Raw genomic sequence first — 72,089 nt, forward strand, 5'->3', positions numbered from 1 at the left:
AAGATGCTTAGTTTACCTGTGTAAAGAAACACACTTTTTAAAAAGACGCCTGTTTGCATTGAATAATCACTGGTCTAAGAAAAGAGTTGCTCTGATTGTAATCTGTTATGTTTTGATGTGATAATTAATGGACCATTTGATAATTATTAAATAATTTTAATATTAATCAATTCACATTTAATAGCAATAATTATCAAGATTTTCCCATAATCTTGACTCATCCTCTGTAAGTTCAAGTTCAAGTTCAAGTTTATTTAGAGCCCAATATCACTGTTTACAGTCTCAAGGGGCTTTACAGGCCACAACAGTCAAATCAAAATATGACGGCACCCCCTGACTTAAGTCTGTAAGTCTGCGCTGATCATTTACACTGTACTGGGCTGCGGGTGGTGATCTGTCACACGTTTGGGGGGTGTAGTTTGATACAACACTAACACCACAGTCATGAAGTCAAACATGCAATCTCATCAACAATGTACATTTCAGTTTGCAAACAATCCTTCATTTCACATTATATATCACATCACATGCCAGTTTGCTCTGTTTGAAGTCCAAAAAAGTTTGGCTCATCCACTGGCCAAATAAAGACACTGTCGATGAACCTGGTTGCGGCCAGAAATTTAGAGGGTTAATTGCTACTTAATTAATACTTTGTTGCTATTGTAAGCTGGCATCATAAACATTTCAGATGCTCTGAATCAGATACCTGGTAATCACCAAAATGGAAGGGTGTTAAAGAGGATGGTCAACAACAAATACGTTCAAAAATGCAAAGATGTCTGCAAAAGTGATAATAACTTGATCTACAGTTTTTCCACTGGTGGAAGAACAGATAGACCTGTCAGAGGTGTATAGATGGAAGAGGTGGGGAACATGTAATCTGAGGAGGCAGTTAAACTGACTGATAAATCTCGTCTGCCCTCTAGTGGCTTACACGCCAACAGAACACACAGGTGCTACAAATCGTCGTGGGAATATATTTCTTATGAAATCATGTCAGTACAAACATATCTGTAGATGAGAGTTGATTAAAAATCCTCTTTATAAGACAGCAAGCAGTAACAAGATGAGCTATAAGTGTTGCCTTATGCCAAACAAGTTTAGGGCTTTAAGACACAAGTAGGTACAATAATATCTGGATTATAAATTTTAGTCAGTTAGTTTGGAAATATACATAAAAAGTCTGAACTTGAATTTACAGTTTTCACATTAAAGCAATATACTGCACTATTCTGATTTCACATTCAAGCAATATACTGCACTATTCTGACGGCAGAGCCATTTGACTGGTTTTCATTGGTTTGCAATCTCAGTGATCAGTGTATTAGGTAAACCACTCTACTGATACACTTCATGTACTGTTCCAGCAGGTGGATCATGTGACCATGGCTTGACACAGAAAGCACACAGATATAGAGGAGATAAAACATTCTTATGCCAATTCATTATTTTTATTTATATACTTGTATTCCTTACAGAAATCCAGAGTAGTGCTCTAACCTGTCATGTATGAGGGAGAGACAAGATGGTACTCTCCGGGACACACTGTGTGGTAGCACTGGCCTAAGTATGTGAAAATATTTCAGTGGATGAAGACAACAGGGAGTTGACTAAATTTCCATCACTTTCAAGACTAAGAAAAAAATTAAAAGCAGATCTTACTGGTCATTGTAACAAACTGTTGTCTGAGACCAGTAGAACACATCCACTTTATCAAAATGCCTACATTGAAACTACACTCACTGGACACTAAGAGGTATACCTTCCTTAAAGGTACACTGTACAGGTGAACAGGTACAGACAGTAAACCGTCAGTTATCAGTTTGTCACTCTACTCTACTCGCCACTCTACTCTGCTTATCAGTGGCCAGTTTCCTGCCCCAGGACTGCTGTTGATGGTACACTATTTGGGTGGCAAACCATTTCCAACGTTCTAAAAGTGATGACCTCAGTTTTTCAAAATTGTGTCTGTGTGGAATCTCAGAGTATAACAGAGCATTGTGTAGTGTTAAAATCCCTTTCAGTGTGGTTGCCACAAACCACTTGAGAAATTCTACATTAGTTCCAAAAAATGTGTGTTACTGACTTTCTTGGGGAGATTATCTGCCCTTAGTAAACCATAAAGAGTTACACTATGCATATATGTAAAATATCTTGTTTAGGAGCTGTGAAATATCTAATACTGTAATAATGTGCTTTTTCTGGCAGGTGTCAGGACATTTAAAGGATTATAAAATACCTAACAATGTTTATTATGTGATGCGTGGAGGCAGTGGGGGTTTGAACTTGGTGTAGGAGACTTGTCAGAAGAAACCTGAGGTATGTAAATACAAAACCATTACCTAAAGGGTTCAATGTGGTCACATGACTTAAAATAGCAGAGAACCACACCTGTGTCAGCATGAGCACGTCTTTTTTATAATCACACACACACACACACACACACACGAAATAAAGCAATTCCTGTCGACAGCTTTTATCACAAAACAGGTTTAATTTAATCTCTCTTTTATTTCTTAAAATAATTAAACATTTGTATTTGTCCAACCCTTTTGTTTTTTAAGTAATCATTTCACAGGTGGGCCATTCTAAAGCGCGTTAATTCTGTAAGGGGTTTGCTGCAGCAGAGTTCTTTGCCGTCTCATCATCCTCGCTCTTCATCTCTCTGTCCTCAGCCCCACCACTGGCCCTACTCCCCACACCCCGGAACTCTCCGGAACAACAACGACAAAAAAACCCACTCTGATCAGAACAATTTGATTACGAAAAAAAAGTGAAAATTGAAAAAACAAAAACAAATACAAACAAACAAAAGGACTGGTGAAAAAGAAAAACGCTGTAGTAAAAACCAGGAGTTTGTGTTCCTTAATACCACTTCATTGACCGGGACTAGCCAACCGTTCCTACGAAAATAGACACTACGGCTTTTGATAGAGACAAGATATTGATGTACTGCATTCAGTTACAATACACAGGTATGTAAAAATGACAGGAGCTTGTGTCACACAGAATGTCTGGGAAAGTCCCCTGAACTGTCCTGTTTGTTTGTTTGTTTCTGAGTGGCTGGACCAGGACTCTGGTGCTGTTCTGATGGGTTTTTGAGTGTTTGGGAGGGTCTCCTGTTTGTGCCAGGGTCAGACTGGTACCTCTTGGTGTTGTATAAAGATATGCAAAAATCCAAACCAAGACTGAACCAAATCTAATGAGCCACTGAACACAGAAACCACCAAATACAAGAACTGAAGCTTACACTTATGTCCATCAGTGTGGTGCGTGTGTTTTTTTTTTTTGGAAGTGGAGCTAATGAGACTTGCTGTATGCGTGTGTACCAACACTTTCCATTTCCTTTCCCTCTGCTACTTAGACTTCCTTGCTTCTTCAGGTTTTATTAGCATTGTACCACAATGAGAATTTAAATGGGAGACATTCACAGTGAGGGATGAGTCTTGCTCTCCTCATGCTAGGGGTCCAGAACAGACCCTCCATTTTTGGGCACCAGAGGAACCAGCGAGGGGACAAAAGCACCCACAGTTCAATCATTCCACTCATAGGATGAAAACACCACACCAGAGAGTGAAGGAGAAAGAACAAAAGACAGGAGAGAGCAGGCAACTGAGGACAGTCTTGGGTGGACTTGGGACGAAGGGCCTTCTCCTACAGGAGGAGGTATGGAGGGGAGAGGAGAGGGGAAAATAGTCTATTTTTTTTGTTTGTTTGTTTGTTGTTTCTCCATAGTAGTAGTTCATTTCAAGTCCACTCAATGTCCAGACAAAGTTCTCTTTTTGTCATTTTTTTCGTCCTTTTTTTTGATATTTTCTTTGCAGCGTAATATTTTTAAGGGAAAAAAAAGAGAAATAAAAGTTATTTACAGTGCTGTTGAAATAATGAAACAGACGTGAATCTACTTTTAAAGTAAGTCGCACAATACAGAAAGGAGGAAAAAAAACAACAAAAAACGAAGGGAGGCTCGGCGACGTTCCGGAAACATTCCGAAGCGGGAGAGCAGGGTATGGCGCATTGTTAAGTAGGAATAATCCCATCACTCCGAAGGCCCCTCTTCAGTTCCAGGTCCTCAAGCTTTTTCCAAAGCTCTTCTCTCTCTTTCTCCTTCTTTTTCTCCCTGGCAGAAATGAGAGGAAATACTAAATGATAAGAGAGATATTGGATGTGTCTTTTTGTGCCGGAGTGTGACAAAGCAGCTTGTCTATGTGTAAGCAGGTAGGGGTGTGTGTGTGTGTTTAAGCATGTGAATCCATTCTCACCTCTGGCGATCTGACTTATAAGTGGCTGTGAGTTCGTCAAACAAAGTGCTATTCATTTCCATGAAGGCTTTGAGAACGTTGTACACTAAAGCTACTATCGCCCTGGGGAGGAAAACAGGACAGTATTCAGGAGGAGTTCTGACTGTGAATGAAAGCAAACACAGAGGTGACGGTTGTGGAGAGTGGAGGAGTCCCTGGAGCAGTGACTTACGGGTTCCAGTGCTCTTTGGAGATGCGGTACAGACTGGCAAACATAATGGGCAGGATGACACTGGAGTTCTCCTCTATTAGACTCATAATGTACTCATTATTCCAGTAATACAGAGCTCTCTCTGCAACCTGCAAAACACCCCCCCACACACAACTTCAGCTTAACACCATCACTTACACAACATAGCCTGTGCAAACAATTCCCTACAAAACAAAAACACTATTTGATAAAACTGCTCAAAGTACAGAGACTGCAGCTCCTCTCTAAATTTCAGTGCCAGTGACACATCAGCTCCACATAGACAGAGCAGATGTCTTATTCCATGCTTTACGTGTATTCAAAGATTTATTTCATATTGCTTTCCTACTTAACTACATTAAATTCCCAAATTAAAAAAAACTTTCAATACACTGTTATCCGGCTAACTCAGGTGAACTTGTATATGTGACTTTGAGAAGAAACGACACGTTGAGAAGAAATAATGGGTTGAGAAGAAATGGCTGTGATAGGATGACCAGTCCTGGTTCTGACCTGGAAGTGCGGGCTGGACACACATCGGGAGATCTGTTTGAAAAGAGGCTCCTGGATCTTCACAAACTGCGTGGGCTCGATCACGTCCAGGATCTCCTCCAGCTCGCCAAGGAACATCACCTAGGCAACCACACCGAAACATAGGTCACTAAAACATTGTATTAAAACGAACTCATCTGCCAAACAGAAACAGAGCATTCTGTTAGGTCAGGCCATTGCACACGACAGTGAGTTCTCATCTCAGTTTACTCCTTACTAAAACTACTTAAATGTGTTTCTACAAAGGTCAAGGTTAAAGAGGTTAAACAGCTCAAGCAAAAGCATTGTCGAACACTCTGAACCTGGGCTGCATGTCTGGCCAGTGTACTGAGACAGCGTTAGTGAAAGCGGAGAAGAATCCGACCCTAATGAGTACGGTGTTTTGGCTCTTACATTGCAAGAGTTAACTGCTGTATTCAACTACCTGGACCTGTCTCCTAGTGCTTTCAGTACTCAGCTGGCACGCTATATTCTGTTAATCTTGGTAACAATATTAAAAAAAAAATCTCCGCAGTGTCCCACAAGGTTCTATTCTTGGTCCTTTTACTATCTTTTTAAACATTTCCACTTGTTTAGATGATCAGCACACATGGAGCCAAGCTGCACAATTCAACTTAAAACCTGTGCACATCTGCAATGTCATGTGACCACAACACAAATCCAATGATAAACTGGCCTTTCATGTCAAGTAGGCAAAGGGTAATTTCTTTAGAATTAAATGAAGGTAGCTCAGAAACCTCCCCTCCTGTTAGCGTATAATGGAACATACTTGTCTGGCGCTTCTGCTACACAGCCTTTGTAACGAGGTTTAAATAGCAGCTCAGTGCATCACGTATTCAGTACAAAGGACTGAGAAAAAATGTTTTGCAGAAAATTGGCATGACAGATGTACAATGTGCACGATTCCACACCTTAAAATTGCCAAATTAACTCGCACAGAGATGTTTTTTTTTTATTTTCATTTGAAGTAAAAGGTCAATCACCTCTTTTTGACTGCAGGTTTTTGGCCAGAATTTCAGCAAGCCCCTAATGACCTGGAGAAACAGAGGACAGAGAGAGAGAAGAATTCAGTGGTCAGACATTACTACAGTCAGGGTGTGATTCTGCGTGTGTGATAAAGGAGGACAGAAAAGGGTTAAAAGGAAAGAGCAATAAAGGTAATGAAGGAAGCTTACTGAGTCAGAGAGAAAGAAACTGTGAATGCCAGTAAATTCATTAATTTTAAGTATCCAAATTACTCACTGGTTCTGTTAATGTTGGATCTTTCTCTAGGAACTGTACAATACAATAGGCCAACTGTAAAACAAAAACATACACAAGCAGTGTTCAAATGCAGTTTCATTACACGCACGCACACATGCACACACAGAAATGTACTCATTTCATGCGCGCGCGCACACACACACACACACAAATATCTTCTTGTGAAAACACAATATCCTAAAATAATTCCCTCGTGTGTGCGTGTAAAAAGCTTTGTGAGAAACGGAATTGAATACTGGGGGTGAAGTAAACAAGTCATCTTCTCTTCCTTTCCCACAGTTAAAGACAAGTACCTGAGATTCTTACACACACGCACACAGAGAGAGAGAGAAAGAGAAAGAGAGAAGTTACCTGTGCATGGAAGAGAGACAGACTTCTCACTGTGTGGAGGGGGATCAACACTTTAACCAAGAACTGTTTATGCTCTGCTTTCAACGGAAGAGCAAAGCCATTGATAATGCTGAGGGAGAGAGAAGAAAGGTAGAAAGGGAAAGTTTAGTTAGGGTGGTCTCTGTGAAAACAGAGGATCAAAGAGCCAGACAGGACCAGTAAAATGCTAAAATGGACAATATGAGTCAGACAGTGAAGAATTGAAGTGTGTGTGAACTGAGTCACTGTGCATTACAGAGTGTACCCAGTGTGAGACATTCATTTTAAAAAGCTGCCGCGGCACAGCGCGTGGGAAATGCTGGGTGATATCTATATTGCAAACCAGCAGGATTTAACTGGGGAAACTTCACCAACTGAACACTTACCTGCCCAAAATCTCCAACAACTCGGCTACTCCATTGAAGTGCTCGGTTTCATAAACAAAACTAAAGGAGGAACGAATGAAACAGAGAGAGGGAGACAGGCAGAGGGAGAGAGGAGAGAGATGGAAATACAGGAGATGGGGTGAGAGAGAGAGACACAGGAGAAGTGAGAGACAGACAATTTACAATTTAGTTATTGTGACAGGGTGAGAGAGAGAAGGTTAGCTGACTGTGGACATTTGTTTGAAACATTACATAATGAAGCACAGAGTAATCTTTTCTCACCGTAGAAAAATATTATTTATCTGTTTTCGTATAAAAGCCCTCAGCCCTAGGAATTTTCCGTAGATTCTGTGTAAGACTGTCTTCAGGTAGTCTCTCTCACGAGGATCCTCACTGTCAAAGAGCTCCAAGAGCTACAGGGAGAGGAGACAGAAACAGAGAGAGACAGTAGCAGAGAGAGCACACAGCTGTAAACACTGGCAGTCTTGAAAAGTCAACCAAACGTTACATTGTGTTTAGAGAGCTCTTAGAATAGCATTCAAGAAATGTAGGGAACTTCAAATAGAACTAACCTGTAAAACAAATTTCTGGTCTATGTACTTTTTGGCAATGCTGGGCTGGAATTCCTGACTCTCCAAGAACCGGATGAAGAATTCATACACAAGCTGAGAGAGAAAGACAAAATTAGACAGGTCAGTAGGACAAAGGGCTCAAAGGGCGTGAGAGGTCAAAGGTCACCTACAGCAACAAAACACAGTACAAAAACCACTATGATGTAGGGTTGTTACTACAGTAATGGAGGTAAAAAGGGTTCGGGAGCAAGCATGTGTGCGCGTGTGACTCTGTGTGTGTGTGTGTGTGTGTGTCAGTCTACGTGTGTGCGCGTCTGCGTGTGTGCATGCGTGTAAGAGTTTGTATGTGTGTGTGTTTGTCTGTGTGCGTGTGTCTGAGTGTGTGTGTACCTGTAAGTGGGGCCAAGAGGCCTCCAGAGTGGGCTCATCCTCCTCAGGATCAAACTCGTTACTCTCACTGGGTGGAAGGGTTCTGAATATGTTATACGACACCTGAAAAACACCAACCAATCATATTCGGCCCATCCCAGCACAGATTCAGTACATATGTGCCTGTGTGTGTGTGTTTAAATGGAGAGTTTGGTTGTGGAGAGAGGTAAAGGCCGGGGTATTTCTGACCATGACAGCGTCTGTTTGTGTTTGAATGGTACAGCCTTGACCAGACTAGACCTGCCGTGTTGCTTGTATAAACAAGTTATTTCTGACGCAGACAAAATCCATCCACGCTCCTCTCTAAATGCACATCGTAATGTTGTGAATGGAAATACAAGTAAAACGTGTGTGTGTGTGTGTATACTCACCATTTTGACAACCTCTGGGTAGGCCTGTTCCGTCAGGTAACCGCGGCTTACGGTGACGTAGTCCACCAGTTCATTGAGGGTGGAGCGTTTGTACTCCTTCATTTTGAGGTCAGACAGTGTGTCCATGAAGTCAAAGACTGTACAGCACTGCTGCAGCTTCTGCAAGAACAACTCCGGCTGCTCCGGGGTAGGAACGTCTGCACACACGCACACACACACACACACACACACACACACATGATCAAATAATATGAATAATTAGGCGATTAGGATAATAGGATAATTAAGCGAGCTCAGGAGAAAAGGATAGAAAAGTCTAATTCAACTCTGAAATAGTTCAGTTCACTCAGGAGAGACCTGTTTTGGGATGCAGAGCCCTATGTACACTGAAAAATCTTATTACAAGTCACATTACACATGTATACTGACAGAAATAAGTGCCATTCTCTAACCAAACCTCACCTCAGCCAAACCTCAACACACTGCTTTTCACATGTTTATCTCCATATCCATCTAACTCTGCCCTGGTTTAAAGTCAGAAACCACTATCCCTCACATGACTAAGGCCACACGCCTGCAGAGAAAACACAGGGCACAGAGTCAAATGGCTCAGCACAGTGTCATACAGCCCTGACCACGATGCATGATCCCTTAGACCACCTGGGCTGGAGTGGTCTGCTTCCCAACCTTGGCACAGTGACCGGCTGGGATCCATACCCATCGTTCTGAAGGCTTAAGCCATTCTGGCCCATCTTATATGGCCTAGTTCTGTTTTTCCTACATGCTGTCCTGGTTTTGTGTTCTCTCTCTCTCTCTCTCTCTCTCTCATATGTCTCTCCCTCTCTGTCCTGAGCGCCTATGCAAGACACCTGCTGCCGACCTTCACTGAGCCATGTGGTCACAGTCAAGAGGAGAGGAGAGGAGAGCTGCTCTCCTGGACTGTGATGAATTAGTCTGTGAATGTGCTGTGTTCTGTCTGTCACTGAATTACTCCTTCCTTAGCTTCCCCTGTGACGCACTTGAAGCTTTAGTTTAATAGCAGGTTTGGATTTGTTTTATGGCTGGTTTGGATTTGTGGAGTGTTTCAGGACACTCTTGGTCACAAACCAAGTCTTTGTTGCTCTTCACTCAGGACAGATTCTATGGGTAGAGTTCAGAACAGTTCTCTTGGGGTTGCTGTTTCTGACAGTGAAAAGAATTAATTTATCCTTTACCAGTGGCAGGTTTTATTATGCTTTTTTTTTTTTAAATGTTCTGCCCGTCGCCTGGCCCAACCCAACATGTAAAAATCAATGGCTGATGTGTTTTGGTTGGTAATAATCAAATGCTTCCATAAGGCTGATAGAGAATGTGATGGACCCAGCTGACGGAGATTTCCATCTGCATGTACTGACATTTTACTCTCCCCACACTCTTATTCTACAAACCCTAGAGCTCGTCAACTTACAAATAAAAATACCTTTCAACAACCTGACCTCCCACCCGACCCCAGAAACCCACAAACCCAAAATCCACATGGTGAGCATTACTTCTGCTTACTAATAATAAAATGTTTCACAAACCACAACATGATACAAATAAGCTCTGTAAAAAGCCACATGCACTCTGGGTGCTGAACAGGCCAACCCGTGGACAAATCTAACAATCTCAACAGTCATCAAACTTCACACAACTGCCCCTCACACCTGTGTACCCAGGCACTTTGGACGTATCAGTTTGACAAGGACATCTCAGACAGAGCTGTAATAAACTGCAGCGGAAAATGTGAACTGCTTCCACACACAGCATGAAAAGTGTCAAAAAAGGCTGATTACTATACAATATTGATGAATGCAGCAGTGACTATGGCTGAACCAAGACAGCGCCTTTGTAAACGGCACTAAACAAGGGAGTAATTTTGCATCTCTAGCGCTGTCAGCTGGGTGATGCACATGTGGTTTGTGTTTGTTCTGTAATTGGCTGTGGATAAAGGCATGTTTCAAATGAAGAAGTGCCACTGTTAATGTCTCTGTGTACAGGTCCTGTGATAAAGCATGTCTGATGTGTCACATAGTGACAGGACCAGGGCTGGGCAGTAAGGCCTTTCCTTCCTGCCACTCCCATTTCTGAACACTACAGGCTGGTTTATACTTCTGCGTAGAATCTAAGCTGTAGGTACAGCACAGGCATGGCATAGCCTCGTATCCTACGCCAGTGTTTCCCAAAACATGTGATGTGGCACACTGGAGTGCCATAAGAGCTGCCCTAGTTTGCTACAGGAAAAATCCATATTCAGTTTTTTTTTTTGGTGTTAATAATAATTTAAATGACTGAAATTGCAAGCTAATCAAATCAAATTTCATGTCATTATTTCTAAACTTAACTGACTATTCTAATTTTAAAAAACTGCATGTTTGCACCTCATCCATCTTGATACAGTCTTTATTAGTCAATCCTAGGATATTACAGCCTCGCACGCAGCACACCAACATAGCTGCATTCAATAGCAGCAAATATAGCCTACAGTTGTCCGCTAATAACTGCCATGCTGTATAGCCAAAAGGTACAGAAAGAAAATGGACAGTTACTTAAAAAGGATGTCTGACCATCAACCTGACCCATTCCCCTCTCGTAGCGCTGAACAGAAAAAGAAAATTAAACCACTGAGCAAGAGACAATACAATGATCAATTCTTGAGCTATGGGTTCACATTCACAGGAGATTCCTCTGCTCCTTGTTTGTGGGGATTTTGTATGTTTTATGTCATGGTGGTGTCCTGTGAGATTTTTTCATAGTTAGTGTGCCGCGAGAGAAAAAAGCCTGATGCGCAACTACACGTTGCGGCGACGCAGATCGCAACTGATTGGTCCGCTTGGTAGCATCGCATTTCCTCCTACACCTTTTCCTAGTGTTTTGGCGATGTAACTGCAGAGAGACGCAGACATAGACATGCTCACAACAGCATGTGCTAAGGCGTAGGCTCTGTGTGGAGCCTACATACAAATATAAATCTGCCATAACACTTAACTCACACAGCTCCCAAACTCTGGCTTCGTGTCTAGGGTCAGATGTTTGTAATCCAAACCTGCATCCAAACTGTGGCTTGATGTGTAAGGTCAGACGTTCCAGACCTGTTTGAAATGACAGGCCAAGATCATAGCCTCTTTGACACATTTTTTTTATCAGCCCCAATTTCATTCTCACTCTCTTCTTTTTTTTGTAGTCTTAACCTCACCCGTCTGTGTTAGTCTTCAGCTCTGAGTGTAGGCTGTAAATGACCTGTCAAAGGCAGCTAGTACTGTGTTGGGATTGGCAGGTAAAGTGCTTCATACAGCATGGTGTGTGTCTGACCAAGACACCAGCGGAGCAAGACTACATTTGTGTGTCCAGAGTGTGAAAACATGCCCACCTGTCATTTTTGTTTCTGAAAACAGCTTTATCAACAATGCCTTAGACTTAGTAAATCTGGGCATATGATATATACAGATACCAATATTTGATGAATAATTCAAAGTATGTAAGATGGCACAACATGGGAGCGGAATTCCCTTTCATCCTGGTATTCTCCCCTTCCTAAATCTGATAAAGAGCCTGTCAGCTCCTCTCCATGAGCTGTGTAAATGACGATAGCTCTAGTTCTGCTGAAAAAGGTCCCACCAGTGAAACAGTAAAAGCCAAATATAAAACAAACAGAGATACAGGCCAAAATTAAGGGTGCAACAGTTCTGAAACCGAGACCGAAACCGCGATAGAAATGTCCAAGGTCTCGTGTCGCAGTTCCAGAACACGGAACCGCGTTATCCCCACGACTGACCCCCAACCCGCTGCCACTGCTGCAGATGCAGCCTGTTGAGCTCTCATTACGTTACTAATGTAACAAAACTCATTTATACTATACACAATACACATTTACACAATTAACACTATAACATATGTAAATCATGAAATTATTATCCCATTTAAAGTTAGGGCAAGCTGTATATTTTGTGTGAGGGTTGTAACAGTACACACATTTGGTACAGGGCGTCCGGTTGGGTGCGCGTCCTGATCCCAGTGAATATAGTCTAGCTTTAACCACGTACCTTACCAGCACAACTCTTTTCTGCTCTGATGGTCAGTCAACTGAAACGTCAGTGAATAAAGTGATACTTGACAAGATACAGTGTGCCCTCTCTTCTACATCTCTATATGCAGAACTAAATTAAAAACTCAGTTTCGTCTCCGATTCCATAACGGAGCCATAACTTGGCAACTGAATTAGCATATGTTCAACAATGCAGCATCGTAAGTATGGCTGCCTCAAAGCCAGAGCTTGAAGACCCTCCCAAATCCTTCAAGTCTCTTGTTTGGGAACATTTTGGTTCTCCAGTGAACTACAGTAGCAATGGGCAAAGACAATTGGATATGACGAAGGCAGCATGCCGGCATTGTTCCACTGAAATCAGGTATGTTGCTGGATGATGCCGTCTCAAATGATTGCTCATTTAAGACAGCACCATCCAAATGTGAATATCACTGGTACAAGAAGAAAACAGAGTGGAGAGCAAACTGCAAATTATGGCCAGTTTGCCACTGTTTACAAGTTTGTGCAAGTTTATAAGTTTACAAGTAAATTCATAATAAATAAAAAGAGATTTCATGTTTTGCACGTCTTTTTCCACTTTATCGAAACCGTACCAAACCGTGACTTCAAAACCGGGGTAGATACCGAGCTGTGACTTTTGCGTACCGTTACACCCCTAGGCCACATGAACACCCAGCAGGGCTGATCAGTGAGTAAATGAGTTGAGGACGGCCTGTGTGAGGGCACAGACCACAGGACACAGGGCTGATCGGTGAGTAAATGAGTTGAGGACGGCCTGTGTGAGGGCACAGACCACAGGACACAGGGCTGATCGGTGAGTAAATGAGTTGAGGACGGCCTGTGTGAGGGCACAGACCACAGGACACAGGGCTGATCGGTGAGTAAATGAGTTGAGGACGGCCTGTGTGAGGGCACAGACCACAGGACACAGGGCTGATCAGTGAGTAAATGAGTTGAGGACGGCCTGTGTGAGGGCACAGACCACAGGACACAGGGCTGATCGGTGAGTAAATGAGTTGAGGACGGCCTGTGTGAGGGCACAGACCACAGGACACAGGGCTGATCAGTGAGTAAATGAGTTGAGGACGGCCTGTGTGAGGGCACAGACCACAGGACACAGGGCTGATCAGTGAGTAAATGAGTTGAGGACGGCCTGTGTGAGGGCACAGACCACAGGACACAGGGCTGATCGGTGAGTAAATGAGTTGAGGAAGGCCTGTGTGAGGGCACAGACCACAGGACACAGGGCTGATCAGTGAGTAAATGAGTTGAGGACGGCCTGTGTGAGGGCACAGACCACAGGACACGGGGCTGAGGCACCCCTACACAGAGTACAACACTGCACTATTCGTGTAACCCTACGGAAGCAGCCCGACAAAAAAAGCCAGGGGTGCAGCCTGACCCCAAGTTTCTGAAGTAAAACCAGCACAGTCTGGGACATGTCCGTGGAGCTGGTGCCCATCCAGAGATCGTACAGTCACTCCTAGTCCACATCAAACTCACCCAGTCACCCCTTCTCACTCACACACAGCTGAATTTAAATATAGCATGTTACAAATGTTAAAGTTTATTTTACTAAAATGCTACCGGTTCTGTGAAAACAGATCTCCAGGAAGTTGCCAGCCATATATATAGATGACAGGAGTAAAGCATACACACTCACACTCTCTCTCTCTCTCTCTCACTCACACACACACACACACACACACACACAAGCCAGAGGGGAAAACCCCACTCTATAAATGGAAGAGTGGTTTTGGGTTACTGTATGTAAGTGAGTGTTTTAATGTGTGTGTCTGAGGGACTGAGCCAAAGCACCAGAGAAACTGAGTGTGTGTGTGTGTGTAGTAGGCAGTGAAGGAAAAGAAGAGAGATGTGGAAGTTATCAGCCATGTATAAAGATGACATCAGTAACACACACAAAGACACACACACAACATGAAAACTGTCAAAACACTGATCAGGACACGATGCTGAGAAATGCACCTGTAACTATGACTGAATCAAGACAGTGCCTTTGCTCACAGCAGTAACCTGATAAACCCGTAAACCAGGCAGAGTGTTATTGTAAAGGAGACCCTGTAACACTGTGACAGAGTTTGGGAGTTGTGTGGTCCACTCCCCCTGACTGGCCAAAGGACAGTCAGCTGCTGAGGATGTACACATGATTAATGTTGGTCAGAGCAGAGACCAGAGATCACTTCACAACATCCACTAACACACACCAGTGCAACAGTGAAAAAGATCCCGCACACACTCACACGCGCACGCACACACATGCACAACCAGCCAGTCACACACCTCAAACACACGCCAATTCAACATTTCACAGCTTACCGTGACACACAGATTTATTAAAAAGTCCCATAAATTCTACTCAAGGAAAACACGCCTCTCATAAAAGGCAAATACATATTAAAACCCAAAAACATTTTTAAGATCGAGGCAGGGAAGGTGCTTCTGACATTGAGTGTGTGTTAACCATCATTTAGTTAATGGAGAACCAGACAGAGAACAGGTGGGAATGTCACTTTCCATATGATCTCACTCAGACATGTGGCCTAGGACCTGTCCATTAAAACACAAGCTACTGAGAGCTAAATGCTGTTTCACTGGGTGAGAGTTAATGTCCAGCACAAACCTGCACAAGGACTGCCTGTGGTGTCATAATGTCACATGGACAACTGAATGAACATTTGGCATTTCTGTCTTCTCAGACTGCTGGAAACACACCAAACTGCTAGCATTACATGCGTAAGACGAGGTCATTACCAATGCTCTAACTTCCTCATAAAACGTAGTCCCAATCTGGACCCATACACACCAATATTTAGCCATCTAAAACTGCATATTAGTCTATAAAAAGCACATGACTGTTCAAAAGTGGTTTTTCTGTCCTTACTACAACCTGCCATTACCCTCTCCATACACACAGACGAGAGAGAGAGAGAGAGAGAGAGAGAGAAAGAGAGAGGCCTTATGCACACTGCAGTTGTGCAACACTTCTGCACATGATGTAGAAAATCACAGGAGACTGTAAAGAGACTCAATACAAACAGAATGTACAGGACAACATCTCAATACAAACAGAATGTACAGGACAACATCTCAATACAAACAGAATGTACAGGACAACATCTCAATACAAACAGAATGTACAGGACAACATCCCTCGTACCCCTTTACAGAGTGGAACAGAAACAGAATTCCTGTAAAAGTTATTTTACTCTGACCATATATTAAATAATCATTTATTAATTCATGATAAACAACAAAACCATTCGTATATTGTTTTGTTTTTTCCAATCTTTATAGTGGCCGGCTGAAGAAAACAATCCAGTGTGTCAAACAAGTCCAACATGAAGATGTTTACATAATCAACAGGACGCTTTCTCTCAGCTGTCACACAACAGCCAAACTAAATTAGACTTTTATCTTATTTTTGGACTGGGAGTGAGTCCTCTTTCCTGCTACCATAATCATTCTACAAGAACAGGTTACATTTTTAAAGACATTTGGTGAAAATCTGCAACATTGTGTGCACTGGGCTTTAGAGACAGACACACAAACACTGAGACAGAGCATAGGAACTCAAACGGCTAACTGCTAACCCTGTTAGCCCTGTCTCACTGACCGTCCCTCTCCAATTAAGACTCTCTGCTAGCACTCACTCAGTCAGGTCTCTCTCTGTCTCCACGTCTCTCCCTCTGCCGACAGCTGCAACGAAACCAATTATTAAAAGAAAAAAAAAAACACAGAAAGAAAAGTATACTGAAAAAAGGGCACCATTTGTAACCTTGTGCCACTTCCTTGCTTGTTGTGGATGTAAAGCAGGGAGGGGGGCAGAGTTTTGGAGAAAGAGGATCCAGTTACCGAGCGGGAGCAGAGCTGACCAAACGGAAAGAGTGAGGGGACGCACAGGAGCGGGGGATAGGCTCAAAGTACAGAAATGTGCCCCCTTTTACCCCTCCTTCACTCTCTCTCTCAGTCTATTTCTGCTCTCTTCTTTTTTTACCTCCGGCTCACAAGGTCAGACACACAGCGGCTTGATTCAGCACTCGTGCACTTGAGCAGCCGTCTTCCTCATTCTGTCTCTCTCTCTCTCTCTCTTTTTTTATTACTGTCTCTCCTGAATGAATAGCTAACCCGCCAAAATGGAGACAGGATTAGCTGGTTTGGCTGGTAGAGTGACTCAAAATAGTTGGCTCAGTAGCCTAGTTAAGGTCAGCTTTCACTGAAACCGTGAGGAGAGTCAATAGAGAGCTTTTCTTTTTATGACTTCAACGCAAGCATAATAGGGAAATAATGCAAATGAATGGTGACACATCCAGGCTGTCACTCCTGCGTCAGAATTTTCTGGCTGCTCTAGCGAGCCGTCATGTGTCTGTTCAGAGAGGCCTCTGCCACACAGTGCAAACTAAAACTGCGGTTTTGATTTCTCTTCCTCCAGCAGGAGAGAGCTTGGCCACATCTACAGACATGCAGAAACAAAGGGATGCTGCACGGCGTAATCCACGGCTTTGGGCCAACACAGCTCTATATCTCAAGTTTAAACAATTTCACAACAATCATAAACAATCACTTAGAAATGTCCAAAACTACACTGATTATTTACAGATGATATCTAATCTTCCAAAATCAATCTACATTTTACTAACTATATCAGGGGCTGCGTAACTGCCGTGATATTGCAGACAGGAGAACAAACACCCAGACAACTTCCTCTGGTTCTGTTGGTGATGAGGAGTTCTTAAGAGAGGTCTTAAGCTCTCTTTTAAAATGCATGACTAAACTACAGCAGTGACAACAGCTGTGCCACCGGCGTGCCGATATTATCGGCCGATATGAGCTACTTGCCGATAAATCGGTATCAGCGCTTACAACGGCCGATCGGCGTTACAGCGACCGATAAATGAAAATTAAAAAAGAAAGGGAGAGGTGGAAGATGTTATGAATGTTGTCGCTGCATAGTTTGTCCTCTAGAAGGCACACTTCAACTCCACTGTTGGCAAAACACGTACCAAACACAACAAAAGACAACAATCGGCTGACCCAAGCAGGGTTCAGCAGAGTAGCTCACGACGGACATGATCTGTGTTCATGGTAAGTTGATAATTGTCACGTGAAATACATTACTCAAATAATAATAAATATCCCCTGTCACTGCTCCTGTTAACCCAAATGAGCTTGACAACATTTATGCCAGCCATGCCTGGTTTTGCTGCAGCAATGTGTCCGTTCTAAAAATTTCTGGCAACAGCGGCTTATAACGCTATCTACTGCTAAATGAGGTTACCCACCAAACTAACTAATGCCATATTTATCGGTGGAAGACCACTAACGTTAATGCGCGGTTCAGCTATAGCGTCTATCTTATTCTGCCTAGATTAAACAATCGTAAATATATCCGCGACTCGTATATCTGTAGTTACAGTTGGTGCATTGGAAGTTACTAAACCAGAGGGGACACGTAAATAAACATGAGTTGCACAAGTATCTAACATGGCTTGGTGACCAAGGTTATCAAGCTTCTCTTTCAAACGTGTAGCGTGAAATCCCAAAGTCGCAAGTCCTCGTCGCAGACTGTGTTGTAGTATTAGATGCACTCAACAGCAGCATTCTAGGTCACTATCCGTTTACTGCATAGTCTGAGATGGCATGTTTTAGACGGCACCAAATGGTCATTGAAAAATGGTTTCGTGTAGCCTGCAATGGACAGAATTATATATATTTATATATATATATATATATATATATATATATATATATATATATATATATATATATAAAACTTCTGGTATTTTTATACATTTGACATTTATTTATCAAAACTTCAGTATATTCTGTTGTACCTTTGTTCAAAGTACTATTTATGCCAATAAAACAAGTTTATTTTTTAACTGCATTATGTCTCATTATTTTGGTGAGGACTCTTAAATAACTACACATAACAAATGTTAGGGTAAATCTTTATGTTATGGGTTTCTGAGGACAAAAAAAAAGAATATCGGCCGATATATCATCATTGTTTTTTTAAATCCTCAAATATCGAAATCGGTATTGGTCTTAAAAATCCTGTATTGGTCGGGCTCTACTGATGACGTCAACGATGTAAAATGTGTCGACAACAGTATTTTGAAACCGACATCGGGTTTTTTTTGTTTGTTTTTTTATTAATTTACCTTTTTTGACTTCTAAAAGCTTCAATTCATTATAACAAATGTTCTTCTTCAATATCACTATGTAATTGCTATAGATTAATCTACTAACTAGTTGAGTCAAGTAGTTGAAAGATTAATCCACTACTGGACTCGTCGAAAGATGACTGTTGGTTCGACTAGTCGGTAGATTAATCTATAGAAAAATAGTTGGTAGTGGCAGTCCTAGCAGCAATTACGTAGGAATACTCAAGAAAAACATTTGTTATAATAAACTGAAGTGTTTTAGAAGTCAAATAGGTAAATTCATAAAAATAAAAAAAAAATAATGCATCGGTTTAAAATACTACAGTCCACGCATTTTCATTGCCAACGTCATCGATTACCTCGACTAATTGCGCCAGCCCTACAGGAAGGTAGCTATGTAATGCTGGATTTAGCTTAAAAAAAAGTAAATAAATCAATAACAACAACAACAACAACATTATAATAATAATAATAATAATAATAATAATAATAATAATAATAATAATAATAAAGCATATGACCCAACTCTAATGTGCACATTTTGATAAATTAAATTCAGTTAAATCCTTTCCTTCAGATAGATAATCAGGTGATGATTACATCTGTGTGTGCTGGATGATGAGGGGTCGACACAAGGACACGAGGCAGAGGAAGACCGTTTTTAAGCATGGTGATTTTGTTTAAATCATTTCATTCCTCACCAATACCCTATTACCAATATTTGTGGGTTGCTTTTGTGTTCAGCATACATTCGACAGGGTTCTTTATCGCGCTGTGGAGAAAGGTACAACTGTATTAAGAGCTTTTCTTTTCACCGGCTGTGATTGAAAACAGTGACACAGCCCCAGATCTGGCCTTTCATGCACTCAATGATTCATCATTCATTTACAGCACACAATGAGAGAACATGTCTGTCTTTACCTTCAGGGCGTACACAGGCTCCACTCACGTGTCTCCACAGGCAGCACACTGACATTCAAAGCGGTGACTAATTACTGACAACACGCAGCTAATGGGACCTAAAGCAAAAGAGCTACGGGAGCAAGTTTTATCAGCCAAGCCTGGACAGAGACTGGGAACGAGATTTTCAATGAACTGCTAAATATAGAATCTAAATTTGGGCAGAATTTTGGTTTTCACAGAAGGAAAAATCAATACAACATCTGCATCCAAAATATTCTCAAAATGTTGTACAAGCCAACTTGCTCATTGGCTAACCAATCCAAGTGTCAAAAAACTACACTAGCTGTTCTCCTAGCCGATGCACTTCACAACAATATCAAAACAGGTGAAACCATGACTGTTGATTAAAACATGTAGACAAGACAACCAGCACACGAAAGGAAAATGTCATATAGAGCATGTGGACAGTGGGCCACACCTTTTTTGTGTCCAAATGTCATAAATTGTGCAGAGTTAAGTAAGGAAGGATAGTCAAATGGCCAACAGTTATCCTTGCCTTAACTGAAGTGAGTCAGACCTCTAAAACAATGCAAGCGCTATGTTGTGAAGTTGCTTTCTGCTTCACTGAGCTTAGCTTGGCCAAAACAACAGACTGATTACCCTTTTCATCTGCCTTCCATTCAAAGACAGTAATTAATCAAACAAACTTCACTAGTTAGCACAGGTCAAATTTGTTTCTATTTGGAAAAGACCAAAGCAGGAGAGCTATTTTACTCCTTGATTATTTTACTTTATTTTAATTATTTTACAGAATAAATATAACCGAATAAAACAACATACTTAGGTTATGTCTTTATTGTGTTGATGTGCAGAATAAAGAATGTTTACAAAAAAATACGACAGATGAATGGAATGACTAAAGTTGGCGGACTTATCTATATCTTTACTCATGAATAGATCATAGATTCATAAATAATCATTATATTAAGTCAAAGTGTACCAGCAGGCAATAGCAGGAAGGGAGGGACCAGTTACCTAGGTGAGTACTATAAATTTGGAGGACTTAACCTGAGTAACCAGTCCCCTGTGTGTCAATTGACTATCCACAGTACAAAATCTTATATACACCGTTCATCCAATCAATAATCAACTGGCTGCAGACAATCAGCTCTGACTATCAAGCCAAGATAGATGGAAATATTACAGTTACCAATGCAAAGCTTCTAGCTTTTTCTAAACAAAGTTTTTCTCTTCTTTCTTTTTTTTTTTATTTTAATTTTGAATAGGCTCTCCTGGTATTGTCAGCCTTTGCGTTTTGCATAGAAGTTGAGGTGTGTCCTCGCATAAGTCAACAGCCCCGGGAAAACATTATTTCTTACAGACCAATGGATGAAAACCAGGCACCTGACTGTAAACACACACAGAAACACCTCAGCAGTTTCTGAAGAGCAAAGTTTCAAAACAAGCACTGGACAAGTGAAGCAGTACATTTCAGCGTCTACAATGCCGGCCTTCTCTCCAGTCACAGCACATCCCACATTCAGCAGTGAAACTGACTTTTATTTAAGATTAAGATTAGAAAGCTAAATGATACTTGTGCTTAAAAACAATGAGATGAGCCATTACTACACTAACCCAGTCTCCATCTTCCTTCCCTGTCACAAATGACACAACAGGAAAGAAAAACGGTCATCAAACAAAAGTTCTGATCACTCCACACAAAAAATACTCGACAGACATGAAAGGCTAACATTAAAAAGTCACTTAGAGAGAGAACCATCCCACATAAAACACAACAGAAAAACTGCTCAGTTTCTAATACAAAGACCACTGAGTTAATTACTCACCATCAACTTTTTTACTCACTCATTATCTAAGCCGCTTATCCCAATTAGGGTCGCAGGGGTGCTGGAGCCTATCCCAGCGCCCATAGGGCGAAAGGCAGGCAAACATCCTGGACAGGTCGCCAGTCCATCGCAGGGCAGACACACAGACAAACACACTCACACACACATTCATACCTAGTGGCAATTTAGTATCTCCAATTCGCCTAACCTGCATGTCTTTGGACTGTGGGAGGAAACCGGAGCTCCTGGAGAAAACCCATGCAGACACGGGGAGAACATGCAGGCTCCACACAGAAAGGACTCTGGCCGCCCAGCCGGGAACCGAACCCGAGACCTTCTTGCTGTGTGGCGAAAGCACTACCCACTGCACCATCATGCCACCCACCAACTTTTTTGCTGCCAGTTTAAAATCAACGACCAGGCAGAACATTCAACACTGGTATATTCAGAAAGTAACAGATCCAGGTTAAAAGTCAGCTCTAATCTACTGAACCAGCTGGAACAACTCTCACTAAGAACAGGACTGCAAAGCCAGGAAACAGCTACTGTAATAACAATCTCAATATGCCATTCAACATTACTGACAGCACGTCAAAATCACTGATACAAATTCAACAGATTTTTGCCTTAGTCACTGAGACATAATGAACAGAACTGGTGCGGGGACAGGAAATTAAGACCAGTTCCCGCACACACCATCAGAGGGTGGTGTGGGTGTGTGTGTGTGTGTGTGTGTGTGTAGCCAAAACCTTTTCTTATGTATTAGGAAGTTGGCATAACATGTTCAAACACCCAGTTCTAGGAGTGTCCAGAGTATCTGCAATAACAGACTGGGGGTCCTATTTACAATGAATGAACCCACAGCTAAAGTTAGCCATAGGAAAAGTCACGAGTGGAGGAAAAGCTTACAAAGCTATCTGCTACTTGAGCAGCGAGAGCGAGAGAGATAGAGATAGAGAGAGAGAGAGAGAGAGAGAGAGAGAGAGAGAGAGAGATGTAGTTCTTAAGCCAAATTTAGTTCTGTAAGTAACCAAGTTAACATTTTAACTCACACACAGAAGTGTCCTCTGCATCTGACAGAGCAGAGTGTGTGTGCATGTGTGTGTGTGTGAGTGTGTGCGTGAGGAGGGCAAGAGTTACCTTTGAGCAGGGGTAGGGGTGCTAGCTCAATGGGTTTGCCCTGAGAACGGAACTGGGAGGAGCTCTGGGAACGCTTCTGCTTGGCCTTCCTGACAGATTTCCGGGAAAATCCGTCCACTTTGTCCACTGATGGAGGTGTGGCGGCTGCTGAGGACATAGCCCTGAGAGAGGGGGGGGGGGGCACAGAGAGAGAGAGAGAGAGAGAGACAGAGAGAGAATGTGTTTTGTGAAATCGTGACGTGTCTGAATCTCTTTGGAGGCGGAGCGGTTATAAGACACTTTAATACAAATATATGTATTACTGTGGCTCTAGACGTTCTTCACTAACGAGACTCACAGACATCATTAGCCTACTACAGTGTGATTTTTATATCTGCTATCCATGTGAGTTTTCTCATGTGTTGCTCAGGATTTTGGCGTGGCAGGTTGCCATGGTAATAGTCATTACCAGCGTAAAGACAGCCCTGCATTTAACTGCTCTTCTATCTTCCACAAACCTAATCCCACACACGCAGGATTCAGTCTGCGGGTCAAATCCTGGCCCATCCATGCTCCCTCTCAGAGCCCCTTCACAAGACAGAACAAACACTCAGTGAAACCCCACTCACACTCTGCTTCTCAAAGCTTTTCCCCTCTGTGTGAGGGAAGTCTGAGCTGAGACAGTCAATATCTGTGGACATTAAGATGTTTAGCATAAGATCCAAATGTAACCAGCGTTTTGACAGAGAGGACCCATAAACTGCCTATTGGAAATTCGTAATGATATTGATTTTTTTCCACACAAACACTCTACTGAACTGTTAATGCAGAATGAGTCCAATCCTGTTCACCTTTATTTGAGCAGTGCTTTCACAATAAACAGTGTCAGCTAGCAGACAGACAGAGCTGTGGGTCACACACCTGATCCCAGATCAGTGCCTCAGGCCTCCCAGGGCAGAAAAACAAAACCTCCATTTGACTAAATCACAATTAAAATCAGAATTAAATTTATTCAGGACTCCACTGTGGTTCCCTCGGCCACAACAATACAAAAAGAGCAGAAGAGCAGCAGAAGCAGTAACAGAGCATAAAAACCATTACAGTTAGTGACTGACAATTACAACTAGTGTAGCGGGTATTTATCTTCAGAGGAACCAGGGCTGTCAAACTGGGAAGCTGTCTGGTTCTGGCTGTCCACTGAGTCACTGTTGACTTGGTTCTATGGTTTTAATTCCCCTTTCATTGACAACATTTCACATGACTCAACAACAACCCCAAAAACCCCAACACAAAACACAGACCTGACACAGAGAACACTGACTTACTAAACAGGACCGGTCTAACGGCTAGCCTCCTGAAACCACCATAACAAAACAGAGAAACAACCAGAAGAGCCTGACTACATTCAACTGGGAACTTCCTACAGAGGAATCCTCCACTGTCATCATACAGTTTATTAGTCTGTATTCAAATCACTAGAGGAGGAAGACAAAAACCAAAGACCACAGACCAAAACAATGCAAATCTGCACCAATCTGCCAGAGGAGCAGAGAGCTGTAGGCTACATGGACCTGAATGAATGGAGCTGTCTGTTTCCGTTCTGTTATATTAGACTGTCTGTCCCCGTCCTGTTGTATTACACTGTCTGTTTCAGCCCTATAGTATCACCAATGTCTGTTTCAGTCCCGTTGTATCACACTGTCTGTTTCAGTCCCGTTGTATCACACTGTCTGTTTCAGTCCCGTTGTATCACACTGTCTGTTTCAGTCCCGTTGTATCACACTGTCTGTTTCTCTCCCGTTGTATCACACTGTCTGTTTCTCTCCCGTTGTATCACACTGTCTGTTTCAGTCCCGTTGTATCACACTGTCTGTTTCTCTCCCGTTGTATCACACTGTCTGTTTCTCTCCCGTTGTATCACACTGTCTGTTTCAGTCCTGCTGTATCACACTGTCTGTTTCAGTCCTGTGGTATCACACTGTCTGTTTCAGTCCTGTGGTATCACACTGTCTGTTTCAGTCCTGTTGTATCACACTGTCTGTTCCTGTCCCATTGTATCACACTGTCTGTTCCTGTGCCCTTGTATCACACCATCTGCTGCTGTGCCACTGACGTTTTAATGTGAACTGAACAATTCTGATCTAAATGGGTTCTTTAGTGCTCAGATCACACACTCATTCGTATCATGAGCGAGATGATCTGTCCAAACTAAACAAACAAAGTTACACTAATACTCCTATTACACTAGAGTCGTTACATAAGAGCCCTGTTCAAACCAACACACGTGTACGAGGATTAAGAGAGGAGGATGGGGCAGACAGACAGACAGAGAATACACATACACACAGAAGAGCTAGCAGGTGCTTCACAGGAAGTCTACAGGCACAGTGGCAAGTCCTGACACAGGCAAAAAGAATTGTGGGATTGGGCAACCAAATAGAAGCCTCTGATACATGAAAGAGGCAAGAGGTTCAGTTAAGTAAATGAAAAAAAAAAAAAACCTGCAATAAGTAGTTGTGTCATGCTCTTAGCACAGGTGTTATAGCCATTATCCTCATTTTTAATGAGAACAACAATAACAACAAGAATATTAATAATAAACTTACCATGTAATCAAAACTACTTAGCTGATAACCTAGGTGCTTACTGGTTTACTTGAATTTATGACTAATTTGTTTCAGTTCAACATAATTCAAAATTTTCACTTGAGGTCTGATGAGCCAAAGCCTGGTTCACATTTGCTGTGTGACCAGTTTGCTTTGGTCTGACTGTACTGGCAAATAAACACCTAAGTGTGAAAAATATTTTCTAAACAACACTAACATTCATTCATGTCCTGTACTTCATCACTTTCCATTCATTTGCGTCAATTCCTTAACAGTGGGTGACAGCCATGATGTGACAATAACACAAGCTCCACAGTAACATTTCAATTTTGGCTGCACTGGCCATGAGGACACACAGAAACCTCAGTGAGAAACACGCACACAAACACATGTATGCATGCGTGTTTCTCACTGAGATTTCCATGTGTACTCTTTTAAAAGCAGTTTTGGGGAACTCTGTGGACTGTGGTAGTGCCTTTTCTCCACTGGATAAGCCTCATTTGTTCTCCAGACCTGAGTACACATGGCTGGTATAGAGCACCTGGGTCACTGTACTTACTAAGTTAGCATTTTCACTCACTTTGGCGTCAGTCCAGACTTATCTGTTCCTACACTGCTGTTTAACCTGGGAATCTGCAGCCATAACCAGAATTCTCAACACTATTCTAACCCTAAGACAGTCACTGCATCAGTGAGCCAAACTCATCCAGCAAACAGTGTTTCACACACAGAATACCTGTCACTGTAAGACAAGACAGTCACAGTCTTTGCTTGTTTATAATAAAAGTATACAATATTAGATTACATAAGTTGTAAATATCTTAAGTGTAACCCGATCGAAGCAGCCAAACTTTCCACAAAGAAAGATTAAAAAAACTACAACAATTAGTTTGTCTATTTCTGACTAAATGGGACACATTCAAATACAAGTCAGGGTTTGTAACACAACATTTGTAATATAATAAGTGCTTTGTTAAAATCGAATGTGAGAAAATGGGTTGAGACAGTTCATGGTATTTTAGCATTCACAAGGCCCAGAGATGAACACTTTATACCATCTCTCCATACACACATATAAACGCCTCCAATATCATCTCTTACCCTGGCAGTCTTTCACCTTGACGAATTATGCTCCCAAGTGAGACCGCTGTCCACCACACAAGGAAAAATCAAGGAAAATGTGGGGAGAAAGTTGAGCAGTTCACAAGAATATGTGGATTAGACCAGATCTAGAGGACGCTGCGTCTGAAATGACACACTTCCATACTAATGAATAGATTTAATTAGCATGCAGTACTGTATGATAACACTGTAGAAAGTGAGGTGTTCTTAAAAAGCCCAGATGTTTTACTGTATCCTTTGAGAAACTCAGTGTGGATACATAGAATGCTTTTCACAGGGCATTTCCTGCTCTGCAATGCCCAAATTCATTGCTCTTTACCAAAACAAAGGTAAAACACTTGAAACAAAGTCATGGTTTGTTCAAAACCCATGAAATAACACAGCTGTGTGAAGAATATGATATGTGTATTAATAAGGAAACTTAATAACACAGCACAAAAGTTGTAAATCATTGCATCTGTATCACTAATGCAGGAGACTGCCAATCATCTCTGCCCTGTGGGGTCTCACTAAAAAAATTCGAGCTTATGTAGGAATCACGGGCCGCGGAGCTGAGATTCAAAACTCACAGAGCACTAAGTTCAAGTAAAGCCCGTATAAACCACACTGTAAAAAACACTCGAACTTCGCCACGACATCGTACAACTTCTCATATACTGATAATCTGCAGAGGGAGGCAAAGAAACAACAAACACATACTAGTTCTTCCAGAGAAAATGTTTCTCAAGAATAATAAGAATTTGGAAGATTTACCTCCGAGACCTAAAAAGACATGTCTGCAGAGTAAGCATCCAGCTGAACGGATCACTGCATTATCACCATCTAGGGGGATCTTACTCTACAATGTTTTAATTTCACAAGACCTCGGTGTTTCTATAGTAGTATTCCAAAGGTTGGCTAGACGATTAACCATCTCTAAATCGCTCATCCATTTTACAAGAGTGTATACATAGCTAGACAGTCATGGAAAACCATCTCTAACGGAGGAGGAAACGCGATCACTGATAGACGACACTATGTAGTAGAGCAATGCAGCCATGTAGGAAAGAACTTAACTCAGCTGCATTTCAGTGTGGTATTTTGAGTTAAGGTTAATTGTCAACCAGAGTAAAGTAACCTTTCTAAATAAAAGAGAGGTTTCTTTTCTCGATCTGACAATAATTCAGAGGACAGCATCTACCAAGACATTTATTACCCCTTGAGTTAGGATCCTATCTACTTACGGGCCTACGCGTTACCATGCACTAACCGAAATTACAGCGAAACCACATACTCCCCCAACTAACAGGCTCTTAAACGTCATACTAGTGCATGATTTTACCAATGATTAGTGCATCGATACATACGTCAAAAGGCTGACTTCGCTGTGCATGATTTAGATTATGTGCGAGCAGGCCAGCGAAGTTTGAGATGCCTAACGTTAGCAAGCTGCCCAAAGATTATCGTAGCACAGTTAGCAAGGCGTTTGTGGCTAAACGTTTAAAAAGGTTTTCACCAATTCCCTTCTGAACTCAGAGGAAAAACAAATTATGAACAAAATGCAGTTAAAACCCACAGAGAAAGATTTCGCTGCACGCGAGCAATTTAAAAGAATTTCAGTATTTTTATTCGAAAGCTAGCATGGCTAAATTAGCCTCTCTCCAATCAGAGTAGCCGAGGGCAGGCGGAGCGGACAGATCACAGCTACAAGCTAGCTGACATACTTTACCTTGATCCTCTGTAATACGGGAAGCGAAGATGGTGCAAAGGAGTGAACCCGGTTTCAAAACTATCGGCACTAAGATGTTTTCGATCCCGTACGAGTGTTCCTTTTCATTCAGTGGTAAAACCAACACGGAACACTATCCTGGCCTTTTGAAACTACCAAACCCTCACCCCAGTAGAGCTACCTTTTACCTTCTACCGAAATAATCCTCCGTGTCCCATTAAGAGTGAAATACTGATGTCTACAAGAGATACAGAAAGAAATAATCACATTCCCTGATTGGTGATGAAACTGCTTGCTTGTCGCGCACCCCTATGTTTTCTGGGTTATTAATTCTTTAGAATAAGTTTAAAATTGGGACAATCTCTTTTCAACCTATTGTCAATATTACAGGGCTGAGTCCATGGCACACATAACACAAATACACTCTAGCCTGCTGGTTGGTTGGTTAGGGGCCTACTGCAGGACTATTGGTCAATTTGAAGATTTTTTTGCATATGATTGGGTAGTTCTAGTTGTCAGTCAAAGGACGCGCCTACATGTATGAGTGAAAAGCTCGGTTGAAGGTTGTGTTACTGGGAAGGAGATTGGGTAGGAGGTGAAGATGGACTCTTCCTCGTATGGAATGAGGCTAAACCTGTTCAAGGTCTGGTGCATGCTACATACTCATAGATGCTAGAATTTCAAAAGTAAGGTAAAACAAAGGCAATGAATATGGGAAAAATAAAAAATAAGATGCAGTGTTTCGGGGGGTCTCAATCTGCATGTTCATAAAGAGTAGTGGAACTGCTCTTCTCCTTTACCCCTAGGCTGTTTGGGCAGCTAGGGAGGGCTGGATAGTGATTTGCAGAAAACCTTTCTCTCTGCTGGTCTGGTTAGTCCAGAGAGAGGGTCAAAGAGCCAGCAGGTCAGAATATGACTTTGATGGTCCATAGATCAAAGTTGTAGCTAACACATGACAGTCACCTCAGTATCTCATACCATCCCGTGCCCTTCAATCCGAGAGAAATGTTGTTCTTGCTTAAGAGATTAAGACTTACCCATCGAGACAGTCCTAACAATGAAATACCACTTTTGGAGCAGTTATTTTTCCTGCCCAAAAATATGCAGGAAACAAAACTTACGTGGAGAACTTCGACAGCTCAGTGACATTTGCCTTTGTGAGGTTTGTGAGATCCTAAAGCAGTCAGAAATGTGACAGTAAATGTCACAAACACTGAGCTTGTAAAAGAAACCCAGTGACACAGGTCCACATCTGTTTGTGTGGTGTAAGTGAGGTGCTGATAGTTTCAGTATAAATACATTGACTCCTAAACGACTTCCATAAAGATGTTATCTTTCCTATCTGTATTTTCCCTCCCATGACTTCTGGCCAAGAGTATTTGGCTTGTTGCTCATGCAAGAATTCTCAGTCTGATGAAGAAAAAAAAGTTTTATTTTATCCTTCCTTATTCTCTCTCTGTCATTTTTTTCTTTATGGTTAGTCTTTTGTAAGCATGCTTTGTTTTGTTTCAGGTTCGTTGGTACTGGTGCCTCATCTGATGTATTGGGCTGGTTCTTTGGAGTGTGGGTATAAAATGGGAAAAATCATTCAATGGGACTACGCTTTTCTCTATGCTTTTATGTATGTCCCATTTCTTTCTCTCTGGTTAACTAGCCTAGTGTGTTTTTCATTGTGAAGTGCTACTGACTGAATGTCGTTTTCTTTTCATAGTTAACCTGAAGTACTTCTTTTTTCAGTATCCCTCATTTTTTTCTTGTCAATTCATAGATTTGTATTATCTGGTACTACAGGGGCTCTCCATGAGCCTCTGAAAACTACAAAATTTCCATTACCTGAGACATGTGAGAAACGCTTTGGTTACACTCAGAGCAGTGTAGCAGAGCTTTTGCATACCTGCTACATATGGAGTTAAAATTATACAAATTGTGAAAACAATTATTTTTTGGCTGATGTAAGTTAGTATTAAGAGGGGCCGTGATACGTTTGTATGGCACTTGTGCTTTACAGTGAGTAGTGGATTACAGTGAAATTTACAATTACAATTTAGCATTTAGCAGACGCTTTTAGCCAAAGCGACTTACAATCAGTGCATCAGTCGGATTCCTAATACCTCATGAGCGTACATCGCTAAAAATACTGAGCGTCAATTTACTCCTTCGTATTGCGCCCTGGAATTCTTAGACAAACATAGATACAAGACAAGGGTTTTTTTTTTTTCAGTGCTGGATTAATATCATGGTTCAGAGTGTAAATTATTTTATAAACTGGTGTCAAAAAAGGGTTACACACGGTCGACCTCTTTGTTTCAGAATCTAGAGCTCACAATAGCCTCACACCCTCTGCTCTGAAGAAATTATCATTGTCTTGCACTTCCAGTCTAAATGATCAATTTTATATATAAAAAGGGCAGATCAAAAAAATGTTTTCTGCAGCCTTATATGAGCTTAGCACTATATACTTTGGGAATGACTTTTTTGTTGTTCTGGTGCCTGTATTCTTTTCCCTTACAATATGACCTTTAAAAAGATATTATCCACTGCATTCTTAAACATTTCAGTGGTTTATGACTTTGACACTATCATTTGTAACTGAAATACATCGATCTGAGAAACAAACACTATATTCAATCTGGAGATTATTTTGAAAAGGAAATCTGGGGCAGATGTAGTGTTCGGAGCCTGCTCTGGCACATGATGAGCTGAGTGAAGCAGGCATGTGTGGGGTCTGGTGCAGGAGAACTGCTGGTCTACTAGGGTAAGGAACACAAAATGTCTCTAAGTGACCCAATCAGTGCTCTGACCTAAAATCACTCAAAAGCATGTGTGTCATGACCTGAGAACTCTTGTCAGTTAGCAATCTAAAAAAAGCTTGATAAACCATTCTAACATTTATAGAAAACAGATTTGTGAAACTTACAAGAGGTGGAGATATAAAGGAAGAAGAGATACACTTTGGTGTTCAGACAGCTGTATTGTGAATGTATAATTTTTTGCAATAAATCTTTTGGGATGCTTTCCTGTGTGGGGCAGAGCAGTATACTGCCTCAGGGCAGGAGAGTCTAAGCAGGTCACAGACAGCAGGCGAGAGGGTGGTGGGGGAAAAAAAAAGACTTTTATTTTGCCATAATCCAGGGAAGGCAACCAAATGAGCTAATGTTGGCTAAACTCTTCATCATATAACTTCAGCTGAAACTGTGGTTCTAACAGAGTCCCTTTCCTACTATGCACTGTCAATTCTATTAAAAAGGAAAAACGCTTCATAAAGAGTGTGAAGTGATTAAGCTAATATGCCCCAGCATGATTACATGGACTTAGTAATTGGGCTTATTAGCCAATAGTATCCACAGCTCCACCCCTTGGTCTGTCCCAAACTTTTACATGGTTGAGCAAGATGTGGATGAATGGATGTTGTAATAAAATGAAATACAGTCCAGTACAGCTATGTATAAATGATAAAGAAAGACCTTCATCGGGAGTACAGACATATAAAGGCACTGCTGTGTATGTGTAAATGTAAAGAATAGGATTCATATACATGTAGGTGTCTGGTGTCATAAAACATCTAAAATGAAATGTACACTTGGCACATAGACACACTCCTGCTGGCCTGTCCATTAGGTGTAAAAGCTAGAGATGTAGTGTCACGCTTGCTGTTTTTTCTCTCTCTTTGTTGGGTGGTGTCTGTATGATCTGGATTTGAGCTGCATGGCGGAGATGGTCTTCAGCATGTCTCGTTTCCCCTCGCCAGCATCCTCAGCATCCGGCCTCCACTGCAGCAGGAGGCCATCCTCTCCGCCCGTGAACAGAGTGCTCCTGACTGGGCTCCAGTGGGAGCATCTCACCGTGGCCGAGTGCCCACCCACCAATGACCTTATCAGCCTCAGACCACTCCCACTGCAGTCCAGGAGGTGGAGCTCTCCATCATTGGTGCCGCCAGCCACCAGCAGATGCCCTCCGTCCTCTAGCCATGTGCCACCTATAAAGTAGTCCAGAGACTTCCCCTCAGGCAGGGCAGCCAGGGTGCGGGCATCGTTGGCGCTGAGCAGCGTCAGCGGGTCTGTACTGTCCAGCTGTCCCACGTCCCACAGGTGCAGACCCTCATCATGGCTTAGACACAACAGCTGCTGAAGATCTTTACCTGTCAAACATAGAAAGTACTTCTTCAAAACTCAAATAAGAACAGCTTTAAGAACATTAGTTTTATAACATAATAAGATAAATATAACGGGTGCTTTCAGGTTGCACTGCAGACAGCCTATTGTTTCTCACTAGAAATGCTGAATGAAAAGAGAGATCACCACCTCTGACATAAGGGCTCAGTAGAAACTTTACCTCATTAGCACTGGCTGGTATCTCAGCTGTAAGAACGAATATAACCTGTGTTATATTTTGCCCTGCTGTTCCCTACTCATGTGTAACAATGCAAAAATGTTTTAAGGGTGACATTAACTTGTGGAACAGACTGAAGTGTACTAACAGCATTAGAATCAAAAGAGCCCTTACAGCTGTTCCATGCATCACACTACTATCCCCCTCCCTCCCAACATAGTGTTTATTATTTTTAAACACCATTCTCCCAACTTGAAATCACCGGTTCCCATAATTCCTTGCCTTGGCATGAACAAGATATCAGTCCAAGAGGGTGAGTAATGCATGTACACTCAGGAACATGCAAAGTCAGCGAGCGCTTCTTTTCACCTGTCGAGTTTACAAGCATTTCCATGTTGCCATGGAGACTATGCTGGCTTACTACAACCCAGCTTTGGTTATTTGCCTTGGATAAAAATGGGTACTGGCTTAAGAAGAGAAGAAATATTATATATTATGTATTACGCATTATGTATGACTCAAGCAGAGCTGAATATAGGAACTGCTAGACAAGGAAAAAAATCCTGACAGGACATCAGCAAAACTTGACGAAACTCTATAAACAAAATGGACACAGCCTAAGGACAGACAGATATAATTAATCTGAAATATACCTGTGTTGCCATCATCACCACACACAAACAGAAACTTAGCTTACTGTTGTAGTGGAAACAGGGCACACTGTCACCACACAAAGGTGATGTAGGAATTGTTTTGCTTAGCAGTACTTTCTCTGTTCTGACCCTACTGCATGTACAAAGTATGTACTATTCACTATCTCATTTCACAATATGCGTAGAAAAGCTTGGTATACTTCTAACCTGTAACCAGTTAACTGCTTAAATAAGCTTAACTTTACTTAACTTTAGTTTATTCACCCCAACCTCATTCTGTATCTGCCAGGTCATGCAGTTTGACATCTGGGGATTTCTTAAATACTCAAAACAATGCTGATCTCATAGACTGGAAACACCCCAGTAAGAGCAGTTCTGAAATGTGAATGAGGCCTGACTGAGATTGGCTCTGACACTGAGAAACAAACACAGCAGCCCTCATGGCAGGGTAAGAATTTACAAAGGCTAGGAGGATAAACATCTTAAAATTACCAAACTGCCAGGAGCATTTAAGTGCACGCTAGCTATATTGTTTCCAACACCTTAGATTCTGCTACACTGCCCATCCATTTAAAAGAGGATTCAGACCTACTGCTGGTGCACCTCAGTTCTTATGAGGAGTCAATTCATTTTCCATTCACACTACCATCTTTCATTGGAACTCAGACCACTTGTGTGAGGCACACTTAAGTACTGCATTACCAACATGGGTCTGAAAGGTCAAAGACAGAGCTCTGTGTTCCTGGTGTGGGTATAAAGAGAACTGTACCACAAACTTAAAACAAACTGACTTAAGGTCACCTCCTGTGACAGCCTAAGTTTGGCTCGCTTTGGAATGGTCCGAGTTCACTTTTAAGCATTCAGATAAACATAAAAATTTAGTGGAACTGCTCTGCAAAACTGGGTGAAAGGGAACACACATAACAAAATGGCCTGATTGACTGGTGGGTCGATTTGGGAGAAGGGTAATTCATAGTAACAGTCACAGTATCACTTTCCATCTAAGAACTGTGGCACCAAAAATTCAGAATACGATCAAGCCCATTCTAACCTGCCCAGCATATGGAGCTGACGGATGAGTCACTGTTGCAAGTGGTGAACAGGGCGTCATCCTCCGACCCCTGGCTCAGATCAAACACGTTGACCAGGCCGTCCGTCGCCCCAGTTGCCAACCGATCTGCCTGTCGCGGATGAAAGCAAACCGACGTAATGTCGTCGCTGTGTGACTCTGAGTACACCCCCAGCAGTCCGTCTTTTTTCAGGCTCTCCTCACCATTCCTGACCATGCGCGCGTCCCAGAACACGAGGAAGCTGTCCTCGTTCACCTTCTCAGTGCCTGCACACAGGACCGTATCACTACAACTCGCATCAAACGAGCAGTAGGAGTGCGCCGGGTCACTCTGGAAAACCTGCACGGCTTCGGAACAGGGCTGCCGGACATCCCAGCAGCGCAGTGTTCCGTCAGCGGAGCCTGAAAAGAGCAGGTCAGAGGAGTTATGCGCAAACCGCACTCCGCACAGCGCGCCTGTGTGACCCTGGTATTCCCTCTGCAAACAGAGCGTGTTAGCGGTATACAAACGCACAGAACGGTCTGAGCAGCACACTGCGACCACCTCCGCCTGTGAGTTAGCAGGGAAGGCTAGGTCCAGAATATATGTCGGGTCATCATGTTGCAGTCGTCTGGCGATTGACAGGGCCTTGAAAGTGTCTTCGAGCGTCTCCATGGTTACAGATTATTGAGCGTCTCTAAAGACAGAGATGAAAACAAAAGTCTTGGTCAACACTCGAGCCTGTTAGTACAAAAACAAATAAATAAACGTTTGACGCCAAAAGAGAGGTGAATAATTCTGGAAAGAGCAAACAAGAAAATATAGCACAGCAATGTCAACCATATGAATAACAAATTCAAACGCACTTCAGTCGTTCTCACTTTGATTTTAATAAGGATACAAGCTATTGAAATTTCAATCACATGAACACATGCCTTTGCTAAATGTAAAGATGAAATACCAAGAGAAAGTTATCGAAGGCTCCATTACAGTATATTACTTTAAGAGCACACGGTTCGTGTCATCACCCATGCAGTGTGGACAGCTCTAAGCCTCCGACAACACGCTGTCGAGGGTGGTCTCTGCACAACAACAGTACAGAAACAAAAAGATATTAAGAGCAATAGATATTCACTGTGAACCGATTACGTCTGTCATAGTCTCAGCCATGCTGTTACCACTACCGCTATGTCGTCTCCCAATTCTCCTCCTTCTTCACTCTGTTGGGCATCTTCCAAGCTTTATGAGGTACATTCCGCCACCTACTGTACCGGCGTCTGTAGTTCATGGCATCGTGTACCTTACTTGTTTTACTTGGTGTCATAGTGAAGATTCTGTTAACTGATCCATGGCACTTGTACTGACGCTTCTTTGATCCTTATGTTACTCAGCAAGAATCTCCAAGGGTGAACCCAAAACCCAGAATCAAGATCTGCACTTCAACCAGCTCAGTCACCTTGTGTCATCTCAAATCCTCATCTCAAGTCCTGGAAGAAAAGAACAAAAAAAGAAAAAAAAATGTAGCAATGTTCAAAGAGCTACAGAGCTCACTGTTCTTCACATGTGTGTCCTCCATGTTTCTTAAACCAAAGTCCTGCATATTTCAAAACTGAAACTGTTTCTGTGGGTATAGTTCAAGTTCCTTGGGGCATTCCTCTTCTGGTGAAAAACTGTTAACCTGAGCCCCATTGAAACGTCCATTATTCTGCCTTTACAGGAGTTTTCTGCATGTATATAATCACACGCAACAATGTAAACAGTCACCTTTTAACCTTCTCATATTACAGCACTATCAGCATATTGATAAGTACTTTTATCTCTTCTAAGGTTTATATGTTTATGTTCCTTTAATCATTGCAGTGGACATAATCAGACCAGTGGTATTTCCTGGAGAAATCATACTTTCCGTTATAAACAGCCTATAATGGATATCTCTGAACTCTCCCCTGCAGTACAGACTCACTGGAATTACTTATCAGCATTATATGTAATGTTTATCAGATTGCTGCCGTCTGGGTTGATGTAATATTTATTAAAGTTTTACTAGACACTCTTTTGGAAAGCCTTTTCTGACCAGGTTTCTTGAATACAAATGGCATCTGATTGAAAATTCAACTCATCCACATTTTTGAGGTTCCTGTCCATTAGCAACGTCGTCTCTGATATTTCGCTGGAGTATTAGGAATACATTTAATCACTCGTCTGAGTCTGTCCACCTCCATTCATTGGTATGCTGTGAATTAGCTTAATGGTTACTTCTAATATTCAGAGGAATTGAAGTGTGGCCTCATCAATAATGAATCTTTTCTCTGTCTCCTTGGAAGTCACATGAGCAGCCTTAACTGTAAAAACAAGAAAATCAGCTTTAAGCAAAGTATTCATTCTCTACACATTTGTGTGTACACAAACCAGTTTTTAATTCCAAACCTGTCAGAAGAAGGAAGTCTGCCATGCTTCATTACCGCTCACTCTTTTTCAGTGACATCTGCTAACAGTAGGTAGTTTTCCACATGGTCTTTCACTCCTCAGTTTCCACTCAGATTGCTCATCAATCTTTACCCTGTTAACACTGTTTTTCAGCACTACTGCCTCTCTCAACTCATCACCATCTCTCCCCTCTCAACTCTTCCTCAAAACCTGTGTCCACCCTGTTTCACCTCCTCAGATTCAAACCATTATCTTCACCTAAGCTATTCAGCTTTAGCTTCATTTACGGTGAGTTTTTTTTACTGCCCAAGAATATTGAACCAGTTAGTATTTAAAATCTCACGCGACTCTAAGATTCCAGAATGTCTGCTTATTTATTGCCTTTTCTTTTTCTTCTTCCATTCTTCTTCTTCTTCTTCTTCATCTTCTTGAATGGATGGCTGGTTGAATCTTTTTCTGGTGGATGCACACAGTGTGATCCACCCCAAAAAAAAAAACAAAAAAAAAAACAGAGCACTCTGCTCCAGAGCATGTGGGCACCATTGGAAACAACAGTAAACGCTTGCTCAAGCTTTCAAAAGTTTATTGTTACAATTTCTTTTCTGAGTCTCCTTCATTTCCCTTTCAAACAATCTAATGGGTTTTGGGTGAGAATCTATGACAGGTGTCACACTACTAAAACATTAAATTTTACATCTACAGGACAATAGCCTTCAAATGTAATTCAAGAGAGAGAGAGAAAGGAGAGGGAGAGAGAGAGAGAGAGTTGTGGCAGCTTCTAATGGCCGGTGTGATAATGCAGGGTTTGGTTGTTTACTCCACGTTTCTTATCCAGCATGAGCGGCAGAGTTTTCAGTGACACTCTAGTCCTTCTGTCATCAGCTCAGTAAAAAGGCACCATCTACAACATCTCCTCTTTTATGGTTATCTCTTCTTTTATGTTTATCCTTTCAATGCACTCTCTGACAAAAATAATGTTTGTTTACTGTTATGCAACATAAAATAGACAGCTAACTTCCTTTGTTATAGTTTACTTAAAAAAGTACCAAAACACTTTGTGTTCTGTATTTTACAGTGTCATATTTATCCAAGTAAACCTCAGTAAAAATTAGCCTGTTTCACGGGACTCATTTGGATAATCATTTAGCTTACTGAATGACTGAAAAGGGATATGTTTGGCGAGACCAGTGAAGAGAGACAGACAGAGAGAGAGAGAAAGAGAGGGAGAGGGAGAGAGAGAGAGAGAGAGAGAGAGAGAGGGAGGTCCGATGAGTTTCCCAGATGCAGGAGAAAGAGTGGAGGAAGATGGAGTGACAGGCCTGTCGCTGTGAGGAGAACAGAGAAAGCTTTTATTGCCCTCTAAACATCACCTGTAATATGGGGATAGGGCTAAAAATGGCCTCAGTCAGCATTTCTCAAACACTAGCACATAGGCAAGCCATGGTGGTACACCAGATGACAATGAAAATTTGTCTGCACTGAAAAACTGACTCGGAAATCCCAACCAAAACTACTGAAAACTTTTAACATTTTCCATCTTACAAATTTAATGAAATATGTTTGTGTGACTTCATACAATGCAAATGAGGGCTTGTTCCCTTATGTTAACATTCAGCAGCATATTCACAGTGCTAGTCACATTCATGTTTGTGAGAGAGAAGATTGAGCTGAAGTAATGTACTTTGCATATGCAACTGAAATTCCTTAACTTATTTCCTTATTAAACTGATTCTGATTTTTTTTTTCTGTAGCGTACCACAACAGACAGGTTACTGCCGCAATCTTAGAGCTGGGACTACTTATTTCTTTGTTTGGTTTAAGGTGAGTAATATGAAAAAAATGTTAATTGCCAACTTTATAACTTTTTTTCTATTTATCTTGTGTTTCTAGTGAAATTGTGTAATATGCTACTGTCCACAGCCTAAAGAACAAATTTAAATGCATAAATAAACAAAACTTTAACAGCCAAACTTGTGTACATACAGGCTCCATTGGTCAGTAAGATTAGGTGCTTTGTTGGAGAAGTACCCCCTTTTTTGCGTGCTTGCACCACAGGAATTGAGAACAATCATAGAACGCTGTTTTGAGGGGCTTTTTTAGCTCCTACTTCAGGGTGGGTACTCTCCCAGCACAAGAGGAGCCATGCATGATGTACGTGTGGGTTGATTGGAACCGCCATTTTGTGGGCCATTATTGTCTGTGGCCTCTGTGAGATGGTGGCTGGTAGATGGTACCTGGATGGTTTTGTTTGGTCAGAGCTGGTACTTAGTCTGAAATGTCTGAGAACTATGGGGCTGGTACAATAGTCACATCAGTGCAGTCTTAGATTCCACCACCATGGGCGTCTTTGTGTCGCTGGGTCCAACAGAACCCGTCATCATGAACCTACTTCATAGATATCTTCCATTTGTCTGAGATCTGACTGAGGGGGTTTTCAGAGGAAATGATGTGACAAAGGCAAAATGGTTTTGTGGTTGGCACTGATGTTATAATACATTTCAGTTACTCTGACCTGGCTTTTGTAAACTTCCTCTCCAAAAGATTAGATGTACGTTTACATAGCGAATGACATAGAGTTTTGCCACATTTAAGCATGGTCTCTGCAGCTTGACAGATTCTAAAAATATATTTTAGCATTGTTGTGTTGAGGATCTTAAAGTAATCAACAGGACAAGACACCAACATTACTTTAATATTTATTTTGTCATTAAAAAAAAGATACATTTGAGAGGACAGTGTTGACTGAGTCATTCATTCATCTTATAATCAAATGAAATCAAATATTAAAATTATTTTTTATGTTTGATAAGTGAACCAGTAGACTACTGATCCATTTAAAAGCATGGAACACAGCATTTATAACAATTACACAGGATTTCTGGACATTCTCATATCTCCTTTTAAACTCACCATTACAAAACAATCATGTTGACACAGAGCCAAAGCTACAGTCTGAGTGCTAAACTCAAGTGATTTTCTTTCTCTCAAACCATATCATTACCACAGACAGGTCTAATTCCACAAGGAAATCAGTGCTCCAGAGCTATTTGGCTTTAAAGACAAAGAAAAAGAAAGCAAATTGAATTAAGACCTGAATAAAAAGTGATTAATGTATCCGAACAGACAAGACAAACACACGTCTGTTAAGATAAACCAAACCAGCCTACTGCACTTACACAAACTGAGAGTGGACAAGCATCAGGGCAAAACCATTTAAAGGGTACGCAAAAAGGTCTTCACGTACTCTATTATAAGCTCTACTATTAAACTCAAACTGTGTTTGCTGAGTTTGACTAGTACATACTGAATTACGTTAATACTATTTGCTGGTTGAAAAGTCAGTAAATTTAGTCAAAATACATTACTTAATTTCAAATAAATACAAAGGAAAATTTCATCACATGATTCAAGTGAGTAGCATCTAAATGCTAGCTAGGATGAAAAAACAAGCAAAAAAATAATAATAATAAAAAAAGAAAAAGAAGAAGGAGAAACAAAGAAATTATGTGGGAAAATTATGTTGGCCAATCCTTGAGCAGAGAAAAATGTTGAAGAGCCATAAAAAACAGGGTGGAATATACACTTTTCAGTTTTGAGTTTTCAGCATTTTGGAAAAGGCAACTTTCTGCATAAATGAGCTGCTAGTAGGCTACTGTTTGCCAAGCAATTCAGCTCTTCATTTAAAGTCAGATTTCATTTAAAAAATAATCAATAAAAAATAAAGGTAAAGATACAGCTTCACAGATTTGATTTAAATTTCTGTTAATCAAAACAGTTCCTGAAAACAAAACAAAACAAAAAACAGGTTTATTGGAACAAGTGCAAAGTCAACAGAGCGTAATGCCTGTTTGTTAATTTTACATTAAAATAATAAGGACACATTTGTGAACTCTGATGCACACTATGAAAAATTGGTCCCCTCCTGTATTTTTCACTCCAGCATGAACCGTTTTTGAGCCTCGGCAGTGGATGGACCCCACCACAGTTTCCATCTGACAAGAACAGAACAAATCGCTGTGTTTTTCCACACTGGTAATTGCCAAGCAGCGCTGAGCGACCGCGACATGCTCCAACCTGGCTGGGCAGTTCTCCTGTAGGGCAACATTCCCTCTGAACTTCTGTTTAATCTATCACACCTACAGCCAGCAATGCTCCAACACTCATGTATCACAACTGAACCAAACACTCTGAGCTGCTGGGGAACTGGGTTAGGCATGTCTGCGCAGGGTTAGAGCTCAAGTCTGCATACACTGCAGCCGTTTCAGAACAGGACTACACCCCAATGCGACCACCCCCATTGGTCAACACTCACTCAGCTCACTGACTGGTCACGAGTCACTGTAGTGAACAAGAGAATAAGCGTGGCCAACCCTGGTCAATGTGCCCCACCCACATCAATGCTAAATCCCACAGACAGGATACACACCTGCACAGAGAGACGGAACATTACCTGTGTCCACCCCGTACGGAGTTTTACAAAGCAGAGGAAAAGAAAAAGCCTGAAAACGTTTGATGAATGGAGATCAGGATCAGAATTGCTGGATACACTGCATATGTTCAGAGAATCAGAGCAAATTCAAGATTGTCTCAACATTACAATCTAAAGCAAAGGCCTGTATTTGGTAAACAAGAGTGTACTTACAAACCAGTCATCATCAGATTGGAAAGTTGAGATATTCTCAAAGTGTTAAGAGGAAGTGCTTTGAGTCTGTGCTATGTGTTTTACTGCTTTACGCAGTGCAGGAGACCAAATATTAAAAACATATATTTCACACTACACACATAAAGCACATCAGTGCTGTAGGGTCTGGATTCCAAAAACAAAAACAAAAACAACAACAACAAAAAAACCTCAGATGAAATCAGAGAAATGAGTGGGGCGGGGCACAGCAATTCCTCCAGAAAACGGACCTTTCTACAGACAAAGTGTTTTTAACTTTGAAACAAACCACTTTTCATACGAGATTTTATTTCAAGCAAATCATTCTGAACACTCATCACTCTTAACAGCTATGGTCAATATACTGCAGCTTAAAACAATGAACCGTTCCACGTCCATCCAAAAGTACTGCAGCTTAAAACAATAAACCATTCTACTTCCATCCAAAATTCTTGCACAAAAAAAATGTACATCTCTCTTCTCATCATTCTTGGAATCTAAACCCCACAACTTTCTGCACCACACAAAAGTCACTCTTCTCACAGAAAAACACTCAAAAATATGACATAGTAGATGGTTACAATGAAAGCACACTCTGTCTATATCTCTCTCTAAACACACACACAGGTCATGGAAGCTTGACCTATCAAAAGGTCGCCATGGCGGACCTTGACACACAGGCATTATGGGAGCATCAGCGAGTCTTTCGTTTATCGGGTTGAGGCACAGGAGATAAGAGTTTGGAATGCTGACAGGAAAGGCCACAGGTGAAGAGCTGCACAGTCAGAGTGTGTGCTCTCAGACTACATTCACATGCTCGTGCACATGTAGCATGTTACAGACACATTTTAAGCGTCAGGTGTCAGTGCGTTAACCCTGATAACCACATAACCAACTGCAGTCACATAAACTTGGTGGTAATGATTACCTGGACACCACAGAGAAGAGTCTGTTAAATGAACAGACACGGAGATCTCTAGGCTCTGTGTCTATGGATACTGCTCAAATCGTACCATCAGCACCCTATAGTCTTTTAGGGGGCCTTGTGCTGTTTTTATTTTACCAAAACAACAAAAACAAACAAAAAAAACACAAAACAAACACTGCTATGAGGGAGTATATGTATGTACCATGTGTAATCAGCAGCGATTATTATCATGTTCGAACTGAAGCCACGTGGATGTAGAAAAGCAGCAAATCTCTCTCACTTTATCAATGAGCTCTTCTGAGAGTTCAGCAGCAGCTGTTTGGACATGCAATATGAGGACTGAGCCCTGACAGGCCTGAGAACAGCAGCTGTTTGGACGTGCAATGTGAGGAGTAAGCCCTGACAGGCCTGAGAACAGGGCCAGTGTACTCTACAGACAAAGGTCCATGACCACTCCTACACCACCACACTTTGCCCCATGAGGACTACACAGACCCATAAAATCTCTTCAAAACATTAAAACTGTCCTGATAATCTGCCAGTGTGCCGTCTCCCACAATAAGTCCTTTTTGTCACCCAATATTGTCAGTACTTGCATGCAAGTAAAAGAGCACAGATAGTTTTCCTGTGATGTTTGGCGAGACTGGAGAACACACTGGTTGTCCTCACAGAAGCTTTACAGGTCCCAGATAGCTGCAGGAACTGTCTTATTCAATTCAAATCACTCATTTTTAGCTGAGTTTAAGGCTAGAGACTGACAATGAAAAAAATCACTGTTCGATGTGTTGTGGGGGCCAGTTCATCATGGATTCTGACACATGCTTAAGCTTGCTCGGTTGGTTTTAGATCCAGATGCAGATACTTTTCAGATTCTGGGAAGACACAGCCAGGCGTTTTGGCTAAAATGTCCCAGTGGGCATTTCTGAACCACTTCATAATGGTCAGGACCTGAGGACTGACAGGAACAAAACTAACCCCGAACATTAAAGATTCACCACAGCATTTTACAGAAGACAGGTGGTTACTTTCCCTACGTCCCACATTTCACAGTGAAGAGCTCACCTCTACTGCATGATGTCTATTTTAAACTCATCTGACCAAACCACATGGATACAATCCAAATGCCAATTCATCCAACTCCAAACTACTGCTAGATTCATTCAGTTAAAGATTTTTTTAAAGTCTCTGGTAACCTTTCCAAACAGTCTCCAGCAATGAAGGTGGTCTTATATGAGAGACCTGGAGACTTAGTGCAACAGAATTTTCTCTAAACATACTTCTCTAACCGTGGGCTTTAGATTTTCCCCTTTTGAACCTGAATCTCCTTCACCACGTGTGGGAGCAAAACAAAACTGCTACCTGTCAGGTGCATCACCATTCCACTGGTTTCAATGTCTTAGTCATTGCCTTAAAAATCTTAATGTGGTACATTCAGTATTCATCTAGTTTTAGCACCAGCTGCCTGCCTTTTCACAAAGACTAACAACCTGCGGTCTCTTCACTGGCCAGTACTCTTATCCTTACTGGTGATAGATGGCAAATGGATCCTAAATGCATGTCAGATCCATTTTATACCCCTGCCCTGACACAGGAAGCCATGGATGGCCACAGTCTGATGTACGCCTGGGGGTGGGTTTATTCCACTGTAAAACAGGTGTGACAGTCACATCGCAGTCAATGGCTTTCACTGCGCAAAAAAGCACTTCATTTCTGTGATTTAAACTCAGTGACACAGAACAAGGCAATGGGCTGTTTGATTCAGCTCAGTCACAACAAGGCTCCACTTTCTCACACCTCATTATCTTTTCACGGTAATGTCAGTTCTGTTTATCACCAGACATCAACTGACACAACAAGCCCCTGCTCTTCTCTCTCAGACAGAACTGTGGCCGAAGGTGACAAGACTGCTGAACTCCTCACTCCGTCTGAGGTGTGGGCTTATGTTTTGGACAAATAATTTGGAGGTGGAATTGAAGATGAGAGTCTCCCAACTAAATAAAAAAAAAATCCCAAAAAGCAGCCGTGAAAAGAAGTGACCCCGCCAGATGAACGTGTGGTAAAGCTGATGAACAAGAAGTGACTTAATCATCTGGTCTCAGAGATGGGATGGTGATAAGTAGTTGACTAAGTTTATTTCGCATCAGTGAAACACTACAGTTATATGTGCCCAATTACTCACACTGGCCATCACTGATAGTTATTACAGCCTATAAACATCTATTTATTTAAAACATTTCAACAGTTAAATCATTTTTCTTTCCTTTTAGTCCCCTACCACGTAACATACACAACAAACCCACAGAGAGGGGCTGGTTCTTTCCACTGGCCGTCAACAACTGTTTTCCAAGGGGCTAAGATTAGCATCACCCACAGAGTTATGTTAAGGTGAGGACACACATAACTGCTGAACCTTTGGGAAAAAAACAAAAAAAACAAACAACAAAAAAGAATAAAAGCCTTCTGTTCACAAATTCATTTTTGAGATTGTACCGGGCAGCCCTTTAGAATATGAGAACTGAAAATGAGACTGAAAATGAGAAGTTAATGAACACCTAATGACACAATCATTTAAGACAAACAGGAAAAAAATAAAACATGGATAAAGATGATGTCAGAGTGAGACAAATTATGCATCTCTGAAAACTTTTTAAGATTATTCTAAACAGCCAAATCTCTGGTTTACAGTGCCACACATAAACAAAGCACAAGAAATAAGTTCAATAGCGGAAAAGTACTATTTAAGAAATACTCTGAATGTTAGCAGCGTTGTGCTAAGTGACCGTTATCTCCCTCCTGTCGGACCAAGCCGTCCAAAACCATCCAAAGGAGTGATATCACAGGGGCCACTTCAGAACCAGAACCTGATCCAATACAGCGCTCCACAGGTTTTTGTCCCATCCAATCAGGACAGGCCCACGCAGCTGAAGAGAATAGGCACGAGGAAGAGGGCGTTGAACCCCACCGTACCGTAGACGATGTATCGGTAGGGCAATTCCACCTCCATGTGCTGGCGGGCCTTCCGCACGTCATCCGACGGGATGTCGAACAGACGGCACACCAGCGGGATGGTCAGTGCCTTCATCAGCGCCCGTGTGGCCAGCAGCACCAAAACACCCAGGCCGAAACGCAGCAGGGCCACGCCCAACAGGGCGGCGCTGAGGGGCGGGGGCCGGAGAGGCAGCAGGGAGGCGGGCGGGTCTGGGATGAGGCCCAATCGGTGGTTGAGGTGGGAGGCTAAGGCTACGCCCGCACCGGTGCCAAGGATCTGGGCAGTGTCACCGCGTGACGTGCTCCAGGTGTCCAACGTGAAGGAGAAGAGGCCCATGGCCACATGCAGGGAGACAATGAGGAGAGGAGCATAGGGGTATGACAGGTTAAAATTGTCAATCGGGTCCAAAGCTGGGCCAAACACCAACAGGATCAGGATGCTGTAGAGGAAGCCAGCAATGATATCCTGAGAGAGATAAACACAAAGAAAATAAAAGACAATTCTGTGATGACAATTTGTATTGTTGCTTTTGATGTTCAGGAGTACATACACATGGATGTGCGCCTACAGACACAAACAAATACACATACATACACTACACACACACTCAAATACACACACACTACAAATCACACAAGCTACACATACACCCTATACACATATAAAGACACACACTGCACGCACCAAAAACTACACACACTGCAAAACACACACACACAGGAGAAAATAAATGCAGAGTCATACATGGGCACACACACCGTGAATACACAAGAACATTTGGTAGAAGAGCAAGTTTAAGGCTGAATAAACAAATAAGTACACACACACACACACACACATACACACACACACATATATATATGTGTGTGTGCATGTGTATATATATATATATATATATATATATATATATATATATATACACACACACACACACACACGCACACACACACACACACACACACACGTATATATACACAAATATTTATGTGTGTGTGTGTGTGTGTTTATATATATACACACATATATTTAAATGAGACTTCAGTGGACAGCAGATGACAAACTTGTTACACTGACAATGAATTTTTAATGCACTCTTTATAATTCAGTTGTTTCCCTTCACACAAAACCCCCACATACACCCATAGGAAAGTGACAGCGATTCACTGACAGTATCACACAATTAAAAATAAAAGAGTAAGTCTGCCACAGACACCACAGGACACTCAGCATGCCTCACACACACACACACACACACACACACACACACACACACAACAACAAATGATTACGTGCAGTCATATCCTCCTGTGTTTACGTGTGCGTGTGATATAATGCATCAGATAGCCAAGTTTTTACCCTAACAATACAATCGGTGTCATGGTAGAACACCTCTTTATGGATCACTGACATTGGCCAGACAACAGTTGAATGCAAAATCTCATCCACATTTACACACACGCACACACACACACACACACACACACACACTCACACGCACACAGAGAGAGGTCAACTCTGTATCTATAACTTATTAACCATTGTTGTACAGGTACAGGCAGGGTTACAGTCATATGAGAAAGAAAAAAAACACCTCATGAGAATGCTGTAATAAACGATAGTGCTTATGGGTGACTTTTAAGTGAACTATCAGTTAGTTCAATTTGCTTTCCATTTCAATTCACTGCCATCTGAATATCAGAGAGCAAGATAAAGAGTAAATGAAAAGAGGGATCAGATGCAGAGGAAAGAGAATGAGAGAGTGAAGACTGGCTGATATCAGCATGCAGTGTCTGTGTGAGGGTTATGTCATAACTCCTGCAGTTCTGCACTGTACCGCCACTCTACACGTCACAGTCCCACAGTCCGGTGCCAATACATGTTTGCCCGGGCAGAAGCCAGGACCGGACTCCACAGTTTTAACGGCTTTGGATCGGACTTGAAGTCCTTCCTGCCGTCAACAGCCTGCAGGGCTTACCTGCGGAGTGTCCATCAGACATGTGGGAAAGTCTGTTTCACTCTATCATATCTGTATACGAGAGCTATAAACACAAACACACACACACACACACACCATCTGCCTAATGAAACATCAATGGCATTATCTCAGCTTAACCTCAGGTAAATCTAAGACAAGCACAATCAGGAGAGAAAAACACACAGTCAGCACGACTAACTCATCCAAGTGTGTTTCCACATTTCTGCAGATCACGTGTCCTGACACACCATTCAGGTCATTAACACACTGAGGTAAAACACCAGTACTGCTATGGCCTGCTGCACTAACACGACTTATCAGCTCTGTTCTCCAGAAACTCCAGTCACTCTCACATAAAGAGACCTCTTACACGAGCCTGGTCCTTTACACACAGTACACCTGCACTACACTGGTACTGCTCTTGTCCCAGTAGACCTTAGTGTGGTACAGTACTACTCACCTGTGTGATTTGCTCTGTGGGGAGATTATAAATGTATTTGTTATGAGTTAAAAGAGACAGGGCTGAGCTGAACTCTGCTGAAAAAAAGAAAAAGGTGGCACATTAACCTATTACTGCTTTTCACCAAAAAAAAAAAAAAAAAGACAGAGAGAGAGAAAATCAGAATGCCACAAACAACTTTCCTCTGATTGCTTTAAATCCTTTAACATTGCTCTTGTTTACAAAACAGATCAAGCATTCTCCAAAAATGTCATGTTTTCACATTTGATCTGAGCAAACGGTACAATTAACCCAAAGCTTCATCAGAGGCATAAGTCCAGTCAGCACAAAGTCCATGTGCCATAATCTACTAGCACTCCAGAGCCATTGGGCTATGTAACAAAGCACATGCATTTGATCACAGTTTATGGAATAGTAAAAGAAAACAGTAATACATTAAGACTGATTTACACATGGGCATGAAGTAGCCTGGCCAACCTTCACAACAGTTTAACAAAGTATGGATATCTTTTATTGGTCTAATTGCTCTTACTGGCTTTATTTTTAGGAAATGCTAAAAATGCCTATAATTCTTAAACTACAAATGTCATGTCTGCTGTTTTACAGCACAGACAGATTCAAATGAAATCACATTAAAATGCGAACCAACCCCAATGCTTAACTGAATAAAAGTCAGACTTGTACACCTCAGATACACAAACATCTGACATCTTGACTTTGAGACAGTGTTTCAGGTCCTTTGTGAGGAATATTTCTGGAGTGCTATTATCTCAGTGAGAGAAGTGGGCTCAGCATATTCTCCTCTTTACTCTTTTTTCCCTCACTAGGCTTGTTGGCTAATTTCTCACATTTTCCCTTTTTTTTCCCCAACACATTACAGCCAGAGTAAGTCAGAGCAAATTTGTTGCAGTCAAAGCAATGCAATGCAAACCACCACACAGTTTTGCAAAACTAAACACGCTGGTTTATTTTCTATTATGAATTTATAACATTTGTGATGTGAGGGGATGGGACACACACCATCAGTCTAAAAGCAAGGTTTCCAGAGATGATTTTCTGCAGGTTTGAAAGGTTTAGCCATGATGTGTGTAAACCCTCTGGGCTTCTAACAGAACAGCCGTCTGCTGCACCATCCAAGATGTCAATGTTCTAATAACAACTCATTAACAAACACTAACACTGGTAAAACACTGCCTATGTTCACAAAACTATTAAGGTTAGACAAACAGAACAGAGAGAGAGAGAGAGAGAGAGAGAGAGAGAGAGAGAGAGAGAGAGAGAGAGAGAGAGAGAGTTTCCAGGGAAGACGTTTTAGGATATCTATAGCGGACATCTTAAATCCATTAAATCTTAAGAAACCTACAGTGAGGAGGCTTAAACAGAGTGCCACACAGCTTAAGAAAAGGACAGAGAGAGAGAGAGAGAGAGAGAGAGAGAGAGAGACTCAGAGGGAATCTGCAGAACTCTGAGATCTGAGGAACAGTGAATTATCCATCCAAAGACTTATGCCTCTAACTCACTCATGACAGCCAAGCCACGTATGAGCAGAGCAATGCAGAGGCTAAAAGCCAATTCGAACCCCACCCTGTTAAATTTCACTTTATGGATCACTCTAACGATGAGGATGCATGTCTCAGAAGAAGTCTAAAGTATGGCGGCATTTTGAACTTTTGAAAGACAACCCTTAAGTTAAATGCAAATTCTGTATGCAAAAATTCGCTTATCATTCAACAACATTGAACATGGCAAACCACTTGAAACGGGTAAGTTGCATATAGGCGGCCATTCTGCAATTATCCAGGCAGATTTACTGTACATATAATGCAGGCAATAAGCCCTAGACCACTGCACCTCTTTTGTCAAACCATCAAATCCACTGTTTGACTCAGAGAGACTGAGAATCTTCATTCTACTGTTTAACTCTGTGACAGTGGGAGAGAAAATCTGCATCTCTGGCATTTTGCTGTAGACAATATTTGCATATACTGAATACTTATGAATAAAAAAATCAGAAATGTGAGAATTGTGCGTTCAGTGCCTGGGTGGTGTGTGTGTGTGTGTGCATGCTTAACATACTTACCAGAATAGAATGCATGCCCATGTAAATTCGGCTCAAACACACCAACACACACCAGCTCAGGGCCAGCAGCAGACCCAGTATGAAAGGGTACTGTAAAGAAACACAAACACACACACACACAATATGGAAGTTAGTTAGTTTGTACTCTGACACACGGACACTGTATGCAAAAGAGAGGGAAGAGAGAGAGACAGGCAGAGTAAAAGAGAGTAAGAGAGAGAGAGAGATGAGATTAGCACATGAATGATGCCCAAGCCTTTTATACTCTCTCTTGCTCTGTCCAACATTCTCTCTGTGTGAATGGATTATCTAGAGAGCTCGGATTGCCACTCAGATTCTGTTTAACCTCTTTCCTGCTCCATCCTCCCCCACTCTCTTTCTCTTTCTTCCTCCACCCTACACTTACATTTCCTCCTTCACTCTCTCACAGCTGCTTTCACTTCCCCCAGAAGCCCACTACACTGAAGATGCCATAAGGTGTGTTCCATTTGAAATGGTGAGTCGGAATTTCCAAGTTCCCGGGCGGGAAATTTCAAATGGAAGGCTCCCTGAAGTCGGATTTCCGACTTGGAAGGTCAGGCGAACTTCACCAACCCCGATCTCAAAAATGGCTAACCTGGCTAGGACTTGTTGTACTGGAACGCGGTCAACTCAGGTGTGGCGTCATTCCTAGCTCCGACTCCAGACTTCCGAGGTAAACGCAACACAACATTATACCCCCTCAAATACCCACCAAAATTCATATTCACTCTCTCACATCATCTCACTCAACTTATGAGCAGTGAGGCAACTGAACACTTATGCACAATACACACACAAACACACAGGCTGTGTCCGTAGGCTCACAATACTCTTGTAGGCACAAACTCTTAACATACTTTTATGAGAGTTGTGACTGAAGAATGTGAACATGTGTGTGTGTGTGTGGGTCTCTTATATGAGTTCATACACATGCCCAGACCTCTGGGGAGGTTAATAAAAGCTCATAACCCACTCATCACATAACCACCGCCATTACTCATAGCTATCCCCATAACAACCAAACAAGGCCAAACCACACACTACAGAGCCAGTAAGAGGCTCATCCTCCAATCAGAACACATTACAGAGCCAGTAAGAGGCTAATCCTCCAATCAGAACACACCGCAGAGCCAGTAACCGGCTCATCCTCCAATTAGAACACAATACAGACCCAGCAACAGGCTAATCATCCAATCGGAACACACTGCAGAGCCAGTAACAGGCTCATCCTCCAATCAGAACACATAAAAAAGTCAGTAACAGGCTCATCCTCCAATAAGAACACATACAAAAGCCAGTAAAAGGCTCATCCTCGATTAAGAACACACCACAGAGCCAGTAATCAGAACACACTACAGACCATATAAACACACAGACAAGTACTGACAATTAGAGCTCGACCGATACAGGATTTTTCAGACCAATACCAATTTCGATATTTGATGATTTAAAAATCCAATAATGATATATCGGCTATATATATATATAATAAACTTGTTTTATTGTCATAAGTAGCATTTTGAACAAAAGTACAACAAAATGTATTAAAGATTTGATAAATAACCGCAGTAAACTGATGCAGTGAGCTAGAGTAAAAGCTGCTGCTGAATGCAATATTTGGGATTTCACACTACACATTTGAAAGAGAAAGTAGTTAACTTTGTTTGGCTACCAAGCCATGTTAGATACTTGTCCAGCTCACATTTATTTACGTGTCCCCTCTGGTTTAATAATTTCCAACGCACTGACTGTACCTACAGACATGCGAGTCGCAGATATATTTACCATTTCTTAATTTAGGCAGGATAAGTTAAACCCTACAGTGTAATCGCTCATTGAAGTTAGTGGTCTTCCACTCACAACATGATAAACGTGACATTAGCTTGCTTTGTCGGTAACCTAACTTAGCAATGGACAGCACTCTAAGCTGCTGTAGGCGATGTTGGCAGAGACAATTTTCAGAAGAGGGAGAAATGATGGGACCGTTGTTTGTTTACTGGCTAGAACTACCACGCTGTTTCATAAATAAAATTACAATCAAGTTTGTCAACAGCTTAGTCTACACCACTCAACTACCATAACATTAAACACAATTTTGATGTTTGACTAACTGTACCTGCTTTCACTTTACTGCAGCAAAACCAGGCATGGCTGACGTGAATGTCATAACAAGGTTGAAGGATCCATTTTCCGTCTCTTTTTTAATTGTCATTTATTAGCCGCAGATACCGATTTATCTGCAATTAGCTCATGTCAGCCGATAATATCGGCATGCCGACTTATGCGTCGGGCTCTACTGACAATACATTCACTTGCACGGCGCTGGGATGTAAATGCATTTTTTTCACTATGCATCTCAACCCCAGCCCCAGAGTCTCCAATAACAGGTCATTTTAGCTCATGCTTAGCTCCAGCACATTTAGCTCATGAGGCCAACTCAATAAACACCATCGAAATTGTATCAGGTGTGATCATTCTGGGACAGAGCAAAAATTGTGCTGTAATGTGCTATGTGTCACCAGGACTTGAGCTGAAAAGCACTGTACTAGGGCACTGTTTAATAAGAAACTACCTGACATGACACTTCTGCTCCAGCGTGGCATCACCACACCTGATTTAACAGGTGCACTGATTACAAACTACTGATCCAGTCTTTCCACTGAACCACAGCAGGCTCCTCGGATGGCTGTATTACTGGCTGTATTACTGTTCTGGGGTATCCAGGATATGAAGTGGAGAAACAGAGCTGTTCATATCTGCTACCTTACTCTGACAGAGTGAGTAACACTGAGTAGTTCCATCTCTTCGGTCCAGATCTACAGCACCTGGATGTAATTTTCTCCTGCCCCTCGGGACCTGTGTTAAGTGGAAAAGTATGTCCGCTCCTGGCTAAAGCAAAGGCCTGTGAATCTCCACATGAGAAGGCCTCTGCCTAGCCCTGCCACAGAGAGATGGGATCCAGGCCTGAGTAAAAAATGTGGGGTTTTTGACACAAACGTAAGCAATGTGTGCTGTTTTTCTGTGCAGGGCCAGAGCAATTTGGATCTGCTGCTAAGTTTGGATCAGATTTTAGATCGGATCCAAGGAGGAAAATGTAAACAGGATCTTTGTCTATTCCGTTGGTTGAAAATGTTATTCAGATGGAGTTATTATAACATTACAGTAGCTCTATGCAAGCTCAGACTTACAGCCAGACAAAGTTTCTGAAGGGGTTTCACGTTGTGTTCAGCTAAAAGGCTGAAAGAATGGAAGACAGAGAGAGACTTGACTTAAACACCACATCAGCAGACAGGCTAAGGTTTCACGAAAACACCTGCAGAAACTTGTTTGTTTACAGATGTTAAAGCTAATTATTAGTGGAAGTAATAGATATCAACTTCAAAGTCAATTGTTGCTTTCCAAGGTATATTCTATTGAAATGCTGACAGACAGCTTAGAAAATCTCCCAAGTAACAGAAAGACCAGACCCTACATTCCTCTAACATCCCAGACAAGACTTTAGTATTTAGGTGTGTCTGTTAGTGCATCTCAGATCTCACCATGTGAAAACACAGATTTCACCATAACCTTGCAGCAACACACACACACCCACACACACACACACACACACACACACGCCTACACTACTGGAGTCCCTCTCTCTGTCTCTCACTCTCACACACACTCCCAAACAGGCCAAGTCACACCTAGGCCTATATGCACACTCCCCCAGCAGATAGAATCACACAAATACATAGATGTACCCACACACACACATCCAATGGGTTTGGTCTCACATTCACTTCGGATACAGCTAGACATCACATATGTTCTAAATGAATGCCAAACCAAAGAGAGTTAAAAAGAAAAACAATCAAGATCCACACATTTTTGGGCTATGCCAGGTTCAGGCGACCACACCTAATGCCCTTCGTCCACATGACAGGGGCCTGGACCACATGACAGGCTTGGGGAACACACTGAATGCCTTTTATGGAGGAAAACACATCTCTCCACTCTCTCTCTCTATGAGGCTCTTATGGATACCACAGCCAGCTACACACTGAGTGATGTGTGAGTTTGATTACAGAGCACAAATGTGTGTGTGTGTGTGTGTGTGTGTGTGTGTGTGTGTGTGTGTGTGTGTGTGTGTGTGTGTGTGTGTGAAGGTGTTAGCCTCAGTACTATGATGTGTGATACCGAGGCTGTGTATAAATATACAGGCTGAACAGTGGTGAGAGACAAGCAGCGCTGTTTACAGCTGTCTAACTCCACCTCTACTTCACTGTCACACACACACAAATGTACACACACACACACACAGATCACAGTCCATGACAAACTGAACACTGCTTATAACATACTCTCTCCACTGGTCCCAGGATGACAACAATGCTTTAATGATATTTAAAATCTAAATCCTGTGAGTATCATCCAAACCAGTACTGCTTACAGAGGTGAATATGTATGGGGGCATGTTCCCTGATGAACAAACACTTGACAAAGGTCAAGGTGAGCATAGGTGAGCCTTTATTCTTCTCTGTGTAGAAGAATAAAGGCTCTATACGAAAACTATACGTTTACAGCCACAAAGAAAAACAGTTTTCTCCACACATCCACTCTGTGCATCTGAATCTATGCTTTATAGATCTGCACCACTGGTTTAACATTTTTAATGGAATGTTATGAATATACTTATGAATATGTATGACCGCTCCCACAGGAGACGCCCACTTCACAAGACACTCATCCAGGTCCCTCTATGAAATGTTGGCTCAGTGTAAAAATCTTAGTTCAATCTTGTTTTCAACCAGTCTGTGCTGCATGATGCATAGGCCTTGTTTGAAACCTTGGCATTTCATCCTTGTGAAGGTAAGAACATTACAGACTTAATCTCATTTTTGTCCTTGCCTGCACTGCAAAAGAAAAGCAACTTCCTCTCCCTTCTGCCTTATATGGTCACAGAACCCTCTCTCCTCAGAGCAGCAGGACAAAGTTTTTCTACACTTCATTCTCAGTTCCTGTTAACTATGGCACAGCCTGTCACGTGACCAGATAAAAGCCAGACCACACAGACAGATGAAAACCACAGATGAAATTCAGTGGAGCTGCAATTTATGCAGAAATTAATAGGGTAGCAGTGCTGCATAACAACCAAATACATTTATAAATTCCCAATTTCAGAAAATATTGTAACAGTATATGTACACTCTGATGATAACAATCTAATTTTTAAAATATTTGATAGCAAGTCTTATCTCATGCTTTCTGGGCTAATGACACGTACACACAAAACACACACAACAATTACCCATTGCGTGCGTGCGCTGATCAGTTTTGGCCATCTCCATAATCAACGAAAAAATTCAAAACAGCGCATGTTTTTGGTCTCAGATCACTATGAATATGTGTCAGTACCACGTACTGAATTCCTAATGGTACTGGGCAAGTCAATACAGAGATATTTACGGAAGACTTCAGAGAAGCCTTGACGTGAACCGAAACACCCGACACCCATAAAAATGTCCATTTGAATTTTTAAGGATTGCTTGTGCTGTGTTTCACGATGTTTACGGTTTCTCGGTCGTTCTCCTGAGCACGCCCATGAGCTTGAAAACACCGAAACTGTAGAGTCAGCAAAAACACTTCGCTTGGACTTGCTCATGTGAGATTTTTAGGTTGAACAAACCCCATTTCGGAAGTTTGTTTTGTTGCTTTGTTCACTGGGATAAATAAAAACAACTCACAATAGGCAATGAAATAATGCGTCGCATGCAATTTGGCGTAAGCTTGTCGTCAACTCATAACTTGTACATTTGGGTTGCATACGCGCCATGTAAACTGTTGTCATGGCTGTTGCAGGCTCCACATTCGGTAACGATATAAACGTAATTTATTCTCTGTATAGTCTCATTTTAACTGTTATAATGAGAAATAATCTCTCATGTGAAGTTCAGTGAGTATCAGCAGTTTGGGGCGCGCATCCAGGGACCACGATCACGGAGGGCATGCTGTACTAAGTTTTCCACTCTCAGGATTAGCTTCACACCCGACGGCTAAGACAGTTACCTGCCGCTCAATATTACAAGCTCAGGGCGTTCCCGACCGGAGAACGCAAAACAGCCTTGTTCAAACAAACACATGTTCGTTGGTGCATGCTAAACTAATAGGGCCTTGAAAACGGCCTATGCCATTTCAAAAGGGCGTATCCACACCGATCCTGAATAAATCAGCGTTAATATGACTTCACGTGGACGCGTGCCAGGTAAAGATGAAAAAGTCCAGGCTGCATGTTGGAGTCACAGAGCATCTGCTCGCTCACACATCTCCTTTATCAGTATCTGAGTTTAAAATGTGGTCAGACACACCCATCCATAAGGTGTTCTTTCAGATGTTCACTAGCAGTTCTCCTGATTGCTTGATATTATGGCAAAACAGAGCACTGCAGTTCTAATGAGGTCTTAACATGTTGTGGATGCAAAACACACACCAGTGACTCAGAGATCTGACACAGCAACCTACTGCAAACTGAAAAACAACAGCCCACATTCACAATCTGAATGCTTGTTATGAATGTTATATTTGAATGTCATTTCTGGGACTGCTCTACACAGCACAGGAAAACAGATATAGATAGCGTGAAATAGATTTCTATCCTACAAACTACATGACCAGAGAGCTCAGAGTCACACTGCAGTCCTCACCTTAAAGGGAAGTCAAGACACAAATATCTAGTGCTGTATTACTGATGGTCCCCTCCTCTGCCTTATCCATACCGTAATTACCAGTATGGGGCCCTTAAGATGTCAAAGCCATTATTTGGAAGTGGAGTGTCCTTTCTGAAATGATTATTTATTTATTTTTCTACTTCTCAGCTGTTTTCTATCTCCTCTCTGTATCCTCCAATACCTGTTTCATATAAAACATTACCTAAAAGACAAAAAGTCATTGTTTTATTTATCTCAAACAATGTAACTTAGAAACTGACACGTGCAGAGAAACTCTGGGGAAACGTGTGTGCAGGCCAGAGGAGCGACTGTAGCTTTGTCAGGTGCATACAGTCACCCCTTCCCTCAATTTTTATTACTATGATATGGCTGCAAAGGACCCCTATTAAATGGAACTAAAAGGGACATGGGATGAATTATAGGTGGGAAAAATAAAATAAAATAAAATATAAAATTCCAGAATTCTCTATGAAAATGTATACTGAATGTATATTTGAATTTCCACTTCAGGGAAAAAAGAATCTGAGAGGCCATAATGATATGAGTCCTTAGACTATCTATGGCACCTGTTATCACAGCTTAATAGCATTATTATACCAGCACTCAGACAGACTGAGAGAGAGAGAGAGAGACAGACCGGAGAGAAAGACAGAAAGCATCAGACTTGCTAGTCTAATCTCTCTCTTCTTGCTAATGGGGCAGTAATACTGAGCCCACACCAGTAGCATACCCATATTCACTAAAGCAGTAACACTGTCTTAAAACAAAGACTGCACTGTCTGGGACACGAAGCCTAATTTCTCACTGGGTTTTTTCCTGATAAAGGAACCGCTTTTCACTATGAAAAGATCCGTCCAGTTTATGCTTTTCAGTGGTTTCAGGGAGTTTGTCTGAGGGGAGATCATTGTTACTGGACAAATTCTGGGCTCTTACTAGTAATAAGATATAAGAAAATAGGAGGCAGCAGAAATCCAACTAATGATATCCACTGAGTGATGCAGATGTCTCCGAAAGGAGGGGGGGCAAGCCTAAAACAAAAGTGACACGGTGAGGTACCATATGAGCACAAACCAGAGAGCTTACAGATTTCAGTAAATGGGAAAAAAAACAGAAGGACAGGTATGGGGAAAAAACAATGGAATCTCGTAAATTGCAGCAAAGTTCATTCTCATGCTTGCCCTCCTAACAGCACAGTAAATCAGATTGTGAGAACCAGCAGCAGTGAATCCCTCCACAAACCCTTGGTCTGCCGCAGCAGAGACCAAACGTCATCCTGCAAATGACCTTTGAAACGGTCTAGAGGCGCGTGTTACTAAAATGTAGCTTATTCAGGCCCTTAACGCCTTGTATCGCTGTAGATGTGCGTGCGCATAAATTTGGACACAGTCCAGTTCACGGAGGTCACGCTGTGGAACAATGAACGCTATTGAGAATCCACTGACCGCTGCAGACCCGCTTGTAGAGTCCACGCAGAGAAGGTCGCTCTTTTTTTTATTTTAACGTTCCACCCTTTTTAGAACATTTCCAGTCACTAATAAAAGTAAAAACTAAAGGGTTTAGACACGGGCTTGTTATCGCGCTGTTATCATGCAGAGATAAGCAGCAGACAGGTGCTACTACAGTGTGACTTGGTCAGCTATTTCCACACCATTTATCGGGCCTTTCATTTCTTAATGGACTCTTGCACAAACATCAATAAACCAGACACTAAGCTGCATCTAATATTTTCTGCACGGTAAGATTAAAGCAAAAAATCTGTGTTATTTTAGAGCCACGTACATTTCTCCTGGACGCGTTTATTTAAGAAATAAAATGCCTATTTCACTCTTCTCGGCTTCGGAAAACTGGCCTTTAACTTAGTTCGACAGAGTTTCTTACCTCCCAGCGACCGCAGGTAAGCATGAGGAGGGAGAAAGGTATTGCTGTGCCGGACATGGCGTGTGTGGAGGGCATGCTGTACTCCGAGTTGTAGAACATCTCCACTTTGACCACGGGAGGTGAGGCAGGCCTGGACCAGCGGATCACGTCTTTAGTGCACTGCCCGAGGTACATGACCCAAACCCAGACCACGATCAAGCGCCGACTGACATACGCGTCCACGTTCCAGATAAAGAACGGGAAAAAGGTGATGTAAAAGAGTTCATTTCCCAACTCGGTTCCCACCGTAAACAAGTAGTATAAAAACTTGTTTTCGATTAAAAACTCTTGCCCAGCATCTCCGGTGAGGGAGTTCTTACGCAAAGGCTTCACCGTGCTCACACTTACATTCGCGTCCTCGTTGACCTGTACCTTATTAGTAAAACTGCCCAGTACAGAATGGTTACTTTGGTGGTTTTCTGATGAGGTTTGTGGTGACTGTCCGTAGTCGCTAACTCCAGCGAAGAGACGACTGCTCGCACAACTCTGGCCTTTTTCTGTATCACCCGCAGCCGGACTTTTCGCTACCCCGTTCAACGGCCCATTCTTACAAACGTCCCATTTCAAGCTACCTCCGGCGGAGGTGCCTCTTCGATGCCGGACGTCCTCAGTTTTCTCCGTCTTTTCCTCTCCGTATGCCGTACCGTTGTCACTCTCTACCTGGCGGTAATGGTTAGTGCAAGCTCCATTACTGAGCAACCGTGCCGACTCCAGTTCATTTGGGACGGCAGGGTTCCGCGAGAAAGTCCCCCGCACCCCACAAAACTTCTGAAATCGCGCTACGTGGTGCGGATCCTGTAGATACTGACATAATTGGACCAAACTCGTTTTCAGATCGCTTGCCATTTAAGCCACTAACGGTACAAAAGTGCACACTAACTCACCGAATAACTGCTGAACAGTTTGCTTACTAGCTTTTTCTGCTAGCCGCACTTCAACAAGGGCTTTAGCATGGCAGAGAGCAGCCAGTTCCGTTAGTGAGGAAGTTTCCCATGTGAATAAAACAATGTCAGACAGAAACGTTCCACTTTTCAGTCAAAATCTATATTTCTGACTATTTAATGTGGAGCTGAGAATAAAAGTAGAACTGAGGAGTACACTGCCCACAACTCCTGAATATTCCGCGCTGTGTCTGGGGTATCCGGTCACTGACACTTTCATGAAGTAGCGGTGACGTACACGTATGGGTGACGCACTGGACACCCGCCATAAATTAAACGTTAGTGCGCCTGTGCACTGTTATTTTTTTCCTTGCGAAAAAGGCAATTGAACTGATATTTACTGAGCGACTGCGAGACTGGAGTAAAACATTAACATGTTTTATTTGATTGCAGTCACTGAAAAATATACAGATACCAGATGTTACGTTTAAAGTGGTAAAATAGACTAATTTCAGTTTTTAGAACATCAACGACATGTTCTCAAAAAGTAATTTAGTATTTTCTTTATATTTCTTCTATTCAAAAACTGTGTTCAAATGAAGACTCTTTCCGCCCGACGTTCAGCGAATAACATTCGCATATTGATGTAAAAAGCAACAAACATTAGACTATGCACACAAGAAGTAGAGAGACACACCTTTATGAAATAAATACTGAAACCTGGTTCACAAGAACACCGAACATGTTCTGAGAACCTCTACCTTCTCATTACTCATTAAGTCAAAATAAGTGAGCAGAAGACTGCCTTGAAACTGACATGACACACTTTAACAAAATGTTTGGTTCGCTTCAAACTGCGTCAAAATGGAATACGTGCGGCCAAAGGCAAATTCTGATCAAGAATCATTAGTTCCCGTATGTTCTGTGCTAGTGATAAACAGAACAAACTGAGTAGACGTAAGGACCTGCAGCACCCACTTCGTATGCAATCCAACTAGTCTGTACGGCGAATGCACGTGAACGAGCGAATCTTCTTTGAGGGAATCTTTGAAGTGTACCAAGCGCAATTAATCAGTAGTCTAAAAGCTTCGTTGGGCCCAATTCACGAACAGACCCACTTCGCTGATTAGCTGCTACCCCTCCATAAACTATGCAGTCTCTCCATGAAGCGGCCTTACTGTATCAGCAATATGTTCATGGCGACAACTACCTAAAAAAACACTTCAAGCACCCACTGGCCACCTCTCTACAGCGGCTCAGTGATATTGTTGACTATGGTGGCCAGGGACTACAGCATGTGTACTGGACTGACCTGCTGTTTCAGTACAACGTTTTGTTCTCACCCAAATGACCCCTACAACACTGTTAACAGGGTTCCAGTACACCAGTAGAAAAAACTTGGTGACTATTCTGACTGAGACTCGAAACGCCCCCTACTGACCCGAGGAACTGCTGATAACGTCGGCTCACTGACTATGAAGATATGTGACTATGTGCTGACCATGTCGAAACATTGATCTATTGAACACGAAATATAGTATTATTTCTTTTCTCTCTCTCTTTTTTTTTTTTTTACCGGAGATTTCATATGGTTTAAATAGCCTGCTGCAGTATAACACAACTTATATTATGAATTATTGAATTGAAGCTGAGTTATTTTTAATTTTTTATTAAATTTCATGACATTTTGGTTCACTTGTGATGTTTCATTGCCCAGCACATTTATAGTGGAGATAATGTTTAGAAGAATGTGGGGTAAATTTTACAATGAAATACTGTCAGTGTTTTTGCCTACGTTGTAGACGTGTGGTCGCTGCTTTGGAATGCGCACCCTTTAACATCCAAAGCAATGTGGAACGGGCGCGCAAGTGGAACGGATCTGCATTGCTCTCGTATTCTCATGGGGTTCGACATTTATATTGCTTGTGCAGCACTACGTTTGAATAGGCGCGTAGACAGTGTGGTTTATTAGAATTTTATAAGTTTACAGATAGGTAAGCGATAGCCTGCGTTTTGAACACTTTCTGCTGATGAATGTAATAAATGAAGTAGCCGTGATAATAATTTCTGATTGAGGAAACAGACTCACCAAGGGTATTAGCTAGAGGCTATAAATTGTTTACAGAACATTCATTTATTGAATAAATAGTATATTTATATGTTCTTTCAACGGCAAATCCGCGACTGAACTACGGGCGCGGCGCGGAAATTTAGACTCGAGGAAAAAAACCTCCCGTGCACGAGACCTCTACGGAGCTGCAGCTGGTGAGAACACAGATATCGATTTGTGTGGGCCCTGATTTGAACGGCACAAAAGCGGTGCTGAAGCGATGCGTTTTCTGAGGATATGGAAAAAATGAATCGTGGATTCAAAGATACGAATCAGTTTCGTGTACTGAATGAAACAAATACTAAAAAGAATCGTTTTTGTCGACCTCCAAGAAGGCCCAGTGTTGGCTCCGAGCTGATATCCGCGCCTACCGCTCCAAATTTGAACCTTTGTAGCGTTGTCATCCTACACGGCAGATGACACATGAAAATATTCACTGATGAGGTGAGTGGAAACCTCGTTGTAAAAAAACTGAAACTTCCACAAATTTGAAATAGGCATGTTCACAATTTAACAACGACTCTCTTCACAGGCACAGCCATCATAAATGCGTCTCACCGCTCCAGTTATGTTCGTGACGAAAACAATGTGTCGCAAAAAGCCTGCTGAGTAGCCTATATATCAAATTAAAAGTCAATAAAGACTGTTACCATTTTTTGCAATATGGCACTGGATATTGTTACTGGTAAAATTTGTACTGAATGCCATTACTGTCATAGACATTGCTAAGAGTGGCAATTAAAGCTGTATAACGGGTCCTTTATCAGCCTGACACATACTCTGGAGGATCTGAGCATCTTTGGCAGTGCAGTAAGTGTAAGCATCAGAAATGAACATCATTTAAAAATTTGTGGGAACGTCTTGACTTCAATGCCAAGCTTCCCTCACAACAAAACAATATGCCGATTTTACTTTCAAGACGAGCCGTAGGCTGGGCTGTTTTCATCAAAAGATCGATACTGCTTTCAAATCCAATGGATACACCTGTGCAAGTTATTCCTAGAACAAACAAACAAGCAAAAACCTTCTGAAGTTATAGCTGTTTCTACACCTTGATTGGTAAAATTCATCAACAGACAACAGGCTTAGCTTTGGAGCCTTTGACATGGGGAGAACAGATACAGTACTAGAGGCAACGTAGTAGCCCTCTCATAAGTATATGCATTTTATATCGGCATACATCCACTACTGTACATTAAATTTATCTAGTAATTGGTTTATAACTATTAGTGTGCATTAGTATGTTTTCTGCCAAATTTCACAGTTTATAACTATTTTATTTATCACCTTTTCATTATTTTATCGGACAAAAGTTAACTGTCTGGTAAGTGTCTACTAATGGAAACTCAGGTCATGAACAAGTGAATTTTGAGAGAACGCTCAATATTCAGATGTAACAAAACCTTTTACTACTTATGGATGTCGATTTACTGCTTATGGATGTCAGTTTAAAAGACATAGCAGCGAACTCTTCTAGCATTTGAACTCTCCCACAAATGTATTTCCTCATTTATAATTGAAATGATGGTCCATTTACTCTGTGATCCAAGGTCATTACCCGGTGATGCTAAAGAAAACCAGTGTCTTTCCTGTTTCGGAATCAATCATCCAAATTTGAAATTCAATCAGCTTATAAAATTAGGAATCTATGGCAATATTTTTTATATATGTCAACACACAATGAAGCAATTTCACAATCATTCACATTAATAAAACCCTTCTCACACTTTATCTTGCACAACAAAAAAATTCTATGACACTGACACAGTTTTTGAAGTTCTTAAATTGTAGCATACATGCAAGATACATGGCTTAAACATATATTATCCCTGAAAACGCTTTATGCTCTCTTAAGTAAAGTAAGTTCTCTGTAAAAGTTAAAATTGATACAGAAAGGCAGTGAAGCTGGAACAACATAGTCTTTTTTCTTCAAAAAAGGGAAAGAACAGAAGGGCTTAAAAGGCAGACCCTGATTTTGACTGATACTCTGCATGAGAGAAATCTTACCAGTGCTAAACCACAGTTTCCCAGTTTGCCCATTACATCCGGCTACATAAGCACTTAGCAATACAAGTGGCAAAAAGCCATAATCCACTTAACTTAACGCTGCCAGTTTGGCACTAGTGTGAGTTTGTAATTGACGGCGGCCAGTTTCCCTTGGTACATACACAGGTATCTTTCAGAGTCAGTCACCCATTGTCATCCAGCTGGTACACCAGGACTGGTGATCTGCATTTGGGGGGAAGTGCAGGGCAGTTGTCCAGGTCATAGAGGCACGAGGCAGGAGAGTGGTAGGGCACCAGCCTGTAGTGTGGGACCTCCTGGAGGTCAAAGCTCTTAGAACAGCAGTCTGTCATCATCACCTTGAGCCTCTTCCGACCTGAGTAGAGCAGCCGCTGGGCGGCCTCTTCCTCCATCTCTTTCTGCCGCTGGCTGTCTTCATGGTGGATCTTCCTCAGAAGGTTGTTGATGAGGACAGAGCGGTGAAGGTAGGCCTCGGGATCCTCCAGGAACTGCAGCTTCTGCATTGAGAGGCGGAGGATGCAGCTCCGTTCCTCACGAAGAATCAAGTGCTGAGGAGAGACATGGAGACATGGACAGTGGCATGAACAGACCATAGCAGCTTAACAATATTAACAGGCATGAACAAAGGGGGCAGACAGTGTGGACTGAGACAAACACAGATGAATGGAGAAGATCTGATTGAAATATGAGCTCACAGATACAGACAGAGAGTAACCACTTTGTTTCACCACTAATCATGAGCTCCAGTTGTAGCATTAATCTGTGCTCGAAACATTACATTTCACTGGAATCTGATCTTCTGATAGATTTGTACTGCTAGCATCTCATTGCTTTAGAAGCAGAACCCATTTCCTTACCGATCTAGACCAGGACTTCTGTCAGCTAGATATTTATATGTCATGACTTAGAACAGTAGAAAGAAGGGAAGTGCTTTGATGTATGTGCAAATATAATAACTGAGCTTTGGATGCTAGTGACTAGTGACAAAACAGTCTCATGGTATGGGGTTATGTTTATCTGTGTGGAGAATGCACATGATGAATAAAAGGCCAAATAAGTAAGCTGTAACTTGAAGCTGAGCCCTAAATGTGCATAGTTAAGCCTAGAAAACAATCTTCCTATGTATTACTGAGAGTGGTCCTGTGTTAAAGTGAAAAATAATGCATTTACGTTAAACTGTTTTTTAAGTATTAAAAAAACTATAAAGAACAAAAAGAAAAATATTAATCAGGCATACATGAATTCTCTTTAATAATGGCTGAGCATAAAGGAACTGTGTGTTAAGGGCCCTTTTGAATGGAACGTTAAACTAACTGTCAGACTGTAAAAAGCGCTGACGACAAGCCCCGTTGCCGGGCTGTAGCTCAGCCCTGAGCTGAAATGCACCGTGTTGCTTGTTTGCACAGCTGCTATGTAATGAAGGTATGGAAAATAAGGGACTTTTACCGTACACACCAATGTACTTTCATCAGTTACACGGAGCATACATTACAACATGTTTACTGATGTGCTACAGACTGCCTGACCGAGTGGCATGACGCTTATTTTCCGCTCGTAATGAAGAAAGGCAATGTCATCTTTTGTCTCTGTTATCTCATCAGGAAAAAAGCCAGTGGCAGCAGCCTAAACACTGGGGACTAACAGGCTTTCGGCAGAAATGGGGTGTAAGCCAAACTGGGCATCGGAGCTCCCTGCCTTTTCAAAATGTTACAAATATTTGTACAGGTTGAGGATCCCTTATCCGAAATGCCTGGGATCAGAGGTGTTTTGGATTTTGGATTTTTTCGGATTTTGGAATACTGTAATATACATTGTAATATACATAATGAGATATCTTGGCACCAACAGAGCATCAGAACCCCACATGGGGAAGTGAGGTCAGGTGTAGAATTTACCACTTGTGGCGTCATGTTGGCGCTCAAAAAGTTTCGGATTTGGATGCTCAACCTGTATCATGTTTTGTCCCACTGCATCATCAGTGGTGGTAGTGCTGAGGCTGAATGCTTATTCAGCTAGTTTGATTTGCTGTGTGAACAACAAACTAAACTATTTGTATTTTGGTGAGGGTTTTTTTCCACTCAAAACAGCATTAGCATTGCTAATTACCATGTCATGAACATGGGTGGTTGGGACAACAATGATTACCAAGTACACAATTTTGACTGTCTAACAGATAAAACAAAAAGCATGGGGTTTTCTGAGTGATATGTCATCTTGCTTCAGCTCTAGGGGAGACATTAAAAGCAGTACTCAGAGACCAAATGATTTCTAACTCATAATGCTCCTAAACAGCACACAGTCCACATTCAACTGATTGAATTTATTTTAGACCTTAATGAACAGTACTCCATAACACCTGCCACTGAACCTCATAAAAGAGAATGACGCCTGCAGACAGGTGTCAGCCTGTTGTCCATGGCCAGGGAGGAACAAACATTACTGTGGTAAATGTGTAGCACTGTAACGTTTAAGGGTATGCTCACTTTTTGTAAATATCCATGTATGTCCTCTTCCTCCGCATACTTGCGCTTGAAGTAGGCAACTTTCGACGTTGTTGACCGCTAGAGATGCTCTTAGAGGGAATAACCTGTGTGTATCACATGAAGCAGGAGAGAAACAGGCTGAAGTAGTCTTTTCACAGTTAGTGCAACACAGGAGGATGTCACTGCTTTCTGTTCATATTACCTAAAGGCCAGCAGACGCGGAGACACACGCACAGCTCTGGAACAAATCGCCGGTTCACCTGGGCCTCTGTCTTCTGCTTCTCACACATTGCCCTCCAATTCTTACAGAGACAAGAGACAGAGTGAGAGGAAGTGAAAGATGACTTTATGGAAGAAAAGTTGCTTTACTCCCTGGGGGGAAGCCAGTAAACAGTTTGTTATTTAGCCTAATACATCTGAATCCGCTATCTGACATTTTATCAGTTGAACACAGCAATCACAACTCAACAGCTGATAAACCGTTGGTTTACCGTTTGCATTCGTGGCACTGTCCACTGTATTGCCTTATATTCTGTTTGGGGGGGGGGGGGGGGGGGCTAGTTTATAAGGATCACAGTTTCTCACTGAGAAACTCTACTACTCACCAAAATAACTACCTGATGTCATCTCCAGTGGTTCAGTGTTTTCAATCCCTGTTTCAAAAACCACCCACCTACTTCTGTGTTCATAGCAAACCTTTACTTATATAATATATAGGCTACTGGGTAATGTGAGTTTGGTGGTTATTTGTAAAATTCAAGATATGGTTTGCTGGGTTATCAGAGTGTGATTTGGACTTGGATTTGGAAAGAGACAATGGAAATTGTTTATGGGAATACAGAAATGGCTAAAAATGGTATAGAGGTAATGACTAGGGATGTCCCACACTGTCCACACATTCCCACACATTCTTGTCTGTTAGCTAATACCAAAAGTTTTTTGGCCAATACCAATCATTGATTGCTGATGTTAAAGCTAATACTAATAGCTTTCATTTATTCACGGATTTGAGGAACTTGTGACCATACATTTTTATGTGGGTCACTCACATAACCATAGATGGCAATAAAATCAACACAATGAACTGCTGGTTCAGCAAAACCCTGGTCAGAGCTTTCAATAATGAGTCTTTCATGGCAGAATCATTCTCATTCACATGCACCCTCTCCCTGTTCTGTTACTAATATTTTTGACTGCACATCTCTTAATCCCTGAAGGCATCATTGAGGTCATAACAAAATTAGCCAGAGATGCCACTGGTTTGGATAAATAAAATTAGCCAGAGATGCCACTGGTTTGGGCAAACATAATTGGCCCAGTCTGATACAGACCAGGTTTGGATAAAGTTTCTGGAGATGTCAAAAGGATTGTCATAGATACTTAAATCACTGTCTTCGACCGCTGAGGTTGAAATCAACCGCCAGAAGGCTATAATTTCAAAACAACAGAATTTTACAAATAGGAAAGAGGCGTCTTGCCCAAAACCTTCAAAATCATCATTAGGAAGTCATGTAAGGGGTATAAGCTTTAGTGTGTCAACAGTAAACTTGATACTTGACAGTAAACTGGGCCTATCAAGGGAAACTGGGATAATTTCCTAAACTGGCAGATTAGTAAAGCTGTTGTCGTGTGCCAGAAAGTTTGCCTGTAGTGATGAATCATCTCAGAACAGTCTGTTCTTTTTTTCTCTCAGGTGAACGAAATAATCATCTCTTTATTGTGAGCAACAAACTGAGGAAGTAAGTAGTTCCTCCCCCACCTTGAGGTATTTTCAACCTTTGAACCCTCAGATAAATGGATCCCTGAACTCTGGTGTGATACTCATGTTCATTCCTGTTATCCGCAGCAACCAGCTCCAGATCCGAAAGTGTTGCTGAGCTTTGGAATTGAAACACATCTGTGTTGACCCACACTCACATTTGGCCAGCACCCATTGGCCACAAAACAGCTTATGAACTAAAAGTGTTGGTGAGGTATGAATCAGCATATGGATCAGTGAACAAACAAAATTTTCACAACCTGCTGGCCAACTAATATTCAAAACATGTAAATTGCATGGCTACCTAATTATAGGTTGTTTACTAAATTCAGCAGTGAACATATTTGTTTACTGAAACTTAGTTTTTAACTAATTTGCTTATTTATGCTGATTCTTATTCTTTCATTCAATTCATTCATTATTCATTCAATTCTTGTGTCAAAGTTTTCTTGCCACTGTTTGATTTCTAAGCAATATGGTTCAGTCAACATGTTGCCCAGGAAAGCAGTCAGATGTTTATAATAACCTCAGAGGACTTAGCTAGCGGCAGGGCTAGTTTCATTAGTTTTAAGTTTCAAGTTTTATTGTCATTTACTAGATAACAATGTAGACATCATTATCAGCAATGAAATTCTTGGGCTCGGGACCATACTGTCAGCCTGGAGCAAATAAGTTAATCTAGTGCTTCTCTTCGGAAACCTGTACCGCATTACAAGACTGGATGGTCTTAAAAAACAAAAAAATGTATGTAATCTAGCTTCCTGTAAGGACACCTGTTCGTCATCTGGGGAGTCCGAGACAGTTTATGAGTCCAACAAAACAGATTCTGTAAATCATCTGTAGAGTTTCACATCCGTAATGCACTAAATGAATCAGTGAACAGATCTTCCTGGTGTAGGCCACAGACCAAGCCACACCACATCAGCATCTCCATCAGATGCTGTCCAGAGTTTCACTGGCCATGTGAAATAGCTGTCAACTACACATCAGTGCTTTGCTGCAAAGTGTCATGTCCATCCTAGCAAAGAATGAAACCACAGTTCCACCACGTCCACGGTTCTAACGACAGAGTTACATTGTCAGCAAAATGCTTCTCCCACCACCTCACTCTCTAAAATAACTATACAAACAAAAATGTCGCATTTGATAAGCTCTACCATAGAATTATTTCCATGTTCACAAGCACAGGAAACACAGTGACATCATCAGGCCCCAGAACATGGAACAACACTGCAGCAGTATGACTAGAGTCATTTTTATGAAATAAGCCTTTCGTGACTTTTAAATAGGTTGTATTAACCCTAACTGGTTACTTCTGATATTTTTCATGTTTAAATTAAGGAAATGTGCGGCCTCATTCTATCATCAGCTCCAGGGTATGAATGAGAGGGGGTTGGGGGCATGTTCTCCTCACGCTTCACAACATCAACAGCCTATGAACAGCTTTTTCCTTACCTTCCCTCAAAGGTCTCTTACTGATCTCAGACACAACACACTTTGTGTGTGGAACACAAGTCATGGAATTCAGAGCCAGACTGTTCTAATCTGGTTCCACTGCTACAACGAAGCCACATCAACCTGCAACCTCAATCTCTGCGGGACTGGGACCATAGGAGAGGTGATTACACCTGACATCATACAGGTAAGCCCCAGCTTCAGTACGATGGACAGCCGTCTAGAAAAACCCTGCAGCCTGCCCTCAACTCAGCACTACAGCCAGTTCCACAGGTCAGCTCCCCTCTCACCTGCATCTCTCTCAGCAGTTGAACTGACTCCAGCTGTCCCCTCACTTAAAACGAAGAGACGTTTCACCAGCAGTGAGAGCAGTGGAAGGACATAACCAAAGCATGTCTCCAGCTTATTCACCATCCTAACAAGTCTTTCTTTATATCCACACATGTTCTGGCAGTTACACAGGCTTTGGATTCACATGAGGAGTGGGGCATTCTCAGCTCATTCCCTCCAGTTATCTCCATTTGTGCATGCAGAACCAACAAAGATACCTTGTGGGTATTTTTAGTGTCAGCCTCACCCTTTCATGCTCTGTGCTTATCCCCTCTTTCGTGGAGACCCTACACAGAATGAATGGGACCTAAGTGAACCACATTCCCCTATTTGAACTGGCCATTTCAATGGTGTTGGATCTGAGCCCCTCAGAAGTCATCCACCACAGCATGCCTATAGCTAAAATGGTCTGCACAGTTTCTCCACAGCATTTGGCATGATAGCTTACTGAGCTCCTCTGAAAACAACTTTCTGGCCATACTTATTCTAAGTAGGTTTCCATTCTTGTATTAGCGTTTCCCCTTCAATCTTCCAGTTATATACGGATCATCACCTTCAAAACAATCCTTATATTTATGGGTACCTCTAAAATAACTGATCAAAGCATAGTGGGTATAGGCCTTTAAACATTTTAATCAAACTAAATAGATTTTGATGATGCATATGCAAGAAAACTGGATCAGCGGACTTTATGTTTCAGAGAACAGAAGCACAGGTCTTTTCCCCCCGTGCCTCCTTTGATAGGGTTCTATGGTAGGTCATAGAAAGGGTACTTACAAAAAGAAAAGGTGGAAAAAACGGTAGTAATTGACCAGTAACTGTATAATAAACCTATGCTCTTTACCGTTTGTGTTGTAGATATGTTTATAACTTAATTTAAACAGTGTGAGTCAAATTAAAAAGTTTTGTTTATCACCTAAAATGGAAGTTGCTACCTGATTTTAAATTGTATTTTAAAAAGAATTGTATATTTGACTCTTCCTAACGTCTGATTCCATTTTATCAATTCAGAAATGTTGACACAGAAATGATAGAGCAAGGAAAGTCGACATGCAATATGAAGATTAGACTGCACGGGCAAGTACTGGAACTCAACACAAACAAATGTATTGTGGATTACTTGGAATGCAGGCAAATTCCAGGCAATCTTACTAAACTCTAATCCTCCTAATGCTTTAAATTGGAGCGGAGCACATAACCACCTGCGCTCTAACAGATATTACTAAAATATCTTCCCTAACACAGGAAAGCTGCTTTCCATCATGTGGCCCCATCTGCCTCCCATTACACGGGTCAGCTGTGATTTTCTTAGAGTAAAGACACGTCATTTATAATTACTGCTGCAACCTCCATACTGACTGCACTTGGGTTTTATGTTTGTTGATATTTCCCTGCATAGCATGCAAGTTAGATCTTAAATGACACACTATAATTAGACTGTTTCTTTTATTCAAACTTATTTCATTTAATTTTCTAATCTGGAGCAAATCTTGGTTATTACTTTATGTACCAGGAAAGCATCCTTCTGGAGAAATGTGGAACCTACGCACAGTGGAACCCTCTTGGACTAATTCCCTGCCATGTGCCTTTGTCTTTCGTAGGCAGCTGCCTTCTGAGAGTGTAAAAACTGGATCATATGCAGCACATTTGGAACAGCCTAGCTTCATTATATTTTATTGAACTGTTTTGCATGAGACCAATGGTTACAGGCCTGTTAGCCAGGCAAACATTGTTTGTAATTAACAATTCTATAACAGCATTGTCATGAAGCATTCACCCAGTAAATGGCTGCGAGATACTTCAGCTAGTTAGCTAACATTACTCAGCTAACTACTTTATAAAAACCTCACTGACTTAACTACTATTAAAACTCATAAGCCAACACATGGCCTTACTTCATCTAATTATTTTAATATAAAGGAAGCAAATGGTTGTTCTAACAACAAAAAAATTAAATGTACATTATTTAGTACATTAAATATATGTCATATATATTTATGTCTTATTTATGTCTATATCCTGTTTCTCTTATATATACACAGACTTTGTGGTTAAATAATGTGTTGTAGCAGAGTGCAAAATCAGAGTAAATACACACTTGGTTTGAGTGAAATAAGAATAAATACAAATTTGGTTGGAATGAAATTGTTTTTTCTGTTAATCTTAACTACAGCGATTGAGTAAATTGTGTCTGCTGCCCAGTCCGAAATTCTGTAATTTCGATTATTCCACTGTAACTACTCTACTGTTGTCCCATAGTCCTTCAGTACAATTCTCTATTGTATCTATATCTATAGCTTGGACAAAACAGAAACAGTGTAAATTAATTAATGCTATTAATTAGGCTAGTTATATTAAAAGAACAGCACTTCAGTCACAACTTTAGTTTTGAAACCTCTGACACTGACAATGACAGGTAATCTGAATGACTGCAAGAAAGTCAGATTAAAGAGGATTTTTTTTGTGTGTGTGTGTGAAATATACTCACACATGCACCAGTGCCTTCTGGTAATTTCTAAGTGTAATGTGGTATTTCATCAGATGACTGTTTATAAGCGTTTTTTTTATTTACGTGTTGATGTATGCAGTGAGTCACAGCTTTACATAGAAGATACCGTAGGGTATAAGTACCCCGCTTCCTGTGAGAACGAATGAGAAGGATATCGCGACGTGGACACATAATCCAGAAAGCCCTAGCAACAGACAGGTCTTTCTGTCCATTCCCTTGTTGGTGTTTTTTATTATTGCATTTTTTAAATTATTTTTTATTTTAATTTCTTGTCAGTGTAGCCGGGTTTGTTAATGAAGGGGTGAATCAGTTTAATTTTGAGTTATTTTAGACTGTTGCGGAAAATGAGTGTTTGT

General features: G+C 41.6%; 3 protein-coding genes across 4 annotated transcripts; all 3 read right to left on the reverse strand.

Moving 5' to 3' along the window:
* Positions 1–2,540: 2,540 nt before the first annotated feature.
* On the reverse strand, positions 2,541–28,378 carry ppp2r5eb (protein phosphatase 2, regulatory subunit B', epsilon isoform b). Its single transcript, XM_030770525.1, has 14 exons — positions 27,987–28,378; positions 22,572–22,732; positions 8,434–8,630; positions 8,024–8,125; positions 7,634–7,726; positions 7,344–7,474; positions 7,062–7,121; positions 6,658–6,766; positions 6,286–6,339; positions 6,027–6,077; positions 5,005–5,124; positions 4,474–4,601; positions 4,263–4,364; positions 2,541–4,120 (listed from the first exon to the last, which is right to left on the reverse strand). Exons 2-14 carry the CDS (start codon positions 22,726–22,728, stop codon positions 4,021–4,023), a joined length of 1,404 nt encoding a protein of 467 aa, XP_030626385.1. The 5' UTR covers positions 22,729–22,732; positions 27,987–28,378; the 3' UTR covers positions 2,541–4,020.
* A 3,097-nt stretch (positions 28,379–31,475) lies between these two features.
* wdr89 (WD repeat domain 89) lies at positions 31,476–35,176 on the reverse strand. 2 transcript variants are annotated; one of them, XM_030771898.1, is made up of 3 exons: positions 35,018–35,176; positions 34,020–34,714; positions 31,476–32,124 (listed from the first exon to the last, which is right to left on the reverse strand). In XM_030771898.1, the coding sequence occupies exons 2-3, from the start codon at positions 34,690–34,692 to the stop codon at positions 31,628–31,630; spliced, it is 1,170 nt and encodes a 389-aa protein (XP_030627758.1). In that variant the 5' UTR covers positions 34,693–34,714; positions 35,018–35,176; the 3' UTR covers positions 31,476–31,627. The 2 variants fall into 2 exon arrangements, with proteins under 2 accessions (XP_030627758.1, XP_030627757.1); XM_030771897.1 differs by having other exon boundaries at positions 34,979–35,176.
* Positions 35,177–44,628: 9,452 nt separating this feature from the next.
* Positions 44,629–59,267, reverse strand: sgpp1b (sphingosine-1-phosphate phosphatase 1b). Its single transcript, XM_030771469.1, has 3 exons — positions 58,143–59,267; positions 49,537–49,626; positions 44,629–45,486 (listed from the first exon to the last, which is right to left on the reverse strand). Exons 1-3 carry the CDS (start codon positions 59,025–59,027, stop codon positions 44,935–44,937), a joined length of 1,527 nt encoding a protein of 508 aa, XP_030627329.1. The 5' UTR covers positions 59,028–59,267; the 3' UTR covers positions 44,629–44,934.
* Positions 59,268–72,089: the final 12,822 nt, after the last annotated feature.

The sequence above is a fragment of the Chanos chanos genome, chromosome 4 (genome assembly GCF_902362185.1).
Source record: "Chanos chanos chromosome 4, fChaCha1.1, whole genome shotgun sequence".
NCBI classification, from domain to species: domain Eukaryota; kingdom Metazoa; phylum Chordata; class Actinopteri; order Gonorynchiformes; family Chanidae; genus Chanos; species Chanos chanos.

Excerpts from the sequence above, each read along its gene's own strand:
- wdr89 (XM_030771898.1), bottom strand. The coding sequence starts at position 34,692 with ATGGAGACGCTCGAAGACACTTTCAAGGCCCTGTCAATCGCCAGACGA. Across the intron at positions 32,125-34,019 it reads CAGCTCCATATGCTGGGCAG|GTAAAGATCTTCAGCAGCTG; the intron begins GTTAGAATGGGC and ends TATGTTTGACAG.
- sgpp1b (XM_030771469.1), bottom strand. The coding sequence starts at position 59,027 with ATGGCAAGCGATCTGAAAACGAGTTTGGTCCAATTATGTCAGTATCTA. Across the intron at positions 49,627-58,142 it reads TTACCTGCGGTCGCTGGGAG|TACCCTTTCATACTGGGTCT; the intron begins GTAAGAAACTCT and ends GTTTCTTTACAG. Across the intron at positions 45,487-49,536 it reads TGGGCATGCATTCTATTCTG|GATATCATTGCTGGCTTCCT; the intron begins GTAAGTATGTTA and ends TATCTCTCTCAG.
- ppp2r5eb (XM_030770525.1), bottom strand. The coding sequence starts at position 22,728 with ATGTCCTCAGCAGCCGCCACACCTCCATCAGTGGACAAAGTGGACGGA. Across the intron at positions 8,126-8,433 it reads ACCCAGAGGTTGTCAAAATG|GTGTCGTATAACATATTCAG; the intron begins GTGAGTATACAC and ends GGTGTTTTTCAG. Across the intron at positions 7,727-8,023 it reads CCTCTTGGCCCCACTTACAG|CTTGTGTATGAATTCTTCAT; the intron begins GTACACACACAC and ends TTTCTCTCTCAG.